The sequence below is a fragment of the Daucus carota genome, chromosome 7, assembly GCF_001625215.2.
Source record: "Daucus carota subsp. sativus chromosome 7, DH1 v3.0, whole genome shotgun sequence".
Lineage (NCBI taxonomy): Eukaryota > Viridiplantae > Streptophyta > Magnoliopsida > Apiales > Apiaceae > Daucus > Daucus carota.
This window is the reverse complement of record NC_030387.2, coordinates 9,249,137-9,321,225: the sequence shown is the minus strand read 5'-3', so window position 1 is coordinate 9,321,225 and position 72,089 is coordinate 9,249,137. Positions and strand designations below refer to the sequence as shown.

Sequence of the window (72,089 nt, the reverse complement as noted above, 5' to 3'; positions counted from 1 at the left end):
TCCAGCTTTTGGTTACAATATTATAATAATTATTTTCTACATGAATTATTTTCCGGGTGCAATCTTTTCCAAACTTTTCAGATTCCTCTTGTCTCCATTTCTTTCAAAGCTATCAGATTCCCTGTCACGTCCTCTTATCTGCTTGTGATGTCTTTCGTCCTTTTTATCTATTCAAGATCCTCTTGTCTCATTGCCATATCTTCTTGTTTGATATCCTGTCAATTTAATTATTTATCTTAAGTCATGAAATTTTTGATATACTGTAGATATATTTATTATAGTCACCGATATGTATCTCGGGCTGTAAGAACATCAACTAATAAGCTACAATCACCAAATTCATATTGGGTTGTGAAAATATTTTTACTAAATTACAGTCACCAATTTCATATTGAGTTGTAAAGACATTTGCAAAGACATTTTCTAATATACAGTCACCAATTTCATATTACAGTCACCAATTTCATATTGGACTGCAAAGACATTTGCTAATATACTACAGTCACCAATTTCATATTGGGCTGTAGAAACATTTATTAATTATGGTCACCAAACTTCAAGTTTAGGCCATACAAATATTATTACATTTTATCCAAAAGGATTAGAACATCCTTCTTCTTTTGCGGGGCTTTGTAATGTTACTAATGTCTTCCTCCTCTGGCCTGATGTCATTTCTTTGTAGAGTTCCATTGTCTCCATGGAATGATTGTATTTTCCTTTTGTAACTCGTTTATACATTGTTGTTAGCTCCATTGTATTTGTTTTCAAAACATCATTATTATAATATAATGTTAATATTTCTTCAACATCTCCTCCCATCCTAGTTCCTAATACACATGTCTTTCTTCCTCTAATAAAATCTTCTAGTTTGGACTTTATAACTGCTATTCCAATTGCTCTTTTATTGCATATCCAATCCTAAAATTCTTCTAGAGTGCATGGCATAGGAGCTTTTAAACTTGTATTATCACCTTTGATCGTTGTATTTCTGCCATATTTGAATATTTGGCAAATTAGTATTGGCTTTGCTGTCAAGTCGGTACAGGCATCAAATACATGTACTCCATATATTCCTCCTGATCCATATGATTGCATCATAGCCTGAACACTTTCCGCTATCAAGGATGGTAACTTTGATATACTAGTTAGTGTTTCATCAACCATTATCTTATCAATAAACCCATACATTAATAAACTCTTTACCAAACTTGGATCTACATTTTCCCTGCAAATATATCTTGGGTATTTGCTAAACTTTTCATTTCTTAATATAGTAGAGTTTGATTTGAATCATAGAATTTGGTTATCTGTTCAAAAGCTTCTACGTATTCCTTGGGGTATTTAATTCTATATGTCAAAATGATAGAATTTGGGGATTTTGATTTTTCTGGTAAGGTTTGGGTAATAGTGTTTATAACTGGTGTGCAAGCTAATCGGGATACAAAAGTTTTAGGTGAATCTATTTTGAGGATTTTCATGACTTCTTCAAATTTTTTGGCAAGAATTTCTATTTCATGGTTTAAATTTGAAATTTTCTGGTTTTTCCTCTTGATTTCTGCTAGTATTCCTTCCACCTGTCGATTCATATTATCCCTGTCCATTTTCTCTGCTAAGAAAATTTGCAAGAACATTTTTAGTCCCTGATATATTTTTAATAACAAAATCATAACAGCTAAAAAATGCTTGCCAATTTTTTCTTTTATTTAATTCTGGTAAAGGGTCTATTTTATTAAATATGAATGATCTCATTTGAGTGTTGTCGGTTCTTACAATAAATTTTACAGGTAATAAATGGTGATGAAATCTTTTAATTCCTAATTTAACTGCTAACAATTCCTTTTCATCAATATGATAATTTTTCTCATTGGGTTTCCACATTCCAACTCCATATCCACATATTAAAGGGTTTTGTTTATCAATATCTTCTTTTTCAAAAGCTACCAATACTGCTCCCCATCCTATATCACTAGCATCTGTAAATAATTCTAATTGGTCATTATCTTCGGGTAATCTTAACTTTGGCAAATTTTCCACTTTAGTCTTTAATAATTTTATTGTATTAGTATGTTCTTCATTCCATTCAAGGGTTTTATTTTTCTTTATTAAATCTTGAAGGGGTTTTCTTATTTTGGGTAAGTCTTTTATGTAATCAGAAGCATAATTTATTATTCCAAGAAACTGTTGTACTTTTTTTTTTGTATGGTCTACATACTCGTAAATGAATTGTATCGAAATACAATAAACCGCAACCGGGATTTCTTTTTTTCAAGAAAGTTTATCATCTAACTGAAAGTCATGCAAGCATAACTCCGAACATTTAGACAATAAAGCTTAAATGAATGAGAGAAGAATACCCATAAGGAAAGTCACGTAACAGCTCGCTTCCAAAGTATCTTGAAAAAAGAAACAAACAAAACAAAACATAAATCAATATACAAGAAAATCATATATATATATATATATATATATAGAGTTTTACTCCAATAGAAACCTTCTTATTCTAAAAACTAAAAATCAATCTGAAATATCACTAAATCCTAAAGCAGATACCACTAGATTCTTAAACAACCCTATCTCCACCTCCATCTTCACCAAAACCACCTCCATCTTCACCAACCCACCTCCACTACCACCACCTCCGTCGTCGCCTCCTTCATAACCACTACCACCTCTATGCCACCCGCTCCCTCCATAACCACCACCTCCATCTCCATCTCCACCTACACCTCCACCTCCACCTCCACCTCCATTATTTCTCTAACAACACAACCTCCACACCTCCATCTTCACCATCCCCATCTTAATCGCTGCTTCAACCTCCTTCAACCATATTCATACTTCTTTCTCCACTCGACTCAACTTCAAACGCGGAGCCGTCACTAATCCGGCAACGCTCCAACCCCCCACTTCAAGCCGCTCAAACCTCCGCTACAATCATCCTTCCTCCATCTTCACCTTCACCTCCACCATCTCCACCACTATCACCACCATCTGAATTGAAAACATGAACAGATCTGGAGATTTTAAGCTGGAACATATCTGGATATTAAATTTTCACTAATTCCTGCAACACATATCACTAAATCCTAAAGAGAATATCACTAAATTGTACTGAGAATATCACTAACTTGTATTGGTTTCTAGTTTTTATTTTAAAATTGGTTTCTATTTGATCATTAGCCTATATATATATATATATATATATATATACTTGGAGCCTAGCATCTTGACCATTAATCCAATTATAATCCAACGGTTGTTATCAAATTAATCTATAATTAAAAAATATGTGCATAACTACACTTTTATTTCCGTACAGCATAATTCCTACGTATAATACACATATACGGCTTACATCCCTGAAAATCGCTAGCTGTTACAGTAGTCGCGATCTTCCCGGATGGCCCTTTCTTCGCTAACCTCAACACATTTATATCTATTCCCGCAAATTGGTCCCATGTTCTTCATCTTGTTCTGCTGTATTATGTTGTCTAGGTTTTGAACTATCATCCCCTGAAGCTATTCTTTTTCGGTGGTTTTGCAAATGCTTGGTCGAGAAGAACACCCAGGTATGGGTTTTGTTTAGATATTTTATGTGTGTCTAAGCCATAGTTGCTAGTCCTGTTGTTTTTCATTTTTTTGTTAGATGGTGATATAGAATTTTGTGTGTATCAAATGGTTTATGAAATGTATAGTATTGAGACTTAGTAGCAGTCAATTTCTCATTTTTGTTATCAGACATAGATGAACTGTCGTGAATATCAGTTTTGTGGTATGCTTGTCTGAAAGGCATATGTTAAGCCTATTTGTATTTAAGAGTGTTAACTCAACTCTGATAAGAAAGAAAGTAAATTAGCAAGCTCTACTGAAGGAATCCGTACGAAGAACGTCAAATGATTTATTAAAATCATATGTCTGAAGAATTTCAGGATGCTGCTGCACACCACTGAAAGAAGTTCATTAATATGTTCAAGCCTCAGTGTACAAATAATATTTTGTAGCACGTCCAGAAGTCCAGAAGATATAAAGTTTTAATACTTTATTTATTCAGAAGATTCCAAACTATTTCTATTTATGAAGATGAACTACGAAGACAAAGACTCGACGAACAAGCCACTTCTCAAATGATTAATTGATAAAGAATATTTGATTCAGCTAGATACAGATGAACCAGACAGTACATTTGTGTGTCAGCTACTCAGATTAAATATTCTGCATCAACAATAGGTGGTCGTTCAATCAAGACAAGGAATCAGATCTTTTAAAGGAAGTCAGAAGACCTGCTGCTGAAGGCTGTGCTCAATATAATTATTCTTTTAATTTATTCACATCTCAAATTAATTATATAAGTTATGTAATTTATTTATTAAATTGATTCACACTTGAATTAATTTAATTTATGAATTTATATGATTAATATAATTAAGTGAATAATTATTGAATTAATTATATTAAAGAAAATCTATTTAAAACTGATTTTGGGCACGGTATGACAATCATATAGATTGTCATACCGCACCTGGTTTGTCATACCGTGTCAAGTGGCATGACATGCACATTGTCATACCGAATTGTGTAGCATGACAATGTTACACTTTGTCATACCGATTTGGCTTAGCATGACAATGTTATGTATTGTCATACCGAAGTTAAGTAGTATGACATTACTTTGCATTGTCATACTGATCCAAACTTAACCTCCAAGTCATATGTTATACTATGGATTGTCATACCGAAATTTGTAGTATGACATTAGCTGACATTGTCATACCGATTCCAATTGCAGCATGACATGAGCTCACATTGTCATACTGATTTCAATTGTGGCATGACATTAGCTCACATTGTCATACTGTTCTTTGTAGCATGGTCATACCAACTTTGTCATACAAGTTCAAGGGTTTGCCTATATATATGGCTTCACCACTTCATTTGATTGTTGTTCAAAGCTTTGTAAACTTTCAAGTTGTTTGTAACTTGCTATTCGTTATATCCACAGTTTTCTGTGCTTTGATCACTCGGTTGTTTTAATCACTAAACTAGAATACATCCTGTCGAATTTATTCTACGAAATTTAGTGAACATTAAAACGAACCATATTAATTATATAACGACTTAAAAATTGTTATATTAATTAATTTAAATCTGATTAACAAGTTAAACTCCGATCAGATTATTCCGCCGCGATTATTTTGTGACGATTGTATTCAACCCCCCCCCCCCTTCTACAATCGTATCTGGACCTAACAATTGGCATCAGAGCGGTTGATACCATTTTTCCGTATCAGATCCTATACACACTCTGTAACGTCCAAATATTTTTTATTCGAATTAATTTTATTCCAAAAATTAATTTTGATTTAAAATATTTTTCTTTCAAAAATCCATATCTCATCCAAACACTATTCACTTCAAATCCTTAAACATGAGTACACAAAAGATCAGTAGCATTAAAATCCCACCGTTCAGCAAGGAACACTTTAGCCTATGGAAGAGGCACATGTTATTATTCCTCCGCACAGCCAACAGAAAATATATCGGGATATTAAACAAGGGTGTTTCTATTCCGGTGAAAGTCATATTAGCACACGAAGAAGAAGGTGTGTTAATACCTCATCAGACCATCCCGAAAGAACTTCATGAGTACACAGATGAAGAGGGTGAACAGATGAACTTAGATGACGCTCTTCAACTAATATTGGTGGAATCTCTAGATCCAGTAATGTACAATGCTGTTGTTAATTGTACAAACGCCAAGCAAATCTGGGATACGTTAGAGATCATCAATGAAGGCTCAGATGAAGTCAGAGAGAACAAGAAAGAGATACTGATGGCTCAGTATGAACAGTTTGGTTCCAATCCCGGAGAAGGGATTTCAGAAGTGTTTATCAGACTTAACAATCTGATTAATAATCTAAATTTAAATGGGAAATATTACGACAAGAAAGAGGTCAACATGAAATTCCTCTTAACACTTCCTGAACATCTGGAACACAGAATCACTGCCATCAGGGAAAGCAGAGATCTGAATGAGATATCTCTGGAGAGACTCTACGGAGTATTGAAAACTTATGAACTTGAACAAGTTCAAAGTAAACAGAGATATGGCTGGGGTAAAACACTGAACCATTCGAGAGCTCTAGTTGTTGAGTCACCTGTACCGGAAGAGAAGAAGGATGTTGTTGTTCCTTCTAAAACCACTCAGGATTTTGTTGTACCTGAGATGGGTCAGACTGCCTCTTCCAGTGGTGACGAAGAGTTCTATACAATGGAAGAGCTAGAACAATTAGAAGATCAATCTCTATCTCTGTTTGCCAAGAAGTTTGGAAACATGAGATTCAGGAAGAATCCCTCCTACAAGTACAAACCTACTGTGAACAGGTTTCAGAAAGGAGGTTATTCATCTTCTACGAGCAAAGGAGGATACAAGACTGGGATGGTGGACAGAAGCAAGTTCAAATGCTTCAACTGTGGTGAACCAGGACACTTTGCAACTGAATGCAAACAGCCCAAGGTTCAAGGAAAGAGAAAAGATTCCTACGACGAGCTGAAGCAGAAGTATGATGCACTTGTGAGAAAGCATCAGGGTACTTCTGGAAATCAGAACTACAAAAGCAAGTCTTATCTGGCAGAAGGGAAAAGCTGGGATGATACAGATAGTGATGAAGAGGAGCAGCTAGGGAATGTTGCTCTTATGGCTAATGCTGGATCATCTTCACCTCCTCCTGCTGGAAGCTTTCAGGTAGATCCTACATGCCCTAAACTTTTTATGCAATTAGGACTCGAAAGAGATGATGCTATTAAAAAGTTGAAAGCTGCCAATCTTAAAATTGATACACTAGTCTTAGATATTCATGCTTATAAAATGAATGAGATGAACGTATTAAAACCTAAAATAGAACAATTGACCATGGACTTAGGATTACAATGTGCTAAAGTCAAAGTTCTAGAGAAAGGTGAGATTGCGTTAAGACTTCAGCTAGATGAAGAGAAAGTGAAATGTAAAGCCTTTAAGGATGCCTCCACTATAGTCAAAGAACTTAATGATAAACAAGAGATCAAGAGAACTGTTGGAATAGGTTTTGACTATAACAAATCCGTAGGTAAGGCTAGTAACATTACTCCTTTTCAGAAGAGTGCTGAGGAGAGAGGGATTCCTTTTGTTTTGAAAGACTCCCTTAAACCTTTGTTTAAAACCTCAGAAGCTGAACCTCTTTTAGAGACTCCTGTTGTCATTAGATATGAACTCAAACAGGAAGACCTTAAATTGAAGAGAGTAATGAGAAGAGAGATGAGATTCTGACATCACTGAAACCAATCAAAGTGAAAGGCAATGTTAGGTTGCCTAAAGCTGGTTTAGGTGTCAACTCTGAGAGAACTAAATTCAACAAGCCTAATAATTTTGTGAATAGTAAGAACAAGAACAATAAATGTCATTCTACTGAGAACTTTAAATCTATTAACAAGGTTAGAGTTGAATCTATTGATGTTCCTACTACTGTGACTGATATTCCTGTTGTTCCTGTTTTTGATGCATGCCATAAATGCTGTGGTGTTGATAATTGCATGACTTGTGCTTTCAATATGATGTCTGCTTATTTTAGAAATTTGCATGCTAAGAATGAAAACACATCTCCTAGACAACACACAAACAATAAGCATGCTAGATCAAAGACTGCTAGTCCTCCTCGTGTGAGGAAGGAGACTTATGTTCCAAAGCCTAAAACCAAGGTTTATAAGGATGTTGTTAAGGAAGTAAGTTCAGTCAAATCAGAACCAAGTATCAGTCCAAGAGGCTCTGTTGTATTACCTGATAGAAATCAATTCTTTAAGTTTGCTGGACCCAATCAAGTGTGGGTCCCAAAGAAGGTTTAATCAGTATGTCTTTTGCAGGGTGCCAGTGGAGTTGTTCGAGTTACTTGGGTGCTTGACAGTGGAGCGTCAATGCACATGACTGGCAATAGATCCCTGCTGGAAGACATAAGAGAAGGAGCTGGCCCTACAGTCAGTTTTGCTGATAATAGCAAAGGTCATACTGTGGGATATGGCAAGTACAAAATTGGAAGGATCATCATAGAAGATATTGCAATAGTTGAAGGACTTCAACGTAATCTCCTGAGTGTCAGTCAGTTCTGTGACAAAGGATATTATGTTCATTTTGAAAAGGAGATATGTATCATCAAACATATCAAGGATAAGCGTCCTTCACTATGTGGCATAAGGAAAGGCAATATATTCGTAGCTGATTTATCTTCAGGACCAGGAAACGAAGTTCACTGTTTCTACGCCAAAGCGTCTGCTGAAGATAGTTGGTTATGGCATAAGAAGCTCTCACACCTCAACTTCAAAACCATGAACTCTCTAGTCAAGAGAGATCTAGTGAGAGGTTTGCCTTCCCTGGAATTCTCAACTGATGATCTTTGTGAAGCTTGTCAGAAAGGAAAAGCTAAGAGAGCATCTCACAAAGGCAAGACCATCAATACCATTACAAATCCACTTCACTTACTGCATATGGATTTGTTTGGCCCTGTGAATGTTGCATCTATTGATGGAGGAAGATATGCCTTAGTCATTGCGGATGACTTCTCGAAATTTACTTGGGTTTACTTCCTGGCTTCTAAGGATGAAACCCCGTTGACAGTGATTGATCATATAAAGTTAGTTGAATTGGATAAAGGTGTGCCAGTCAAAGCTGTAAGGTCAGACAATGGCACAGAATTCAAGAATCAAACCCTAATCAACTTTTACTCTGAAAAGGGAATTAGAAGGCAGTATTCAGCACCAAGAACTCCACAGCAGAATGGAGTCGTCGAAAGAAAGAATCGTACATTGATTAAAGCTGCAAGAACTATGATTGCTGAATCAAAGCTTCCACTGTACTTTTGGGTTGAAGCTGTGTCTACTGCCTGCTATACCCAGAATAGAACTTTGATCAACAATGATCATATGAAAACTCCATTTCATCTGTATAACAACAAGAAGCCTTATGTCAAACATCTTCATGTATTTGGAGCCAAGTGTTATGTTCTCAAGGATGGTGAAGAGAACTTGAACAAATTTGAGCCAAAGGCATCTGAAGCAATTTTTGTTGGTTATACAAATAATGCTTATAGAGTTTTTGTAATTGATACTCTGTCAGTGAAAGTTAGTGTCAATGTTACATTTGATGACACTAAACTCCCAAGTTTACAATCTGCTGATCCATCTGAATCTCTGAAGTTTGACAACTATCCAGATTCAGATTCAGATGATGATGTTCCACCTGAGGTTGCAACAGGTGATGACAACAATGATAATGATCCAGGCAATGGTGGAGGAAATGGCAATAATGCTGGAGATTCCACTGATTCTAGTGGTGGATCATCAAGTCAACCTGGCAACAGCTCAGGGGGAGCTGGTGGATCAACTAGTCATACACATCAGCCTAATGATAATACTGCTGAATCATCAAGGACACAACTTCCAAGGGAAAGGATTTGGAGCAGAGATCATCCCTTTGATTTGATTATTGGTGATCCTGATGTTGGTGTAAGGACTAGAAGTGCTACGACAAATGAATGTCTATTCTCTGGTTTTCTATCACAATTAGAACCAAAGAAAGTTGATGAAGCACTTGCTGATCCTGATTGGGTTCTTGCCATGCAAGAAGAACTCAATCAATTTGAGAGACAAGAAGTCTGGGCCCTGGTTCCAAGACCTAAAGGAAAGTCTACAATTGGAGCTAGATGGGTCTTCCGTAACAAGTTAGATGGTGATGGCATTGTTGTAAGAAACAAAGCCAGACTGGTTGCAAAAGGTTACTCTCAGGAAGAAGGAATTGATTACGATGAAACCTATGCTCCAGTTACTCGTCTTGAAGCCATCAGAATATTTCTTGCATTTGCTGCACATTCCAACTTCAAGGTTTATCATATGGATGTGAAAAGTGCATTTCTGAATGGAAAGCTAGAAGAAGAAGTATATCTGGAACAGCCACCTGGCTTTGAAAATCCAGAGTTTGCTGACTTTGTGTACTTCTTATTCAAAGCTGTCTATGGACTCAAGCAGTCACCAAGAACATGGTATGACACCCTCTCTGAATTTTTAATTGAAAATAAATTTACTAGAGGTGTCATAGACAAAACTCTCTTTTACAAATTGCATGATAATGATATGATATTTGTTCAAATATATGTTGATGATATTATATTTGGTTCTACTAACGATAACTTGTGCAAGAGATTTGCTAAGTTGATGCAGAGTAATTATGAGATGAGTATGATGGGTGAATTGTCCTACTTTCTTGGTCTTCAAGTAAGCCAAAAGAAAGATGGAATATTCATTTGCCAATCCAAGTATGTCAGAGATCTTCTTCGAAAGTACAATCTAGAAGACTGTTCACCGGCAAAGACACCCATGGCCACTGCCACAAAGCTTCACCAGGATAAATCTGGTAAGAAAGTTGATATCACAAGCTATCGAGGTATGATTGGCTCATTACTCTATCTCACTGCTAGTAGACCAGATATTATGTTTGCAACATGTTTATGTGCTAGGTTTCAGGCTGATCCTAAAGAATCACATCTTATAGCCGTCAAAAGGATCTTTAGATATCTTAAGGGTACACCTGGTTTAGGTATTTGGTACCCTAAGAATACTGGCTTTGACTTAACCGGCTATACAGATTCTGATTATGCAGGTTGCAGGATTGACAGAAAGAGTACGTCTGGAAGTTCTCAATTTCTAGGACGTCGGTTGGTTTCCTGGTACAGCAAGAAGCAACACTCCGTGTCCACTTCTACTGCTGAAGCTGAGTACATAGCTGCTGGCAGTTGCTGTGCTCAGATTCTCTGGATCAGAAACCAATTAAATGATTATGGTATGTCTGTCGACAAAATTCCAATATTTTGTGACAACACCAGTGCCATAGCCATTTCAAACAATCCAGTGCAACACTCCAGGACCAAGCACATAGACATCAGGTATCATTTCATTCGAGAACATGTCATGAATGGTACTGTGGTGTTACATTTCGTACCCACAGCTGATCAGATTGCAGACATCTTCACTAAACCACTTGATGAATCCACTTTCTCTAAGTTGGTTTGTGAGCTAGGGATGTTAAATATGCCATGATTCTCTTTGTATATATTTTATATGTATTTTATATATTATTATATATTTTTGTGAATTTTCTGTGTAATTATATCTATTTTATTAGTTTTTATATAATAATTTGTAAATTATCTGATAATTTTTTGTGTAATTATGCATGTTCATACATGTCTCTGTAATTTTCTAAGTGCTGTATACTCCCCTGTATTATTCCTCAAGCATTTAGATAATTATTTGTGTCTATTTTGTATTTTTCAAAATTAATTAAGCATAAATATTAGATTTTAAGTTAATTCATTTTAATGAATTAAAGTTAAATTCATAAATATTTATACTTAATTAAAGTTGAATTTTACAAAATATATGTGTAATATATTATATATTATTTGTATTAGGTTTTTGATTTTATGTGTAAAAGGTTTTATTTCAAAAGATAATCAAAAATCATATTATTTATATATTTTTTCGTTTTTAATTTTAATTAACTCGGCATGACAATCTAAAAGATTGTCATACCGAGTTTGTTTTACTAGTTTGAGTTTGCACAGTATGACAATGTGAAGTTTGTCATACAAGCTTCAATTAACCTCGGCATGACAATTACTATAATTGTCATACCGAAGGTTTGAACCCGTATGACATGTCAACATTGTCATACTGACCTTTCACTCATCTGCCTTTTAAAATCTCGGTATGACATAACCCGAGTTTGTCATACCGAAGTCAAATCCCGTATGACATAAGTTTGTATTGTCATACTATCTACTTCATCTTCCCCATTCGATACATACACACACAGACATCGTACTTGCTCGATTTTTTCAAGTTTTTGTTATAAACTTGCTGGTAACTCATTTTCAAGCACGATTTTGCTTGCTGGTTACTATTTAATCACGATTTAAGCTGTTACTCTGCCCGATTTTGCTTTGTTTTCACCGAGTTCAACCGAGTCGACCGGGTCAGGACGAGTTTGACCGAGTTTAAGCGTTTTGTTACCGGTTCTGTGATTATTTGGCTGTGGAATACCATTACAGATCGATTTGCACTTGTTTGAATTCAACTGATTTTGAAACCCTAACCTTGAGTTCGAATTTTGGGGTTTTTAGTAAAGTTATGGGCTCGTTTGGCTAATTGGAAGTTAGTGGAACTTAATTGGACCATTTTCAAATTAATTAATTTTTAATTCGAGTTTAATCTTTTAATTCGAATTATTAATTAATTGATTAATTGTTAATTAGTTATTAATTGAAATTTGCGAGATATTTGAGAATTAACTTTTTATTTGAAAAATTCTCGCTTAATTCAATTCTTAATTATAACAATGGCTGGCCAATTTGTGATCGGGGAGACGAACTACAATGGATACTTGGACCCTGATATTTGCTTAGTGAGATTCAGACCCTGGGTGAGATTCCTCAACAGTCAAAGCTTAGTCAGCACGGCGATCACTGCAGCTGCTGATTTGCAGATTAGACCTCTACAGGATTTTTACTCCTCTGCCATCAACACCACTCTGCTTGAAAGCTTCAGGGTCTCGGGAAATATTGCTGGTGGACGAAGTATCACTATATCTGTGGATGATGTAAATAGGATTCTTGGATTTCCACGCAACAACTTTGCTGAGATTCCTACAGATGCTGAGATTGTCCAGTTCTTTCAGACCATTCACTATCAAGGAGAGATTCATTTACCGAGAATGCTGAAAGGGAATCTTAAACCTGAGTGGGACTTGTTCTTCGACACGCTGGCAAAAGTCTTTTCACCTACCACTCGAAGCAACTACAACATCATATCCTCCCTTCTACAAATAATTGGATTCTGTATTGTTTACAATCGACGAATCAACTTTGGTAAGTTGCTTCTTCAGTCGATTTTAAAGAAGTTGGGACCACTCAGCAGCCGATCAGTTGCACAGAATGCCAAAGTGATATGCTTTTTCCCTCGGTTCTTAATGCTCTTTCTGAATGACAAGATGACAGACGCGGAGAAAAATTCATATTTCAATTCTCCAATTGCACCAACTCCGCGTGTCTGTACAAAACTGATGAAATCTCTGACCAACAAGAGAAAACATGAAAATGTTCCCCTTGTCGTGACTCCATACTTGTTGGAACAGTTCAATGCTCAACAACAACTGCATCAGTTTCAAGTGGCTCAAGAACAGCAACAGCAACAACCTCAACCACAACCAGAACACCAACAACCTCAACCACACCAATCAGCACATCAATCTCCACATCAGTCACCATACCAATCACCACATCATTCCCCTCTACATCAAACACACACAGCTGAAGACGAACGTCAGGAATACAACTTCTTTGAAACTCAACCGTCTTCATCTGAACCTCTACCACAACAACAACACAATCAATATTTACCACAAACACAATCAACCTCTCAACCACTACCTGCTGACTCAACTTCAAATCCAGAGTTGCAGTCCTTTAGACAGGACCTACAGGTAGCTCAGGTACTTTCTGACTTCTCTTCTAACTTTAATATTGATATGTCAGATTATGTTTGTGACCTTGATTTTGTTTTCCAGACTACCAGCAATGAACCTGACAACACACAGGTTCATATCCCAGCTGATGACATTGTTCAACCTACTCCTTCTTCTGCAAACACAACAATCATCACTACTACTCAACCTATTCGTAAGATTGCCAGGAAGAGGAGTACAAGCAGTTTGTCGAGTCAACCCGCAGCTCTGTCTTCCATTAAGAAGCCAAGGTTGGAAGCCCTGGAGACATCTGCAGCCTCATCCTTGCCTTCTCAACAAGGCTTGGATATGGAACAGGCACTAAAACAATCTCTGGACTCATTCTCTCAACAGAATGAAGCCATTGAAGTTGACCGCTCTGCCACGGTACCCTGTACAGAGTCAAGCACTGCGCTAGCACTCACGCTAGTGCAAGACCAAACAGATACACAGGTTACTATGTTTACTGATTGCACAGTTTTTCCAAATCAAGTTAATATGTATGAAAACTATGCTGATCGCACTTTCTTTTATGATCAGGAGGTACTTGGCAGCGTGCAAGTAGATCTGCCCTCACAGGCATCCGGAGGACATTTTGTTCCTCCACTACCTTTGAACCCATCTCAGGGAACATTGGTAGTTTATACAGGTACAGCTGGAAGAGTGCAAACAATGAGTGATGAAAGGCAAACACCGAGCGATACACATGCACGTGAGGCTAGTGAAACAGCTATGAGTGTACGTGAGGTGAGTGCACACACTGACCCAGCTCTGTTTGAGGAACAAATGTCTAAGCTTAGAGCTGAATTAGCCCGGATGATAGCTGAAAATGAGAGGCTAAAGGGTACACAGTTGGTGACCCTAGAAAAGAAAGCTGATGAAAGGCCATCCAGTTCTTCCAGGGATGAGCTTAAAGAAGAAATTCATGGGTTAACTGTCGAGATGAGATCTAATCATGCACTGTATATGTCAAAATTTGATGATATCGACAGGAAACTGGATCAACTCCTAAAGAACTCAAAGTCAGATGCTGATACCTCCAGAGAGGATCCCTCAACTAAGGGGGAGAAAAGAGGAGATGGAGACAAAGGTGACAAGGGAAATAGTTCAAATCAAAGCAATAAATGGAATACTTCTGAATCTGCCCCTGATACTTCTGGAAAGTCAAAAGGCAAGGAGCCGTTACATCAATCTGAGGATGTCTTCAATTCTGATAATTATGATGATTTTCCACAAGACATGGATGATGATGACGTCTTCGATGCTACTTACCGTCAAGCAGAGGAAGAAGGTAAATTTGAGGAGAGCTATTTATTCCAGGATGAAGAACCTGTTGATCCTGAACACGAAGAAAATGTCCGGAAGTTTAAAGCTGAGAATGAAGCTAGGAAGCGTAAGCTTCGTGATTACCAGAAACTTCTAGAGGACAAATTGATAACTGAAGAGCAAATCAAGATAGAGAAGCAGAAAATCTATGATGCTGCGTGCAAGCAGAAGAATCTTGATGTCAAAAGGAAAGTTGGAAAAAGCTGGGACATTGCAAAAAGGATTTTCAATGGACCTCAAAGGGAGCCTTTCAATGACAGAAAGTTTTTATCTCTGATCTACGATCTTCGAGAGGTAAACCCTGACGAGGATATCTTTATGCATGCCTTCGCTTTAGAAATTGATTACTTGACTGTTGGAGTCAATAACTTGCTAGAGCAGTGGGAGCTGATTGTGTATACACGGAGAAATGGTTCATTCAGGTTATCTGTTGAATTTCTTAAATCATTCTCTGTGTCTGAGCTCTGGGTACTTCGCAATAAGGTAAAGCGATGCTCCAACCTGAATGAACTTCTTCGCGACAAGTTGTTGGACTGTGCTGTCTTCAATAGTCCACAAGTTGTTAAAAATCCATATAGTATAAAGTTCATTCACAAGGAGCTCTTATGCACTGTCAATCTAAATGAGGAGGCTTTACCTAAGTATCCTGCTAAGCGACTGGCTCTAGCATCCACTCTACTACGAACCAAGGGCTTCGCTTCTAAAGCCAAGTCTGATGCTGATGATGTGATTCTAGCTTACTGCACCCGAAGGAATATTTCTCAATATTTCCGGAGGATGAAGAATGTTACAAAGGCTCAGCCATCGGACTTCCGGGAAGACCCTGTAGAGATGGAAGTGTTACATCAACTGGCTCTGGCACGAGAACGTAAGAAGCGTGGTGAGTCCACTACATCAGAAGTGCCATCCAGAGAAGAACCGTCAACTCCTGTCCTTCACAGTTCAGATATCGAAGAAGGAGAAGTTGATCTTTAGATTTGTTAAGGAATTTGTAATATATGTTCAGTAAGAACATCCTTATGTAATCTAATGTACTTGTTTGAATTCTGGTGAATGTTTAATGAAATACCAGAAACTTTTTGCTATTTACAATTCATGTTTATTCCTTTGTCTTATCAGTTAGTTGAGTTATCCTCTCGATAATTTGCATGTTATGTTAACAAACAAATAGGGGGAGATTGAAAGGCATATGTTAAGCCTATTTGTATTTAAGAGTGTTAACTCAACTCTGATAAGAAAGAAAGTAAATTAGCAAGCTCTACTGAAGGAATCCGTACGAAGAACGTCAAATGATTTATTAAAATCATATGTCTGAAGAATTTCAGGATGCTGCTGCACACCACTGAAAGAAGTTCATTAATATGTTCAAGCCTCAGTGTACAAATAATATTTTGTAGCACGTCCAGAAGTCCAGAAGATATAAAGTTTTAATACTTTATTTATTCAGAAGATTCCAAACTATTTCTATTTATGAAGATGAACTACGAAGACAAAGACTCGACGAACAAGCCACTTCTCAAATGATTAATTGATAAAGAATATTTGATTCAGCTAGATACAGATGAACCAGACAGTACATTTGTGTGTCAGCTACTCAGATTAAATATTCTGCATCAACAATAGGTGGTCGTTCAATCAAGACAAAGAATCAGATCTTTTAAAGGAAGTCAGAAGACCTGCTGCTGAAGGCTGTGCTCAATATAATTATTCTTTTAATTTATTCACATCTCAAATTAATTATATAAGTTATGTAATTTATTTATTAAATTGATTCACACTTGAATTAATTTAATTTATGAATTTATATGATTAATATAATTAAGTGAATAATTATTGAATTAATTATATTAAAGAAAATCTATTTAAAACTGATTTTGGGCACGGTATGACAATCATATAGATTGTCATACCGCACCTGGTTTGTCATACCGTGTCAAGTGGCATGACATGCACATTGTCATACCGAATTGTGTAGCATGACAATGTTACACTTTGTCATACCGATTTGGCTTAGCATGACAATGTTATGTATTGTCATACCGAAGTTAAGTAGTATGACATTACTTTGCATTGTCATACTGATCCAAACTTAACCTCCAAGTCATATGTTATACTATGGATTGTCATACCGAAATTTGTAGTATGACATTAGCTGACATTGTCATACCGATTCCAATTGCAGCATGACATGAGCTCACATTGTCATACTGATTTCAATTGTGGCATGACATTAGCTCACATTGTCATACTGTTCTTTGTAGCATGGTCATACCAACTTTGTCATACAAGTTCAAGGGTTTGCCTATATATATGGCTTCACCACTTCATTTGATTGTTGTTCAAAGCTTTGTAAACTTTCAAGTTGTTTGTAACTTGCTATTCGTTATATCCACAGTTTTCTGTGCTTTGATCACTCGGTTGTTTTAATCACTAAACTAGAATACATCCTGTCGAATTTATTCTACGAAATTTAGTGAACATTAAAACGAACCATATTAATTATATAACGACTTAAAAATTGTTATATTAATTAATTTAAATCTGATTAACAAGTTAAACTCCGATCAGATTATTCCGCCGCGATTATTTTGTGACGATTGTATTCAACCCCCACCCCTTCTACAATCGTATCTGGACCTAACATTGTCCTATTTGAATATAAGAACTAGCAGCCATCTTAATTTATATCTCATATGTAAATTTGTGTTTTCATATGTTTGCTTGTTTTTATAATTTCTACATTCAAGTGGTGATATACACAGCTTGTTTTTGTTGTTTTTGTTATAAGGATCATCTGTTTCTTTGTTGTAGCAAGGTAACCTTTTTGTAAAGATTGTTGTTCTTCTCCTTTCATACATGCTATCTATTTTTAATTTAAGTTTATTTTTTGTTCCCATGTCTCTTGTTTCGATTTAATTGTTAATTTTGGTGCTATTTACCTTATTTTCAGTTGTGGTCATCTTAATTTTTGGTACTACACAAATTATAAGAGAACCCGTGCGTGGTTTAAATTTAAGAACCTAATCAATATAGCCAGGGACGACGAAGAAAAGGTGGACAGAATAGTAGCAACTATGAAAATAATGAACAACAAGCTGTTAGAAACAACCGGTCGCACAGTCAGCCAATGGCGTGGCTCATAGAGCTGAAAGGTTCGTCACCCCTGCCGAAAGCAATGAGGTCACCGTTCAAAATCTTGACATAAGCCACAATAAAGGATGTGGAAGTCGAATCAAAAGCAGTAGAGAACTCTCTTAACAAGATCGAAAAAGAAGAAAGTACAACAATTGTGGTCAGCTCGTACGACACAATACTCATACATGTCTTGAACCAAAAAAGACAAATGATGTATAAATTCATTCAGAATGTTAAGTTGCAATGACTTTTTACTGTGTTTTTACTTCTTGATTATGAATTTTAAGCTTTTGATAATCTGTAATAATTTAGCTGATTGTTAATGTTCAATTTTTGAAGTTCTTTTGTTTACACTAATGCCTTACTAAGAAGAATATAGTTGTGACCAATTTTGTTGATCACACTGTTATACCATATGTTATCACTCTTGTCAAGCAAAAGTACTACTGCAGGACTCTGTCATCTTATCCACTTCTTAGTACAAACCAAAACAATTAGTCTGACTTTATCATTTAACACTAGTATCATCTTCAGTGTCCAGAGACTAAAAGTTGTTTAGCAAAGTCACAGAAATTTTGATAATTTCCTTACATTTAAGTGTGTCAAACATTCAACCAAGATAAATATACCACAGTGCCCAAAGAGACAATAAAGTTAAACTGGAAAATCATACATCTTTCAATATTCCAAACGGAACAAAACATTTAAGCTACTGTCGTCACCACAACATATTCACGTTAGCAGTACACAGACAGAATAACTAAATTGAATCATTTCTTCATCGAGTTCTAATAGTAAAATTCCTTGATTACAATATAAGAAATAATTAGATTCACGCATATGTTGCAATCTTCTTCCCCTTGGTCAAGGCTGTTGCCCCTCGCATCACATAGTCCATTTTGCTTTTATAATCCTATGTTAGGATTTTATGACCATACACCACTCTCAGTTTGTTCAGTAAGATTGTACTACAAAAGAAGAAATTTCATACTTAGTCATCCAAAAGAAAGGCACAGATGAAAGCACAGAAGCTAGCCAACCCTACAACTAAGCTCCAATTTATAAATGAGGTCTGGATTGACTAGTGTTTAATTGATCTTTTTGTGTCTTGTTTGCAATATTTGGTTGTTTCTCAACCAAGGTTGTGCTATCGTCGTGTCATGTTCCAATTTGTAAACGAGGTCTGGATTGACTAGTGTTTAGTTGGACTTTTTGTGTCTTGTTTACAAGATTTGGTTGTCTCTCAACCAAGCCTGTTCTATCGTCGTCTAGATTAATATAGATAGGCGACCGTTTGGGCCAATTGTATAAGTAAGGACTCTCAATGAGTTTGGAACTTTTTCTTCGTTCTGCAAAATGACAAAAAATGTTGCAATTAATGGCTGATAAAAACTCATGCTCAGTAGATGGTTTCTAACAGACACAATATAGTTCTATTCTGTAGACCATTGAAATCAAACCATATAACAAATTCTTGGAACAATCTCTAGTTTTGTTATAATCCCCAAACATCGACTAAATTAAAAAAAGCACACAAATTTACTCCCATATCATTCGAATTAAACTATTTACTTGGTTGGGCATTCAAACAAACGAGTGACCATTAATACTAACACTATATCATTATGAACTAGTTCAAGTACCCACTATACCATATTAGACTGGTAAACATCTTGCAAATAGACAGTAAAACAAACATAAGCTAAAAAATAATTAAATCTAAAAAATATACATCAAACAAACATAAGCTAAAAAATAATTAAATCTTTTGTTCTATTAGACTAGATTAAACTCACACAAAACTCTAATCCGTAATAGATTCGACTCTCTAAACCGATATGCAATAAGAATCTAAGCAACATCGGAACATTATAAGCACAAAATAATGGACATGATAATAGTTTACTTGTTTTCACCTCAACTTGTTCGAGACAAACCTGAACTCATCCCTCTATTTTCCAACTAGCCCTGAACCGTAGACACTATTAGAAGGCTTCTATCGTAGTCCAGCAAATGGCCTTCTCAGCATCAGTTCACAAGATAATAACACCTAATAGATCAGATAGCACATTACAGAATTTAACAAAAAAATTAGGCATGCATCGACAACTAAACAACAAACATTTGTCACCTCCCAAGCATCAGTTCAACAAATGTTTTAGGAGCAACGCATTCATTAATTGGGCACTCAATGTTCTTCTACATTCACCCAACATCTAATAAAGGAACAAAACAATATCACATCGGAACAATTGGAAAAGCTTACATATTAGTTGTGTACACTCTTTTGGTTGAAGACGAACCTGAACTCATTGCTATGCATCCCACAAAAGCTTTACTTCACAGAAAGTTTTGTAATCTTTGTTGATGTTGTTCTTCACTCGATTTTCGTTGTTTTTCACTTGATTTTCATTGTTCTTCACTCAATTTCCGTTGTGGTTGTGCTCCCGTAATCTTTGTTTTTGTTGTTTTCACTCAATTTTTGTTGTTCTTCACTCGATTTCAAGTGCGGTTGTGATCCCGTAATCTTTGTTGGCTTGTTCCTCACTCGATTTCCATTGTGGTTGTGATCCGTAGATTGCTGGATTTTAATTTAAGGGAGACAGTTTAAAAGGATAAATGTTTGTAACTAGCGAATGAATGCTTACTATACAGGATTGTGCACAAACTACGGTTTATACGGAACCGTATATGAGAAATATCTGATAATTTAAAATAAAAAAGAAGAGACACGTGTCATTCATATCTGTCGTTCATCATTGTTTCAGATTAAAGGTAAAAGATTGGGTCTTCAAAGACTTCAAATTAATTGGTCTCCAAAGAGCCCAACTCTATATAAGTTAATTTCTATGGGGACCACTTTATTTGGAGACTGTGGAGACCACTTATGTTCAGCAAGTAAAACATTGCAAAACATATAGTTTTTCATATCATGTTGTACAAAATCATTATTTCACTTAAAATCTTGAATATCATATAAGTTTTACATGTAGAACATTACAAAATGTTTTACTCGACAAAATATGTTTAGTTTGCAGAACATTTGTTCAACTTGTAGAACATACATTCTCTACTTATTAAACATAGATGATCTTCAACAAAATTAATAAATACATGATATTTGTTTAACATACTTCACAAAAAAATGTATTTTATATTGTTTTGATCGCTTAACATACGTGGTCTCCGAGGTTTCTGATAGTAAATTTAATAAAAAGCAAAAAATATAAGAGAATATGTATATCAAAAATAGAGAGGAAAAAATAATGTATGTATTAATTAATATCTAACCAAAGGAAAATCCTCTGGTTAGACACGTAAAAATTAAACAATTTAGCTGAGAAATAAAATTGAGTTTAAAACATAATGAAATATATTATATTTAATGACCATCAAAATGGTAACACGAGCCATAAAAATGGCACTAAAAGCCATTAACGGACAATAAAGTCATCAATAATGACCCCATAAATGGTACTCAATATTCATAAATAATATTTATCCAATCACAATTTGAAACGTAACTATTATAATTAAAGCTGCCAAAGACAAATAAAGAATAATCGATAAAAGGGATCCCGTAATTAAAGCCAATTTGATTTAAAATTAAATTATTTCCTGAAATCAAGCGATCATAATAAATTATGGATTCAAAAATGTAACGAATTCAGCCACCATTACAACCAATAACCACCGCTACACCACCAGCACCACCACCAACAAAGATTTTAAAGAGTTCTTACAGGTTGTGATTTATAAGAATTAGATCGTGTGTCTAAATCAAAATAAATGCATAAAAAGCACATAGATTAAAACGTAAAACAAATCTAAATGATAAATCAAAATCCTAATTCTAATCCCAAATCTACATAATTTTGAACTTTTTACCAAATCAATCATCTCATATTATTAGAATCAGAAAAAATCGATATACTTATAAATCAAAACAAGATGACGGAATAAAATGGACATATCGAAATCGAACAGAAGTAGTAATGAAAGAAAAAGAGATGTGCTTGAAAAAGAGATCATGTTTGTACCTTTAATTAGTTGTAACGCACGAAAACCATACCTGATCAGATTTTTTCTATGTCATTCGTAGTTACCTCTATCAGTGGCAGATTCAGATTTGACATGACGAAAAGAGCGGTGATTTTGCTGGCCAACATGGGGCCCACGATGACATGAATCTCACCGGAGGGACGTTGTTGAGCGGGACCCATTGGATCGGCGCCTCTGGAATTGGCGATGGAGGAGCTCGGATACTTCTTTCTTATTCTCTAATGTTTCTTTAAATTTTTTTATTTTTGTTGATATATGATCTTGTAACTAAACTCCTACGGAATCTATAATATATCCTAAATATTCTATTTTATTTTTAAATATTTTCGATTTCTTTTCTGATAATAAAATTCCATGTTTTCAATTAATTTGAATAAAAGCTTCTAGATGTTTTATATCATCTGCTAGATTATCACTAAATACTAATATATCATCTATATAAACAATAATCATTCATTTCTCCAAATATTTTATCCATTCGTCTTTGAAATATTTGAGGGGTTGTTCTTAATCCAAATGATAATATCATCCATTCATAATGTCCTTGTGGTACACCAAATGCAGTTAAACATCTAGATTCTTCGGTTAATTTAATTTGCCAATATCCGCTCTTACAATCAAATTTACTAAACCATCTTTTATTACTTGTTTTATTAATTAAATTCTTTTTGTATAGCAGGAAATATCCATCAAGTATCGTCTTTTTATTTAATTCTCTATAATCAATTACCATTATAGTTTTTCCTCTTTTTATTTCATTATGATTTCTTACTGGGCTACTATGTGGGTTTTTACTTTCGTTTATTAGTCCTAAATTTAATAGTTCTTTTATTTGAATTTCTAATTCCTTTTGATTTGTTGGACTATATCTTCTTGGTCTATTCCTTATTATCTCATTGGGATCTATTAATTTTATTTCGGCGTATATTTTTTCCTTTTCTCATAATTTCATTGGATTCTCCCAAAAAATTATTTTTAATGCTTCTAGATATTTTTATTTTAATAGTTCTAGATTAGTTTGTCGCTCGGTTTTTATATTATTAATACTAATTGATTTTACGGGTACTATTCATTTTAGTGCTATCCATTTTCCACATGGTTAGTAGACTCATTGTTTCTTGTTTTATTACTTGGGTTTTAAAAGAATCTAAAAAATTATTTTCTAATATCATTTGTTGCTTCATATTATTTTCTTACTATAGGTAATTTAAACCCTGTTTTATCTAGTATAATTTCACATTTTCTGCAATTATATCTAATTCTTTCATATGTTCATTAAATCTTGTTACTCTAATCCTATGTGTTTTTGTTCTTTTCCATTTATATTGAATAAAAACCTCCTTGTAGCAACTTTATAGAGTCCCCATGTGTCAATGTGAATTAAATCAAACTTTTCAGTAGCATGTGACTTACTGAGATCAAATGGCAGCTTTACAAACTTTGACATTGGGCAAGTCACACATATTTTATTCGTTGGTGCAACTTGTGTTTTATAAAAAGGTGTTGATTTGAGCTTTACCAGAGGGGCGTGGCCCAATCTGCTGCAATGTCATAGAGCAAAGTCAGTTTTCAAAGCTGCAATAGAATTGTTGACCTTTACAACATGTGAGATATAGACATTATCCTTCATATAATACAACCCATTTTTCAAGATTCCCAATGCCTTTATCTGCTTTTGTAGTATTGTCAAGCACTTTGCAGCCTTCAAGATGGAAAGTTACAATACAATTGTTGTCTTGAGACAACTTATGGATTGAAATCAAGTTGTGCCTAAACTGGGGTACATAGAGCACCTTTCGAAGCAGCAGTCCATTCTTCAAGCATATGTCTCCAACATGGGAGATTCTACAAGCATCTCCAGTAGTCAATTTTTTATCAAATCAGGAGGTGCAAAATGAACATTCACCATATTGTCCAAAGTAAAGTCATGTGGTCACTTACTCCTGAGTCAACGATCCAGACACCAGCAACAAGAGTTGACATATGACATGTCACCATTCCCGAGAAATAGTTTTCAAATTTTTCATCTACAGCTGACTTTTATTGACAATTAGCAGTAGACCCTTGAGGTAAAAGCCTGAGAAGTCGCTGTAGTTGTTGGGTAGTGAACGTAGCCTCTTCATTGGCAGCATCAGTAGTCTGCACAACATTATTAGCTTGTCTAGGTTGAGAAAAGTGATTTTGATTTGATTTTTGTTGCCGTTTTTGTGTTGGAGCAGAATTCCCTTGGTGTGGCTTATACTTTCTGTGCCACCTGGAATAACCCAAAACAGTCCAACACCTATCTGTGCTATGATTTTTCTGCCCACGCGCAGTACACGCAGGACCTTTATACTATATCTGAGAACGACCATACATAGCAGAGACCTCGGTTTTAATAATATTAAAGAGATCTTTTTGAGATTCCTCTTGTTGAATAGTAGCATAAGCAAAACCAACAGTAGGCAGAGGATGATGCATTAACAATTGAGTTCTGCTAGATGCATATGTGTCATCTAAACCATTAAAAAACTAAAACAAATGAGACTCAGCTTTGTGTGTAGCTATTGCAGTCATAAAAATGGCTATATCATCAACAACAGTAGTGACTATTGGCATAATGTTTATAGATTCAATTTCCTCCCATAAACTAAGTAGTGAAATAATCATTCAGTTTCATCTTATTTTGTCTTAAGCAAAAAGGTCTTTGTTCAATTTGAATTTATGAGAACCAGTACTTAACATGAATCTCTTGTCGAGTTGAGCCCAGATCTCGCTAGTAGTGTTAATAAAGAGTATAGACTTTCGAATATTATCAGAAACATTACTATGTAGCCAAGAAATTATCATATCATTACAAATGTCCCATAAGCTGCTTGTACTGGATCTGTTGCATTCTTGGCGACAGTTCTGTGAAGAAAACCCAACTTGCGTTTAGAAGAGATCTGTATTTCAAACGATCGTTTCCAAGAATGAAAATCTCCAGCCCTTGAAGCTTGTTAACGCTTATAGGCAGCGGACCATCAGATTGGTGGAGAAAGAGAGGATTTTACATATCCGCAAAAGTAAATCATCCACCATTTGCCATGATATAAGATGATAGTGAAGAGAAAATGATAACTTTCTCAGATCTGAAAAAAACCCAGCAAATGGAATAGATAACTCAGCTATGAAGATGTGAGAAGATAAATGTGTGAGAGGCTTTATTCTAGTTGATTCTCAAAAGTAATATTTTAAACTTACATGGAATGGCTTCGATACCATGTAGACTATTATACTAATGTAAGATGCAAATTTGGATTCAAGGTAGAAAACAACTTCAGATAGAATTACTAAACAATCGTTCATGGCACGATACAAAGTAGAGCACTCACATATAAAGTGAGGAAACAATCTACGTGGAATATTCTATTTAACATAAATAAAAATTGCAGAAAAGTTGTGCACAAAGGTAATGTCTTTATTAGCGGAAAAGTGGTCCAAAGATTACACAGGTGTCAAGGTTAGGTAATGAGCAGAATTCCCTTCAATACTCTGATTCCGATTGTTAGGCCTAGAACCACTATAGAAGGGGTTGAATATAGTGGAATACTATCAATTCGAAATACTAAAAACTGTATTGATATAAAAACTGTTACAGAGAACTTCAACTTTTATTGATATAAAAACTTCAGCTTATTTAATATAGAACTTTAGTTTTTATTGATATAAAAATTATTACAGAGAATATGAACACTCTATTAGAGATGTAACAATATTAATAAGAGCTGCTAGGTTAAAGAGAATGATATTCTTAATATGAATCTTGAAAGTGATGTTGCAAGTACATCCATTACAGGTGCAATGTGGAAGAGGACCTGCATCATTCAGATCATACCATAACATTTTCATTTTAATAAAAAAATTCAGATTTGTAATCATTCCCTTAGTGAATCTCCTACAATTTTTGTTCAAGGGAATAGATTTGTGCCATAGATGCATAACCAAATCTAGCCTCAAGATCATCCCAAATTGTCTTAGCAGATTGCAGAAACAACACACTTTTAGCAATGTGTTCATCTAGATTAAACAAGATCTAAGAAATCACCAGATTATTGCATCTTTCCCAGTAAAGATACGGAATACTAGTAACAGCCGGTACAAAGAAAACCTAATTTTTTTCTTAACAGACAGAGTTAGAATCATCGATCTCTTCTAGTTGTGATAATCGTTGAACTTTACAGAAACTAATTGATTTGTGGAAGCATCAGATGGATGGATGTAGTAAACACTAAATGGATCTTGATTTATATTTTTGATGTCTATAGACTCTATACTGCTTGAAGCCATGATTTCAACACACAAATCACAACCAAATCATGAATCAAGAATCAGGTATTTAAGCTAAAAAAAAGGTATCTAAAATAACGACTTGAATTAATGAGATCAAGATCAATCAATTCAGATACGAGGAATACAAGAAATCAATTATCTAATCGATCGGAAAAATACTATACGATATGGATTACTGAGTGAAGAAACGAGAACACCTGATGATTATGATGAAAAATATAGTGATGTGATTTCCGTTGAGTTCATGATGAAGTTTCGGCGAAGATAATCATTATGGATTAACCATACTCTGATACCATGTTACTTTTGTGTGGTGAAGAAAGTATAAAATGATATTCAGTACTCTAGAATGTGTGATAGACATGGTATATATACAACAAAGCCACAACCACCGCTCCGTGTTTTGGCGCTAAAGTTAGTTACAACTAACTACCATTTGACTTATAGTGGTGACTATCTAAACTTAATTTGTCTAATCTAACATCTAAACCTAAATGATTATTTATAATGATGTTTGCATTATTGTCAGTAGTTCCATTATCGTCGTCATCTTAATCATATGTCTTAAAAACATAATTAATGGCAACAACCAAGATACTTCGGAAAAGATCTTGTTGAGACAACAACATATGCTTCGAAAAAAAAATGGCACTACAATCTGTTGTTGGCCGTTCAACTCATCTATAAGTCTTAGCCTCTTTTGGTTGGATGTAACCTAACACTAAACTTTAACTTTCTTGAAATTGATTTAAGTTACAGTGTTTGGTTGTACTACTTTTAATTTAAACTATGTAACTCACACTTCCTAGGTATCACTAACTTCCAGTAAAATACTGGAACCTAGTTACATAGTGGTTTTTCTCGGTTACTGTGTGGATATTCTATATTTGTAATATTTTTTCATACTTTCTTTGTTAATAATATAATTATTATATATATAAATAATATTTGATATAAGTTACTTATTTATATACGTTAATCTTAGTTTAACTTTTACTTAATATTTTATATATGTAACTGTTTTTTCCAAATATTAATTATTATGTTACTATATTTTTGTATGTCAATATTTTTAAAATCATGTTTATAAAATTTTAATTTTGCATTTTTTCTAATATAATAATAACTAATTATTTTTTTTAAGCAAGTTGTTTAAATAATATACATAAATATAATTTTTAATTTATAATTTTATTAATATAATCTTATTTATTCTTAATTATATTTTTATGTGATTAAGTTATCTTGATATAATATTTAAAATTTTATAAAAGACGTGAATTTAATTGGAGTTATATACTTTAAACCAAACATGTATTTCATTAATATATTAATATATCAGCTCATTTTTATGATCTTGTTATTTATTTTATAAATCTGAATATATGATTTTTATTTTTAATATTATACTAAGATTTATATTATTTTATTTAATACTACATATCAAATAATTTTTACTTTTACATGTTATATAAATTCATTAATTTTATATTATATATTGGGGGTGTTTGTTTGCTGCTTAAAAGCCCAGCTTCTGGTTTTATAAGTTAGAAGCACTTATCTATACCGTTTGTATAAAAAGTCAAGAAGCACTTATAAAAAGCTAAGAATGCTAAATTTTATTTCAGGACTTGTACTTCTTTTCCGAACACTTTCATCACTTATAAGTCTTTCCTTGCTTCTAACTTCTACTTCACTTTTTTATTTTAAGCAAGAAGCAGCTCACCCAAACGGCCCCATTACATATTAAAGTTTCAATTACATAATTACATGCTTATTTAAACACACCAAACAGAGATTTTTAGAGTTCCACTTAACTGGGCATTAGAGCAAGTCCTATTTAGTGTCATAAGTCATAATATAGGGCATTTGATGGAAAAACTTGATCCAACAATGTCCTGGTGATGCCCTGTATCACTAGGACAACTCATTCAAGCCCTATTTTTGAGGCACTCTCTCTCTCTTTGCCCTATCGCATATTTTATAATAAATTTTTACCAACACTCTCTTTCTCTCTCTATTTTATATTATGTTTTAATGATGAAAGTGAACTTTTAATAATAAAATATTAAACATATAGTGAAAAAATAAGGCACATTGTTGGAGTTGAAGTTAGTATAATATGTCCTAAACCACTAAGACATAATTTTTTATATTATATTTAGTGCTCCAACTAGGACACTGTTGGACTTGCTCTTATAATCTAGTTCCATAGAACTTTTTCCTCGATGTAACTCTAAATCTTGTCAACCAAGCTAGGTCCTTGTCTAATAAGGTATATAAAAGAAAACGATTTAACAACGGTAGAAAAAAACATCAATGTATAACAAAACAATAAGAAGCTGGTCACATTGCAGTAAGATTTCTAATTTCATACTCAGAAGTTAGAAATAAACCTTTCATCCGTAATAAATCAACATGCATGTATAGCATAGTATGTACAGATTTATATCATATAGCGCGCACATTTGGTAAATGGGTTCTTTAATTAGGATGAATAAAATTTTGAGAACTTGATGTTCAAAACCGCGGCGGTGCTGTAGATGAGAGAGATGTAGACTTCAACTGTTTATTCTTTTTGATAACCGGTGCTGGTGGTGGCGATAGCCTCGTTTTCAGGCTCTCGAACGAAATGTCATGCTCAGTCCTGCCTGCTGCGCTTCTTCCACCTATACAATATGTACCCATCTTTCGACCTCCACCTCCGCATTTATAGATCCACATCGAGTTTTTCTCTGAAATATTTAATCGAGGTTTGATCAGAAATTTGAATGCGATATTGACACAATTCATATGTGTGAACATGTACTTGCATTAATCAGGGACTATGGGTGTTTAAAGCCCGGACTGGAAGACAAAACTTTATATATAATTACTTAACACCAAGAAAAAATTGCTCTTAATATAGCTTTTCTATTTTATTTTAGTATCGGCAATAAACAACAGGGGCATCTGGATCATTGGATTCCAACCCGGATTTCAGGACAAGAATGTATTAGAAACTTATTCTCATTCCTCTAAACCGGATTATAATCCATGATCCAAGTGTCACCTTAAATTTCTAACTCGACCACCAATTCCATGATCATACTCATGCATGTATATTAATTGTAATTTGTAAATGGAGTAAAATGCAAAATGGTGGCCGAACTTTATCCGTTTTTGCATTTTAGTAGCCGAATTTTAAATTTATAAATAGGTGGTCAGACTTTATTTTATGTTTCAAAGAAATGGCTAAAGGACACTATTCTGAGAAAAAAAAAATCTTTTTCTCTCAAAAAGTGGTCTTTAGCCACCTTTTTGATGAATTAAAACAATATATGGCCACTGTGTTGCAAATTTGAATTCACGAACACCAAAATGAAAAAATAGATAAAGTTTGGCCACTAATATATACCAGTGGCGTTTGGATCATTGGATTCCAAACATCCAAACCGGTTAACGAGAATGGGAATACGATTTCAGTACCAAAATCAAAGATGTATTACAAACTCATTCTCATTCTTATTAACTGGATTGAAATCTATGATCCAAGTGTCACCTTAAATTTGTAGCTCAGCCACCAATTTCATGATCAAACTCCGCAACCAAAATGATTATAAACACAACACATGAATGTATATTGTAATTTGTAAATGTGTGAATGAATTAGGATTTACCTTGGAGCAATGACGCAGAGCTGACCGGAAAGTTATGAAGAGCTACGAAGATGAAGAGAAGTGCTGCAATCAGTTTCGCAATAATAATTATTTTCATGGATTTTGGCCGGTTATTCGCTTGCAATTTGCTGATGCAGATGACAATCTATGAAGCAGAAGCTGTTATTCCAAATATAGCTAAATTTTCATATTCATATGAATGATACGTTGCACCCAACTGTTATATAAAATATTTTATGCAGAATATATAGCAATAAAATGAGGTTGACTTTGATCATGTTCTATAACTAATCAACTGGTAAAATAATACATATTAGTTTCAATTGTAAGCTGTCCTGATTGATCATTACCAGCAGCCATGGTATCTCTAATTTTATATCCATCACCTATGTAACTTGTTAACGGAGGAATCTTACTCAACCTATTAACTGAATATGGATGATAGTTTTGTCACTGACAGAAAAGGAAATGTGAGCACAATGAACTGGATGGAGTAGAAGATCCGAAGATACCGAAGCTGCTTGTGCTGCTGGTACTCAGCTCGCACCATAATCATTCTAAAGCCGTCTTAAGGAAACAAATACCTTTTTTAAGAAAGGAAACAAATACTTGGAAGAATGAGAAATGATGCTGTTTTGGGTTTTATTTTATTTAAAGAGGCGATTAATTTATGCCTGAACACGAAACTTCATAAGAAATACGAATCATCCCATCAGTTCATCACCTATCCAGGTTTGCAGCAATAGATCAATCTTAAACTTCCAAGTTGATCAATCCATCTTAGAAAAAATAAAGCCCAGTTGATAGCTTATAACTATTAAGTTAAAAAATTCAAGTGACTTATAATCCACCCGCAACTTATTGAAAAAAGTCCAAGTTAATGAAAACCCAAAACTTAAGAACAGTGTATTACAATTGCAAGCTGAAGAAAGATACAATCATTTCTCCATAATCTGGGAATTTCCATTAATTAAGTCTATACACAATGCAATAACATTAACATCTATACATGTAAATACAGTATGAGGGGATGTCCCGTAGTATAAATGTATAATTCTTTTACGAGAAATTTAAATATCCATGGCTTCCACCAATCTTTGACATTTAAAATCGTGGCGGGGTTCTAAAGAACAGAGATGTCGTCTTCAGCTGCTTCTTTTTCTTAACAACAGGAGGTGGTGGTGGCGATTGCTTCTTTTTCAGGCTTTCGAACGAAATATCATGCTCCGGCGTAGCTTCTCTGCTTGTGCAATCCATAGCCATCTTTCGACTTCCGATTCCACATCTCGAAATCCACAGGGACTTGTTCTCTGAAAAACATTACATAAAATATAATACATGCACAACAGACATTTATCATCGGATTATTTATATCTCGGATCAACCATTAAGTGAAGCGTACCTTGGAGCAGCGATGCAGAAGTATAGGTAAACACAGCAAGAGTCAGGAAGATTGCTACAAGTGCTGCAATGGCCTTTGAAAGGTTGATTATTTTCATCGACTTTGGATATTTGCTACAATCTGTAACACCTGTATAGATGCGTCCAATATATACTACTGCACATGCCTGTTTTTTCGGATTTAAGTCAATTATTTCTGAAAAGTGTTCTATATCTTAATTTTCATATTTAAGTTAATTATTCCGGAAATATAAGTATTTCTTCTAAAGATATTTACTTTGATTCTGTACGAAAGGTTAAACATCTCATAAATATTACCCCGTCTCAAAATAAGAGTCACTTTAACTTTTTACACGTAATTTGAGATGCAAAAAAAATATTTTTCTACATATTATTTTCCAAAATTTCATTTTTTAATAAAAATATTGAATTTTTATTTAGAAAAATAAAATTTGAAATATAATATTCAGAAGTATGTTTTTTTAAATTTCAAAATACGTGTAAAAAGTTAAAACAACTCTTATTATGAGACAAAAGAGTAAATACCCGAAATTTAGTTTAACTTAAAACTTTATCTCAAAAGGTTCTGTTTGAAAATTAGAGGTTTGAGGTAAATTGGAGGTTAAGAGTGTTTTAGAGATTTGACCACTAGCTAATATAAGTGTTTGGTAGTTAGCGGATTGAAATAGAAGTTTAGACCCAAAAAACTAATTTTAAAAAAGCTACTTTGAGAAGTTCTTTGGGTTAGAGGTTTTGGTTTGTGTCAGAAAAAGATAATCAGTCCGCTATTTACCAAATAGTTTTATGAAAAACAACTAATTTAATCCTCTGGTCAAAACATCTATTTTACTCCTTCCGTCCTTTTTTAGTTGTCACATTTCTATTTTTATGGGTCAAATTAACTAATTTTTGACCAAAGATTATAAGTTACATTTTCATTATCTTTAAAAACTGAAAATTACATATTAAAGTAGATTTTTAAAAAAAATCGATTGACATATTTTTTTTTTTTTATTATAACAATTTGGTCAATTTGAACGGCACAAAATCAATTATGACAACTAGAAAGGACGGGAGAACATTAAGTATGGGGTTACAAACACCATGGAGCTATAAAATGGAGTTGACCTTTATGGTTTCGTCGTATTGTGTGTAATGTTTTGCGGTAAAGTAATGCAATTTGATTTTTATTTTAATTTGCCTGGTAGATCAATTACACGAGCCATGCCACATACAGGCTTATACTTCATATTCTATGTGTACCTAGAGACGACTTATTCCTTGCCCCGGAGTATGCATTTTTAACAATTTTTCTGAAGAATAATTGTATCGTTTAAAAAAATTTTAATATCGGGTGAGCTATTGAATCGGCGTATACATTATTTTTTTTATACCGGAGAAGGTACTATCAATAATTTCGCATGTAGCGGAATTATCGAAAAGAGCATCCCAATGATTTATGGCAAGTGATTGCACCGGAAAACCCTCTGCGGTGATCCTTGTGTGCAGAGGAAAAAACTACGATCAGGAGGACAAACATCGAATGATAGAGGTGCTATATTAATAATTCTATATTTATAAGTGTTACGTGTAGGAATTTGGTAATCAACAACAATGAGGTTCATAGCTGGAATCAAGATCTATGACGGTGGTTTTAGCTGTCTGAATGTGGTAGTTGTGTGTTTTAGGGGGTGGCTGATATTAGGGTTTTGAGTTGCCTCTTTGTGCTCTCAACTCATGATCCTCTAATGTGCCTACGAACCCCTATATTTATAGGGGATCAAGCCATACGTAGTTCTATTAAACCAAGACTCCTAATTTGATCAGAACTAGGCCTCTTGGGGATAAGACCAGCCTTGAGGTGGTGACTTATCTCTTAGGCGTCCAACGCCTTCAGAGTCCTACTCCAGATAGAATTAAGCCTTGATGCTGACTACCTCAGACTCCTAGTCCAAGTACATCACGGATTCGACATTATCTCCACTATGAGAGATAACACTAACCGCTACGTTTCGTAGCATGTAGGAGACGTCTGGTAGAGCCGTGACCAATTCTTTGAGGTGTAGGGACACGTCCTTACCCCCTAGTGAAGGTTCTCACTAAGAGGTAAGACAATTGAGGAGCCAAGTTACATGATCGCCTCAATCCCCCAATGAGTGCTAACTCACCAGAATACAGGATTCAGACATATGATCGGCTTTCATGTTACCCCTGAGGGCCTTCAAGAGCCATGATCACCTCAAGCCCCCACACGAGGGTTAACGCGGCAGATAACAGGATTGAGGATTGTAGGTCATGCCAGGATGAGCCCGGGAACTATCAGATTAGCCTGATAACTACCAGATGAGCCTGGTAACTAGTCTTCATGTCCCTCGGAAGGGTAGGTCTCCGTATCCCTTGGAAGGGTAGGTCTTCGTATCCCTCGAAAGGGTCGTCATCGAGACTCACTCATCCTCTCACATAATTTATTTAGCTGAAGTCGCGACCCTTGAGGGCGCGCCTTGACCTTCGTTGCCCTTTCTCATCAGATGTTCAACAAAACAGCGGGCATATAACCTCCTTTTCAGTGGTCGCGCCCTCCTCCGGTAATTCCCCATGAAGGGCGCGCCCTCTATAAAGCCATGACCAATTTTGACCATAACAAGGACTCCTCAAATTTTCTTGATATTGAAGACATCAAGGGAATTTTCATATCATGCCGCACACATTTTTCTGAGGGTGCGTCCACTCATACAGGCGCGACTTAAGGCATGCATTATTCCTCGATATTTCAAGGTGCGGGCTGTGCACAGGCCTTGCAAACATATAATGTCAGTGTTTTTGGACATTTAGCAAATTCGCCAAGCATGAGGCTGGCTAAGTGATAAGTGCATATTTTTCATGTTTTTAAGTCCCTAATTATTGCTTGTTCTCACTTATTTATTTGTTTATTTGTCTTTTTTCAGGAATATTGCAAATGCTTGAAGAAATAAAAGAATAAAGCAAAAAAGAGAAAAAGATGGGAAGAAAAGGATCATAGGGGAATATTCTCATGGAAGCATCTAGATGGGACACCTACACCCCCCTTACCCTAATTTCCCCCTATAAATACACACCTCCCCATCATGTTTCAACCTACCTAGGATTTTCTCTTTTTAGTAGCCTCACTTTTCTAGTCTAGTCTAGATCTAGTTTTAATTTGTATGCTCTCATCTCCATTTGTAAACACTTTTATTTTAATGCAAATCTTCCTTTAGTTTATATTTTGTCTCTTTACATTTTCTTGCCTCAAATGATATGAATTTTCCAAGTACCACCCCATGCTCAAGAGCTTTTGGGAAAGGAAGAATTCATCCAAGCTTTAATTAAGTGTAGATTTTAATTAAGTATATATCTTGTGTCCTAGCACAAAATTAATTTGTGTTAGGGTTTAGATTTAAAACCCCAGATATTTCTGCTTTTGGTTTTATTAATCAACTTGCCGAGTAGTTTTTGTTAAAAACTCAGTATTAAAGCACTCGTTTAACAGCCCTCTATTTTCGTTTTAATTAAAAATATACTCTGCTCTCCTGTTCTTATTTCAAACATCACTCTCCCCTGTTTCTTATCAAAACAGCCAACCCCTTTTCTCATTTTCTGCTATGCCGCGTCTGAGTCACAGCATCTTCTGATTTCGCTTGGTTGCTTTGTTATTTTGCTATTTGATTGAATGATTTTAGTCAGTCTTTGTCCGAGTTGCTTGCTGGGTCTTGTGTTAAGCTTTTGCTGAGTTTGGTTGTAGATAAAATAGAGGGTTTATAGTCGATTTCTTTGTTGTTGAGTCGCGAGTTTGAGTCGCCGAGTCGCGTTTTAGTCCTATTTTTGCTGCGTTTTTCGAGTCATGGCAGGTTTTTGTCGAGTCATTTGCTGCGTTTTTGTGTTGTTTGCGTCGAGATTTAGTCCCGATTCCCTGCTGAGTTTGAGTCGTTTAACATTGCTGTGTTGAGATTCTTCACTGGGTTCGTAGTTTGTTCTCGTTTTTGGCTGGTTTTCGATCGAGTCATTAGGCTCGAGTTTATGTTGTCTCTAAAGTTTTGCCGAGTTATTTCCTGCTCTGTTTTTCTGGGTGTCGTGTAATCCTTTCCGAGTTCTGCTGTGTCGAGTTGTCTTCTGCTGGGTTTTGTTTGAAGTTGTTTGCCGAGTCTTCCCTGGGTTACTGCTGATTTTGTCGAGCTGTTTTTGTTTTTTTTTTTCGTTTAGTTTACTAGGTCGTGTAATGAGCTAGCCTTTGTTTTAGTCGAGTAGTTTTGTGTTGGTTTTATCCGAGTTTATATGTCTGCTGGGACTCTGGTTTTTACTGAGTTTGCTTCGATTTCTTGTAGCCGAGTTGTTAACTATTATGTTTTTAGTCGCGAAATCCTAGCCAGTTTGTTTTGGTCCTAGAGTTTCGGTTATCTGCAGTGTAGTGCGACTGTGCTAGAGGCCCCGCTGTTTTGTTTTAATCTGCTTCATTTCAGAGTCATGGTTGTAGTTTTGGATTAGGATGTTTAGTTCGCATGTGGTTGTATTCGTTTGTAACAAATTTGGTTGCCTTCTGTGATTAATTTTCTGTTTTAAAATCTTGTTTTAGCCGACCACTTTGATCCTTTAATTAAGTTTAATTGTATAATCAATTTGGTAATTAATTAAGGTAAATTAGATTATTTGTTCTAAATCATAATTTATAGTAATCACAATTAGTTTTAAAAATATACACTCCTCACTAATCTATTGTTCTAATTCGCCTAGATTAAAATTAGAGGTTAGCGATAAATAATTTTAATCTCTGTGGACGAATCATAAATATTAAAACGGTGATCGTGCGCTTGCGATTCTAAAGATATTATTTTCGAGCACATCAAGTTTTTGGCGCCGCTGCCGGGGATTAAAATTAATTTTTCGCACCTTTATTTTTAATCTTTCGGATTAGTTTGTTTTCTCACTATTTTTGTTCTTTATTTCGAGGAAGAATATTCGGGAATCATGGAGTAAATTGGACAAATTTCGCTCGGATTTGGAAGCTTGCTTTGGTATCCCGTATCTCTCCACTCTTATTTTTCGTCTTTAGTTAGAAAATCACAAACAAATTTGAAAATTGAAAAACACAAACAAATTTAAAATTTAAAATCCAAAAATAGTAGTTAGAATTAAATATGTGTTGCATCATGTATTTTTACACTTAGGGCACATCATTTAGATTTTAATTTTTGTTTTTAAATTTTCGTACCTTTAATTGTGGTGATCGCTGGAGGACCCTAAGGTACGTTAATTTCTTTCTTTCTCTAGATTAGGACACGTAGTTTAAGCATCCATAGTTGTTTATTGCTTTAATTATCTCGTTGTGTGGTGCAACATTTTAAATAAATCTTAAGGGCAAAACCCTAACACAAGATAAGGGGAGGGATTTCATCACTCTTTCTTTGGCCCACAACAACTTAATTCTTCATTTTGCATTCCCTAGCCTTTTAATGAAATTGAATTAGACGTTAGCCCCTAGGAATTCACGCTCAATTAGGAAGGTACCTAAAAGACGAGGTAATCTTTAATTATTCCGACTCTTCGGTGTCTAGGACAAGCGAAAGCTTACCTGGCCGATTAAGGTTTGGTGTCTAAGCGCGGAGATTGGCCTCTTGGCAATGCCTGCTCCAAACTGGCCAGACCGGTCCGAATAATTTTGGATTTATCGAGTTTTTGGTGGTCCTTAACGTTAGGAGCAAGGTCTAGTTCATTTTTATTAGGGAACCCTAGAATTAAGTTTTTCTTTCACTTTTACACCCTTTCTTTTGTTTGTTTTGTTTCTTCGCACTTATTTGCTACGTGTTTACTATCTAGTTTATGCGAACTACTTGGGTTAGGAGCGAATCGTCTAGATTAGTTAGACCGATCATCGAAATTCCTTCTTCGTCCTCTTCGGACTCCGAACCCATAGAAGCTAGCGAACCGATAGTAAACATGGCGTTGTCTCTTAAAGACCGCTGTTACCCGTCCCGTTCCGCTCAACCTTCGTGCATCACCCTTCCTCCCGTTAATGGGAATAATTTCGAGATTAAGGCACATCACATTAGTATGTTGCCTAAATTTTTAGGGAGTGAAGGTGAGGATCCCTATCTTTTCATTCAAAAATTTGAGGAGGTTTGCGGTTTGCAAAAACTCCAACAATTGAGCGAAGACTCTATTCGGCTTAGACTAATCAACTTTGCTTTAAAAGAAAATGCTAAAAAATGGTTGTATAGTCTTCCCGTCAATTCTATTTCCACTTGGGAGGGGTTTGTGGTAATGTTTCTTAAAAAGTATTTTCAAACCACAAAACGACTCGAATTACAAATGAGATAAATCAATTCCATCAAAGGGAAAATGAGTCTTTTTGGAAATTCTTTGATCGTTTTAAAAATCTTTTATCACAATGCCCCCACCATGGAATAGAGAAATGGAGACTTTGTAAGATTGTGTACGAGGCCTTAGATAGTCAAACCACCGCCTTATTAGAGTCTATGTGCCAAGGCAAATTCATGGAAAAAGATGAGGACCAAGGGTGGGAATTTTTCGAGGACTTAGCCGAGAAAACAATGTTATGGGAGTCTACTAGGGAACCTAAAAAGTCGATCGAGGCGTCTAGTTCTAGGGGTTTGCACTCGATAGGAAACAATGTGGCAACCGATGCCAAATTAGCAACCCTTACTAAGAGACTCGAAGCTTTGGAGTCTCATAGTGGCCCTTCACCTTTGCCTATGTTCCCGAACTATAATGCTTCCCATCCCGAGATCCAACAATCTCATGATTTTGAGCAAGTGAACGCGATGTTTCAACCTAAGCCGAGAAACGATTCTTTTGCACCAACTTACAACCCCGGGTGGAAGAATCACCCGAATTTCTCGAGGAACCAAGGTCAAAACTTTCAAACTCCACAACCCAATTTCCAAAGGCCCAATCCTAACTCTTTTCCTACTTATCAAAACCCGAGTCAAGCTCCCGTGAATCCTCCCGGATTTAATGATTCGGATAAAAGACTCAATTCCTTAGAAAAGAGCATAGAGGCCTTAGTGAAATCGCAAACTAACTTGACCCAATCCCAACAAACTTTCATGCAAACTTTAACTCAAGATAGGCAACTTTTGCATTCTAATGTGCAAGCCGTCTCTAAGTTAGAGTCCCAATTGAGTCAATTAGCAAGCACGTTGTGTGAGAGAGAAAAGAACAAATTCCCGAGCCAACCCGAGGTGAACCCGAAATTTCCTCTTAATCAAAGACCCCCGGATAATGTGAATTCGGTCATTTCTCTTAGGTCGGGTAAACAAGTTGATACCCAAGTTGGTGAGAACCTCGGTAAGGAAGGGGATTCGACTTCTAATCCAAGTCCGCCCTTCACTACCATTAATCATGACAAACCCGAGTGTTCAAAAGCCCGTGAGGAGTCGAGTGACCCAAACCCGGAACCGAATTCCGAGTCGCAAAGTGAAGTAGTCTATAAACCAAGAGTCCCTTACCCTCAAAGACTTATTTCACCTAAGCAATCGGCTCAAATGGAGAAGATTTTGGATGTTTTTAAGCAAGTCAAGGTCAATATACCCCTTTTAGATGCAATTCAACAAATTCCGTCATATGCTAAGTGTCTTAAGGAGTTATGTACCCATAAGAGAACCAACCATGTCCCTAAGAAAGCTTTCCTTACGTCTCACATAAGTTCGATTCTCTCAAACCAAATTCCCGTGAAATACAAGGACCCCGGTTGTCCTACAATTTCATGTGTCATAGGAGAAACTTTTGTGGATAAGGCACTACTTGAGTTAGGGGCTAGTGTTAATCTCCTTCCATATTCTGTCTACCAAGCCTTAGGTTTAGGGGAGCTCCGACAAACCAATGTCACACTTCAATTAGCCGATCGATCCGTGAAAATTCCTAAGGGAATGATTGAAGATGTGCTAATTAAAGTAGGTGACTTTGTGTTTCCCGTAGATTTCGTCATCCTAGAGACCGAACCGGTTAGGAACCCGAAGAATCAAATTCCCATCATCCTAGGACGACCCTTTTTAGCTACATCCAACGCCTTGATTAATTGTAGGAATGGATTAATGAAGCTAACATTTGGTAACATGACAATCGACCTCAACATCTTTCATGTGGGGAAACAATCCGATGATTTCTATGATCAACCTATGGACGTTAATCTAATTGATGAAATAGTTGATCAAGATCTCATGAATCCCAAAGATGCCCTTGAATTTTGCTTAAAACATTTTGGAGAGGATTGGGATGTTTCCGACTACACACATGAGGTCAACCAAATGTTAGAATCCACCATTCCTACAACAAGTCAAGAGCGTGATGTTGAACCCGAGCATTTGCCTTTACCAAAGAAAACCGTTGAGTCACAACCGCCGGAGTTAGAACTCAAACCTCTTCCCGACACTCTTAAGTATGCTTTTCTAGGCCCTAACGATTCATATCCCGTTATCATTGCCTCAAATTTGACTACGTCACAAGAGGAAGAACTTTTAGGAGTCCTTAGAAAGCATAAGGGAGCGATAGGGTGGAGCATCTCGGACATTAAAGGGATTAGCCCGGCGATTGTTCAACATAGGATTCATTTGGTAGAAGATGCAAAGCCCGTGAGAGAACCTCAAAGGAGGTTGAATCCTCCCATGATGGAGGTAGTTAAGAAAGAGATTCTTAAGTGCTTAGACAATGGGATCATTTATCCCATTTACGATAGTAAGTGGGTGAGTCCCGTTCATGTAGTGCCTAAAAAGTCGGGCATTACGTTGGTGACCAATGAGAACAATGAGCAAGTTCCAACCCGTGTTCAATCCGGTTGGAGAATGTGCATAGATTTTAGGAAGCTCAATGCCGTCACTAGGAAAGATCATTTTCCTTTGCCCTTTATCGATCAAATGCTAGAGAGGTTAGCGGGTCATGCGTTTTATTGCTTCTTAGATGGTTACTCGGGATATTTTCAAATCCCGATTGCACCCGAAGACCAAGAAAAGACCACTTTCACTTGCCCTTTTGGAACCTTCGCTTATAGACGTCTAGCTTTCGGCCTAACCACGGGCCCGTCCACGTTCCAAAGGTGCATGACTAGCATCTTCTCGGAAATGATAGGTGACTTTTTAGAAGTCTTCATAGATGACTTTTCCATCTTTGGTCCATCTTTTCACCAATGCCTTAACAATCTAGATCGAGTGTTGAAAAGATGTGAGGAAACGGATCTAGTGTTAAATTGGGAGAAATGTCATTTCATGGTTAAGGAGGGAATCGTTTTAGGACACAAAATTTCTGAAATAGGAATCGAAGTAGACAAGGCTAAGGTCGACCTAATAGCTAATCTCCCTCCTCCCAAGTCCGTTAAGAAAATTCGTTCTTTCCTTGGACATGCGGGATTTTATCGTAGATTCATCCAAGATTTTAGCAAAAAGGCCCGACCTTTGACCAACCTTCTAGCTAAGGATGTCAAATTCGAGTTCACAAGCGAGTGTGTTCATGCCTTCGAAGACCTCAAGAGAGAATTGACCTCGGCCCCGATCATGAAGTCTCCTGATTGGAGCCAACCTTTTGAGCTCATGTGTGACGCATCCGATTATGCGATAGGAGCGGTTTTAGGACAACGAATAGATAAGAGGCCTCATGTCATTTACTACGCTAGTAAGACCTTAAATGATGCCCAACTCAATTACTCTACCACCGAGAAGGAGCTTCTAGCCGTAGTCTTTGCCTTAGAAAAATTTCGCTCTTATCTTATCGGGTCCAAAATCATTGTTTACACCGACCATGCCGCCCTTAAGTACCTTTTCTCTAAAAAAGACTCAAAAGCCCGCTTGATTAGATGGGTATTGTTACTCCAAGAGTTTGACTTAGAGATTAGGGATAAGAAAGGTTGTGAGAATGTCGTCGCCGATCACCTCTCTCGATTAGTGGTTGAACCCACTAACGACTTGCCCTTAAGCGAGTCCTTTCCCGACGAACACCTTCTCTCAATTTCCACTCTCCCTTGGTTCGCCGACATAGTCAATTACTTAGCAACCGGTGACATTCCCTCGACATGGTCCAAAAATGATAAAGCCAAGTTCTTTTCTCAAGTGAAACATTTCTTTTGGGACGACCCGTACCTCTTTAAACATTGTCCCGACCAAATCATTAGGAGGTGTGTCCCAAATAGTGAGTTTCATAGCATCCTCTCGTTTTGTCACGATCAAGCATGTGGAGGTCATTTTAGTGTGAAGAAGACCGCCGCTAAAATCCTCCAATGCGGTTTTTATTGGCCAAGTTTGTTTAAGGATGCCGCCGAGTATTGTTCCGCGTGTAGTAGGTGTCAACATCTAGGAAGGATCACTAGGAGGAACATGATGCCTATGAGCCCAATCCTTGTTATAGAGCTCTTTGATGTGTGGGGCATAGATTTCATGGGCCCATTTCCTAGTTCGTTTGGCCACCTTTACATCCTTCTAGCGGTAGATTATGTTTCTAAGTGGGTAGAAGCCATCCCGACCCGGTCCAATGACAACAAAGTTGTCCTTCGATTCCTTAAAGAGAATATCTTTTCTCGATTTGGTACACCTAGGGCTATCATTAGTGACCAAGGGACGCATTTTAAGAATCGTCAATTTGAGTCTCTTCTTAAGAAGTACTCCATCACTCATAGGCTTGCTACCCCTTATCATCCTCAAACTAGTGGCCAAGTAGAGGTTTCAAACCGGCAAATTAAGCAAATCTTAGAAAAGACGGTCAACTCGAATAGGAAGGATTGGTCAACCAAATTGATAGATGCCTTATGGGCCTATCGGACCGCCTTTAAGACCGTCTTAGGAATGTCTCCTTATAGACTCGTGTATGGTAAAGCTTGCCATTTGCCGGTTGAGCTAGAGCATAGGGCCATGTGGGCCATTAGAGAATTGAACTTCGACTTACCCACCGCCGGTAGTCATCGGAAGTTGCAATTGACCGAGTTAGACGAACTTAGGAACGATGCCTACGAAAATGCCAAAATTTACAAAGAGAGAACCAAGGCCTTCCATGATAAGACTATTTTAAGAAAATCCATTTCTCCCGGCCAAAAAGTTCTTCTCTACAACTCGAGGCTTCATTTGTTTCCCGGTAAGTTGCGTTCTAGATGGGACGGTCCTTACATTGTTCAAGTTGTTTTTCCTCATGGTGCTGTTGAAATTCAGGATCCTAAAAATGGTAATGTTTTTAAAGTTAATGGTCAACGTCTTAAACCATTTTTAGAATTGCCTGTTGATTCGGAGGAAGAGGTCATCCACCTCATCGACCCTTGATCATGTAAGTTGTTTCAGTAGTTAATAAAAATCCCTTCATCTCCTATTCAGGTATTTTTCCTCTTTACTCTCTCATTTAAATTCTCTCTTTTGCATACATTGAGGACAATGCATGATTTAGGTATGGGGAGGGCTTTAGTGTAATTCTTAAAAAATGAAATATTAGAAAAAATCCAAAAATAGAGATTCTTTTAGCTAAGTTGTCTTTCCCTCACTCGAACTTTAGGAGTAGTTGGTGTTTAGCATGTTTTCGAAAAGTATATATATGTAGTGTCTTTTAGATAATTTGAACGTAGTTGAGTAAGGTTGTCTTTTTGAAGCTTGTATCGACCGATTTGTACTTTAAATTCCAAGATGGCACACACTTTTGCACAAGACCTTTGATGGAGAGATTGTCTAGTGATATTATTCGATACCTGAGAGAGAACCCACATGTTGAAACAATGTCGAATCGAACCTTTGCGAATAAAAAAAGAAAAAGAGATAAAAAAAAAAAAAGAAGAAGGAATAACTACTTCAATACCCATTGTTCTTTATAGATAAAATCTTTAGATAAATGGGCAAAAGTAGATTGGCTAGTCTCGTTTTGTGGCCTTTGTTATTCGAGCAATTAAGTCCGTCGGGGGATTTCAAAACCTAGTGCCCTAAGACCGTTTGGTTTGGGAGTCACTGACCCAAAGCTCGCTACATGGGTAACATTGTTTGCCTAAGAAAACGGACAAAATAAAGTCAATGCAAAAAAAAAAAAGAAAAAAAAAAGAATAAGAGTTTGTGAAGTTTGGCTAGATATTTGTTTCGATAGAGATTGGGTCAGTTCAAAATTGGTTAAAAAAGAGAAAGTGTTCTTAGACAATTAGGATCCATCAAAGGCCTTAAATTCATTACACACCTTGGATTTCTAGTAAATCTTTGTGTCGATGCTAGTAGATTAGAGACAACTGTATCTTGATTATTAGTAGATGAGTCTTTAAGTCGTATTTTCCTTAAAAACGCTTTTTGTTAACACCAGCGAAATTAGAGTAGAGTCGAGTAGACACTTGCTAGAATGTCTCGAAGATTTTATGGGTATATCTTCTGTAAACCCTTAGGAGACAAAACTCCTCTTGTAGAGATCGTCTACGAGTTTAACGGGTTGGTGAACCTAAAATCACCCGTCACGCCTACGAAAAGGAGCCTAGGAATCGCATCTAGTTTTCTTAGTTTATTTTCTTTTCTTTTGATTTTACTCGAGGACGAGCAAAATATAGGTATGGGGAAGTTTGATAAGTGCATATTTTTCATGTTTTTAAGTCCCTAATTATTGCTTGTTCTCACTTATTTATTTGTTTATTTGTCTTTTTTCAGGAATATTGCAAATGCTTGAAGAAATAAAAGAATAAAGCAAAAAAGAGAAAAAGATGGGAAGAAAAGGATCATAGGGGAATATTCTCATGGAAGCATCTAGATGGGACACCTACACCCCCCTTACCCTAATTTCCCCCTATAAATACACACCTCCCCATCATGTTTCAACCTACCTAGGATTTTCTCTTTTTAGTAGCCTCACTTTTCTAGTCTAGTCTAGATCTAGTTTTAATTTGTATGCTCTCATCTCCATTTGTAAACACTTTTATTTTAATGCAAATCTTCCTTTAGTTTATATTTTGTCTCTTTACATTTTCTTGCCTCAAATGATATAAATTTTCCAAGTACCACCCCATGCTCAAGAGCTTTTGGGAAAGGAAGAATTCATCCAAGCTTTAATTAAGTGTAGATTTTAATTAAGTATATATCTTGTGTCCTAGCACAAAATTAATTTGTGTTAGGGTTTAGATTTAAAACCCCAGATATTTCTGCTTTTGGTTTTATTAATCAACTTGCCGAGTAGTTTTTGTTAAAAACTCAGTATTAAAGCACTCGTTTAACAGCCCTCTATTTTCGTTTTAATTAAAAATATACTCTGCTCTCCTGTTCTTATTTCAAACATCACTCTCCCCTGTTTCTTATCAAAACAGCCAACCCCTTTTCTCATTTTCTGCTATGCCGCGTCTGAGTCATAGCATCTTCTGATTTCGCTTGGTTGCTTTGTTATTTTGCTATTTGATTGAATGATTTTAGTCAGTCTTTGTCCGAGTTGCTTGCTGGGTCTTGTGTTAAGCTTTTGCTGAGTTTGGTTGTAGATAAAATAGAGGGTTTATAGTCGATTTCTTTGCTGTTGAGTCGCGAGTTTGAGTCGCCGAGTCGCGTTTTAGTCCTATTTTTGCTGCGTTTTTCGAGTCATGGCAGGTTTTTGTCGAGTCATTTGCTGCGTTTTTGTGTTGTTTGCGTCGAGATTTAGTCCCGATTCCCTGCTGAGTTTGAGTCGTTTAACATTGCTGTGTTGAGATTCTTCACTGGGTTCGTAGTTTGTTCTCGTTTTTGGCTGGTTTTCGATCGAGTCATTAGGCTCGAGTTTATGTTGTCTCTAAAGTTTTGCCGAGTTATTTCCTGCTCTGTTTTTCTGGGTGTCGTGTAATCCTTTCCGAGTTCTGCTGTGTCGAGTTGTCTTCTGCTGGGTTTTGTTTGAAGTTGTTTGCCGAGTCTTCCCTGGGTTACTGCTGATTTTGTCGAGCTGTTTTTGTTTTTTTTTCCGTTTAGTTTACTAGGTCGTGTAATGAGCTAGCCTTTGTTTTAGTCGAGTAGTTTTGTGTTGGTTTTATCCGAGTTTATATGTCTGCTGGGACTCTGGTTTTTACTGAGTTTGCTTCGATTTCTTGTAGCCGAGTTGTTAACTATTATGTTTTTAGTCGCGAAATCCTAGCCAGTTTGTTTTGGTCCTAGAGTTTCGGTTATCTGCAGTGTAGTGCGACTGTGCTAGAGGCCCCGCTGTTTTGTTTTAATCTGCTTCATTTCAGAGTCATGGTTGTAGTTTTGGATTAGGATGTTTAGTTCGCATGTGGTTGTATTCGTTTGTAACAAATTTTGTTGCCTTCTGTGATTAATTTTCTGTTTTAAAATCTTGTTTTAGCCGACCACTTTGATCCTTTAATTAAGTTTAATTGTATAATCAATTTGGTAATTAATTAGGGTAAATTAGATTATTTGTTCTAAATCATAATTTATAGTAATCACAATTAGTTTTAAAAATATACACTCCTCACTAATCTATTGTTCTAATTCGCCTAGATTAAAATTAGAGGTTAGCGATAAATAATTTTAATCTCTGTGGACGAATCATAAATATTAAAACGGTGATCGTGCGCTTGCGATTCTAAAGATATTATTTTCGAGCACATCACTAAGCATGAGGCTGACGCGTCTTTATGATGCGCTCATAAGTAATCAGCAATCCTTATGTAGATAAAAGAAAACAGGGGGCGCGGCCTATCTGTCGTTGACAGTGGCGCAGCTTCGCTTATTCCTTCCAAAGGACACATTTAACCATAACATTCGAGCCAATGAACCTCAACAAAAGAAGGGTGTGCCTTCGCGACACGAATGTTTGTGGCTGTTTTTCAGCCTTAGTGTGTCCATGGTACTTGGGAATAGTAAATATAAGGCGCGACTTACAGAATGACATCACCTTGGTATAACATGACCCCTTTTTTATCTTTTCGTAAGCAGAGGGCGCGGCCGATGGCGCTGCCTTACTTGCAATATTTCTTTTCTTCCAAGAATTGTATAAAAAGAGGGCGCAGCCTTACTTGTAATGTGGGCTCTTTTGATCTTTTCCAAGATTTAAGCATAGGGCGCGGCCTTTGGCGCAACTTTACTTTTTCATGCGTGAATTACTTGTTTATGTAAGAAAATCAAAAGGACCACTCCCCAGTCCATACACCATCCCATATGGGGCATCACGAATCTTATCGTGGTTTATATAACTCCGGTGCATCGCACAGGTCCCAAAGCTTATAACTCAATGGGGAATTTACGATCTATAATATAGAGTTTTATACAGAGCATATCATGGATATGTAAGGTCCAGAGCATATCATGGATGCGCCAATATAATGTCCAGAGCGTATCATGGACATTTAAATATAATATCCAGAGCGTATCATGAAAAGTATCCAGGGCTGGTCATGGATAATTAGGTAAACCTTTGAAAGGTATTGAGTCTACAAGTATGAATAGCATGAGTCCATGATCATAATAAAAATGCCTTCGCAGGTGTCATGATCCATCCTTGAGTAACGGAGGGCGCTCCCTAATCAACATAGGCAGCTTCCCTCGAACATTGGACTTGACATGCTCACAATCATATATATATATATATATATATATGACTTCCTTAATAAAAATAATGATAGTCAGGGTTACCTCATGACGCGCCCTGTTGGGGGGAGGCGTGTCCTCCGAACAATATCAATTCTACGTCTTTCGAGTATCTTTTTCCATCACATTATTCTCATCCTGGGGGCGCGCCTTGTGGAACCTACATATCATTCTCAATGGGCGCGCCCGAAGGCACTTCCTCAATGCTAGAAATCCTCTCGTTGGCACTTTTAGGAATAATATAAGCATTTTAACGAACACACCAATAGATAATTGTAGAAGAGAATAGCATTCATATGAATACTACCGAGAAGGCGCGGCCTCTGAAGGGATGTGACCTCCTCGAGACTACTGAGTTCCTTCTTGTGTACGTTCGTCTTCACACAAAATCATATTAAGCATTTACGGTATCGAACATACCTGAGGGTGCGCCCTGTCAGAGGGAGGCGCGCAATCCGTTTCCTGATAGTGCTCTCATTTAGAGGAAGGTCTGACTATTCGTAGTTATACAAATCATCATGCGGGAGGTGCGTCAATATTACACTTAAAACTCTTCCTTTGGCTCCTTTTGTTCGTACAATATTCAGGGGTTATCTTGTTCGCAAAAATCTACACGCAAGCGCACGTGATCACAAGTAATATATTAAGTTCGATCCCACAGAGACTGGTGAATTAAGAATACGCACCTATGCAACAATGTATGATCAATTATCACTGCTAAGACAATTAACAAGGATTGGTTTCTTTTATACTAATAATTAAAATTACTAATCAAATTCAGAATAGGAAAACACATGGGATTCTAACTTCATTATCGAATTCATCTAGAATTGAAATTACTGATTAACTTGTGACTATTGATCCTAATCAGACAACACGAAAGTAATACATGCCAACTCTCGTTGCACACATATCATACCAATCAAAATCCACAATTAAGATAGAAATCTCATGGACACCAACAAAGCTCAGACCCTATATCTCTATAGCGGTAGTGTAAGCAGAGAGGTTTAAATACAAGTCGTCTATCGTGATTACACAGGGTGATAAAAATAGTTCAAGTCTACCACAAATTATGTTTTATTCACATAATCCTATGTTTACATGGCATAGTTCTAAATTCAATCATCCACTCTCGCTTCAGAAAGAATTAACAAACGACTTAGAAGTTAGCTACGCTTCTAAGAAGAATAAGCACGGCTCATGCAAAGAAATCAACGTACGTCACAAAATCAAATCATTAACATTCGTCACTAGACTACATCGATAAATCCATTAGAATCCCATGAAGGCGGTTAGTTCATAATCGAACTAATCGACATCATGGGTTCTAGTGAAAGCATGATAAATAAAAGACAAGAATTAAACGGAATAAAAATGCTTGAATTAATAATAATAAGGATCACACGTTACAGATTTGATGTTCACGATCTTGCTCGAAACTGTCACTTCCTCGCAAAGAACGATCCAATACAACTGATAATGTGCTTGAATGATTAAAACTAAAACTACGATATTGTTCTCTACTAACTACTTCTCTATGACTAGGGTTTTACACACGAGAAATAAAAATGCATTGACTAAGTCAACCGGGCCTCGACCACTGCGAATATCCGTCAGAAAAGCTGTAAAAATCGGCCCGGGGCACTTCTGCTGGGCGCGGCCGCGCTAAACTAGCGCAGGCGCGCTAGTTGGCTTTAATGTAGCGCGGGCGCGCTAAGAACTAGCGCGGGGGCGCTACTTTCTGACTTTGGACTAGCGCGGGCGCGCTAAGAGTTAGCGCGGGGGCGCTACTTTCTGCCACTGGCAGCCTGTTTCTTCGTTTTCAGCTCGTTCTCGCGTGCATGCCCTTCCTCGCTCTAGTACCACTTCCGTAGGTGATCACGGTTGCATTTAGCATATGCAACAAGCCCTTTAAACCCCTAGATAGCTCTAGTGGACGAGTGTGTTCTCGTGAGGGTTTGTAGAAGATGTACCCACAAAATCCCAAGTCGTGAGGAATCCACAATTCTTTATTCTTGCAAATAATGCACCAAAAACAACCTAAAATGATAGAAAATCACTTCATCACCTCAACTCGTGACCTGCACAGAAAAACACTAAAAACACATCAAAAGACACTAAACACTTAAGTACAACCAACCAATTTAAGTGGAAATGAAGGCCTATAAGTGCGTATAAATACCACATATCACACCCCCAAACTTAAACTGATGCTTGTCCTCAAGCGTCAACGACACTATACAATAATACAATGCAATGCATGAATGCAACTACGTGATGAATGAGTGAACTATGAAGTAATTGCCTTGCCAATCATAATACCTCAGATTGTGCTAATGTTCTCGAATTTCATCTCTCTCGCTACTAAGTCAATTACTCTTCTATTTACAAGTGTGGAGTGCCCGTGTGTGCAAGCATGCTCTTTTATTGAGACAAGACAAAAACTACTACTCCCACAGAATCCCAATCAAGAATCGTAAAAGTTTAAAACTAACACCCCGTCACTCAAGTCCAACTAAAGCCAAGGTCCCAAAGAATGTCCACACCCTTCTATTTTATTCACTATATTTTTTTTTTCTTTTTCTTTTTTTTATTGGTGATTAATTGCTCGGTCTAAGGTCAGAGCGCTTCGCAGTGTAAATGCGTTACGAACACCACAAGACTTCACACACCAATTATTCACTCTATTCTAGTGGTTTATTTAACCGTGCAATGGCTGAGATCCCTAAGGATTTATGCACTAGTACCCATGTAGCGAGCGTTAGGTCAACAATCCCAAACCACGAAGGGCTTTAGGTTGTTAGGCACAAAGTCCCCTCAGACTTAATTACTCGAGTACTAATGAGCTCAACCTAGTTAATTCTACCACTTATTTTTTTTTTAGTGAATTTATTTACTACTATTTTTTTTTTTTTTTTAGAAAGGCATATCTACTCCTCAGTTCCCCCAAACTTAAGATTTACATACCTAAGCTGAAGGATGCTCAATTCAATCCTAGAATTCATGGAATTTCGTCTAAATCCTATCTCAAGAACATATGTGAATTACAATTTCCAACACAAGCAATTTCCAAGTACTAACCTAGCATTGCAATTGAAACTACTAATCAAGAACTACGCACATAACTCATCATAGGCAATTAACTTGGCTTAACTTCATAATTCATGCAAATGCTCGTGATACTAACTACGACAATTACCACTAAACATGTAAAATAATAAAAAAAATGAGAAAAATAAAAAAAATGTGAGAAATAATCAAAGCAAAATAAAATAAACGTGAACTACATGAACTAACTAACACATGCAATAATAAACAAAATTACAATAACATGCTCTTCCTTAGATTACCACCCCCAAACTTAAAATTTTCAATGTCCCCATTGAAAGCGGTAAAAAGGCTAGAGCGAACACGTACCTAATCGGAGTCCTCCCCCTCCTCTGCCGGAGGTGAATCCGGTGGAGGATATTGCTTAGGTTTAAGAAATGGGGTATCCACTTTCTCAAACAAAATCTCGCCACCACAAATAAAATCAAGAGCATCAAATATTGTCTTTGTCTTGTAGAAAGTCTCCAAACAAACGTTAGTAAACTTAATTGTCACTTCAAGAAGTAACCATTGATCGACATTTATACTTTCAGAGAACTTTGTGATAAAACAACGAAAAAATTCACATCCATTAAAGGACCGAACTCCTTCGACTTTCACACAAGGTGGAGGCTCGGGTGGTGGTTTTTCAGAACTCTTCACTTTCACAGGAGTCATAAGAACTTCTTGGCCTTTCATGTCACTGAATAAAGAGATGAAATTGCTATCCTCTTTTTCCAAGAGTTGAAGTGTAAGAGCCTTTTGGACTGGATAACCCACCAGATTTTGTGTAAGATCATCTTGGACAATCATCATGTCAGCTTTAAAACATGTACTCTCAAGTATAGGGGTAGAGGTTGGATTGAAAGCCAAATTTTCAATATCAGAACATGGAGCAACCTTGATTGAGCTAATCCCCTTCAGGAAATGTAATTCAAGCACACCTGGTGTAGGAGAAACTACGATCAACTCGATATTGCTTTTTTCACGCACCTCATCATCGCCCACACGGTCCATAACAACAACTTCATCGATTTTGCTGTCAGCGACACGATCTTCCTCTTTATTAATAGGCACATCATCATCCCAGGTCGAAAAACTATCACAATCTCCATCATTTGTAAGAATGGTAGCATTTATGTCATCTTCAACTTGGGTGGCTATAAGTGGAGAAGAATCGGGTTGTTCGACAGTAAAAGAACTAGCTAACCGCTCAAGTCGAGCCTCCATCATCAGTTGTGTAGCCTTGAGTTCCTTAAGCGTCTTGTTTATGTTTACCAACATATCATATACCTCATTTGTTTGATCAGAAAGCACTTCTACAGTAGGTTGAGGAACCTGTAGATCTTGTACTTGAGGATATTGATACTGTTGAGATTGTGGTTGCTCATATTGAGGCTGATAATACTGTTGCTCAAACTGATCATATTGTTGCATTGGAGGTTCTTCATAACATTGTTGCTGAAATTTTTGTTCTTGAAATTGATGTTGACCATGATATGGGAAATCACCAAAATTGTTGTCCATGTAAGAGAAATCTGGTTGATCCATCCATTCTTGATCATAAGAATTAGAATACTGATTGTACTCATATCCTTCTTGATAATTATATCCATGTCCCGACTGAGTATTCTGAGAGTTGAAGTGGTTATAAGAGCATTCATAACTATAGTGACCCTGAACACCACAAACTTGACAGAAGCTGTATGTTGTAGGGGCAACTTGTGACATCTCATCGACACTCATCGGATACAAGGTCGGCTCTGTAGCTTTCGACGAATATGCCTCAACTATGGAAGATAGAAGTGCAAAGGTATCGACTTCTTCCATTGTAACCCTGTAACAGCACAAACACAGCCAAGAACGCAGTAAGAGCTACCTCACTTGGAACTGAAGTCCCAAGGAGGCAAAGGAAACATTATAAATAACTAAACAAAAACAATAGATACAACAACAACTAAGAAAAGTGAGAAAAGAATCCGAGTCAGTGAATTTTAATGCACACTGATGATAAGTACGTAAACTAATTAATTAACACCGAGTCCCCGGCAGCGGCGCCAAAAACTTGTTCGCAAAAATCTACACGCAAGCGCACGTGATCACAAGTAATATATTAAGTTCGATCCCACAGAGACTGGTGAATTAAGAATACGCACCTATGCAACAATGTATGATCAATTATCACTGCTAAGACAATTAACAAGGATTGGTTTCTTTTATACTAATAATTAAAATTACTAATCAAATTCAGAATAGGAAAACACATGGGATTCTAACTTCATTATCGAATTCATCTAGAATTGAAATTACTGATTAACTTGTGACTATTGATCCTAATCAGACAACACGAAAGTAATACATGCCAACTCTCGTTGCACACATATCATACCAATCAAAATCCACAATTAAGATAGAAATCTCATGGACACCAACAAAGCTCAGACCCTATATCTCTATAGCGGTAGTGTAAGCAGAGAGGTTTAAATACAAGTCGTCTATCGTGATTACACAGGGTGATAAAAATAGTTCAAGTCTACCACAAATTATGTTTTATTCACATAATCCTATGTTTACATGGCATAGTTCTAAATTCAATCATCCACTCTCGCTTCAGAAAGAATTAACAAACGACTTAGAAGTTAGCTACGCTTCTAAGAAGAATAAGCACGGCTCATGCAAAGAAATCAACGTACGTCACAAAATCAAATCATTAACATTCGTCACTAGACTACATCGATAAATCCATTAGAATCCCATGAAGGCGGTTAGTTCATAATCGAACTAATCGACATCATGGGTTCTAGTGAAAGCATGATAAATAAAAGACAAGAATTAAACGGAATAAAAATGCTTGAATTAATAATAATAAGGATCACATGTTACAGATTTGATGTTCACGATCTTGCTCGAAACTGTCACTTCCTCGCAAAGAACGATCCAATACAACTGATAATGTGCTTGAATGATTAAAACTAAAACTACGATATTGTTCTCTACTAACTACTTCTCTATGACTAGGGTTTTACACACGAGAAATAAAAATGCATTGACTAAGTCAACCGGGCCTCGACCACTGCGAATATCCGTCAGAAAAGCTGTAAAAATCGGCCCGGGGCACTTCTGCTGGGCGCGGCCGCGCTAAACTAGCGCAGGCGCGCTAGTTGGCTTTAATGTAGCGCGGGCGCGCTAAGAACTAGCGCGGGGGCGCTACTTTCTGACTTTGGACTAGCGCGGGCGCGCTAAGAGTTAGCGCGGGGGCGCTACTTTCTGCCACTGGCAGCCTGTTTCTTCGTTTTCAGCTCGTTCTCGCGTGCATGCCCTTCCTCGCTCTAGTACCACTTCCGTAGGTGATCACGGTTGCATTTAGCATATGCAACAAGCCCTTTAAACCCCTAGATAGCTCTAGTGGACGAGTGTGTTCTCGTGAGGGTTTGTAGAAGATGTACCCACAAAATCCCAAGTCGTGAGGAATCCACAATTCTTTATTCTTGCAAATAATGCACCAAAAACAACCTAAAATGATAGAAAATCACTTCATCACCTCAACTCGTGACCTGCACAGAAAAACACTAAAAACACATCAAAAGACACTAAACACTTAAGTACAACCAACCAATTTAAGTGGAAATGAAGGCCTATAAGTGCGTATAAATACCACATATCATATCTCGAGAATATTAGCTGATATGGCGCACCCCTTTCTTCCATGAGAGACGAGCTCTTCGACTTGGTTTCTGTGTGAGCTTATGTAGACACAGGATTACATAATCTATAATTTCGTACCTGAGGGCGCGCCCTGTTAAGGGAAGGCGCGACTGTTCGTCAAGGCCAAGACGTGAATTCCTCATGGAGGTAGTTGAACACCACATTACCTGCAATTTTATATACGCAATACTCCTAAAGAATGAAGTAATGAGGAGGTTTAGAATGGAGTTTTACCTTGATGCGCGTCTTGTCAGGGGGAGGCGCGCACCCTTTATAATTTTTCAGGCTAGGTTTCATTTGAATAACTCCCCGCTTGTAACTTTCCCTTTCGTATCATCGCATGTGGTTAGGCCCTCAAGATGCGCCTCTTGCGAACCTTGAAGCATTTTTAGGGGAGGACGCACCACTTCTAGAAATTCTTTGAGACTTCTAAAGTTGCAAACTCCTTCCTACAAAAGGCTTGAACACGACAAACTTGAAAGTAATACCTTGTGAAAGTGATGTAAAAAGTTTACCTGGAGGCGCTCTGTCAGGAGGAGGCGCGCCTTTCGAGAATTTCAAGGGGGCCTCGTGTCGTGTCTTGTTAGCGAGAGACACGTCCCATAAATATCTTAGTCATATTCCCTTTGAATTATCTTCATCCGGCACACATTTAATTAATATCAAGGCTATTTAATAAATATTAAATATTACCTTATGGTGCGTCTTGTTAGGCCAGACTCTGCTTCCAACAATTCTTTTTGAGTGAGCACGTCTTCATGAACCAGGGTGTTTTATCAATTTTTCTAACTTTCTCATCTCGGGACATTTCATGTTAGGAAGCCTGCACTTCTCTATATAACCTGCATTTACTTCTCTCTTTTTTACCTTTTAATCACGAGTAAGGCTTTCATAATTCCGTTACAGCCTGCGATAATCTTCTTTTTGCTCAGCTTACTTATACTACTAGCTAATCCATAAATTAATATTCATATTTACTTCGACCTCCCCTGTCGACTTAAATATAAGTCAGTAATGATATATATGTGAAACTATTTCTGCCATGCGGCAAAAGCCATATTACTAATATAATATCATGCAAGAATATTAATAACATATTTATTTAAAAATATTAATATATTTAACAAGATAAACATATGACTCAAGAAGTTTTTTTTTTAAAACAAAATATCCTATTGCATGTCAAATATATTTATACCCTTACATACTATAAAAATTAATAAAAGAAGAGAAAGTATATATATTATATAAAATAATAAAAGAAAAAAAAGTACATACTATTTAAAATAATAAGAATAAAGAAGGTAGATACTATATAAAATAATAGAAACAGAGATATTACATATTATACTAAACTTGCAAGGTATATTTTTTTTAGATAAAATATTTTATGCATGACACTATGACAGATATAATATATAGAGTAATTGACAGTTTGCCACCCCTAACTTAAGTGCATTTTTCGATTTGGTTACGTTTTTATAATTTTGACACTATGCAGCCCACAACTTATAATTTTTAAACAAACTGCAACCCGCTCGCTAACTCCCGTTAAACTACTAACGGGACACGTTAGAATGCAAGGATAAAAAGGGAATTTACCAACTATTTTTAAAACACAGCAGTTATCAGAAAAGCAGTTGAAAGCATTAACATCACAAAATAAAATCCCATCCACAGCTACAGATGAATCAATGTCAATGGGTAAGGTTGTTGTGCCAACCTTCCAAAAATAAGCATCCAAGCAAACAGAAAACAATAATCAGTACTGATGCTCTAAAGACTTCCACCAAAATATAAGAGAATCTGTGAAGAAACAACCAAAAACAGTCTCACAACACAAATAATGCAGCTGCTACTTTTTCTTCACCAATTGCTTCTGCTTCCTCTTACCAGCCTCTTGCAGCATCTTCAAAGATGTGTACTTCTGCCTTGGTACTGGATCAACTCCCAAGCAGTGTGTAGAAAGATGACTGAGCTGGTGGCTTGAATTTTCTGAAGATCCCTCCATGACTGGTTGTATTTTTAACCTCAGCTGTCCTCTGGACTGGTGGTTTTTTTGCCTCTGCTGGTGGTTGTTCAACAGCTTTGGAGTCTTGTCTCTTGTTTGAAGTGCTCCCAGATTGAGGTGGAACAATTTTTTATGAAACAAACACAGTTTGGTTACTCAAAAACAATGTAAGTGCTTATCAATGCAAATAGTTTAACATGAATATACCTTTTCAGCAACTGAGGTTTGGCAGTACATGTTTTTTTATTATGTCCAATTTGTTGGCATACACTGCACTTTTTAATGTTCACATTTCTTGATGTTCCAGCTCCTTCCTCTCCCCCATCTACTTTCCTCTTTTTTTCTTCTTCAAATTTCTACAGATGTGAAAATTTGAAATTTTCTGCATATGTGACATTTATGTGAAATATAATTTGAAATGGAGAAATGTGGCATATTCTCCTCCTTTTTGGTGGGACTTTCTCAACTTCACTGTCACTAGAATCCAGGTTTGAATTGTCACCTTCCCAACTCAGCTGTTCTTCTTCTTTCTTAGATGGATTTACCCCTTCATTGTCACCAGCAGGCTCACCTACATATCCTACCTCCTCTCTCATTTCTTCTATCATCTCAATCCTTTGATCCTCGGCTAACTGGGTTAATGAAAATTCATCCCAACCATCACCAACAACTTCATCAAGTGGCTCATGTGTCGTATATATGTTCAAGTATCTAGATACGCATTGAAAACACTAATTGATGCCACTTCCTCATCAGTGACAATTGGCATAATCCCCTTCGACAACTCTGTATCAGGAATACAAAACCAAAGGCAAAATTCTCCTAACACTAACCCCAGTTCTGTCAGCATAGACTCCATATCAATTAGACAAAAATCCACAACTTCACACATATCAAAATACCTAATTTCACCTCCAACATAGCTATCCATATTGTCATCAAACCTCCTACCATAATGCACTTTAATAGTAAAAAATCTTGAATCCTCTGTTTATGAACATACATATAGGTAAAGATATGTTAAAATAGGACACTTTAGGATGCACGTGGTAACAAATTAGGTAAAAATGCTTGCTCCTTCAATTCAGACAATACATAAACATAAAGGGACCACCACATACTATAAAAAGCACCACGTATATAAAGCCACTTAGATATGAACTATACAGTAAACAATTAAAACCCTAAACACATAAATCCTAGAGTAATATACTATCAATTACACACATATCCACATAAATCATACAAGAAAATCACTGAACACATGCATGCATATACAAATGAGGAAAAGGGGGGAATTTTGGAGATGATGTACCTCCATATTTTGGGGTTTCGTCGCCAGGAGCTAGAATAGGATCTGGAATCACCGGCGCATCACTACCGGCAAGCAGTCGTTTACTCCAGTACTCAAAAGGTACTTCAAGCCAACTAGGGTTTTCTCCGAAAACGCGACCATCTACTCTCAATCGACCTCTCATTGTGTTGAATCTCCAGTTGTTTTACTCTCGCTAGGGTTCTTTGCTTCAATCTCAATCGATCGAGAAAAAGGGGGGAATTTGGGAGATGAAGTTGGGCAGGGAGAAATGGTTCGCTATTGTCTTTTGTCTCAACTGTTTTATTCAACGGGTATTAAACATAGCGGTCAAACCAGGTTGACCGTTAACTTTTAACGGGAGTTAGCGAGCGGGTTGCAGTTTGTTTAAAAATTATAAGTTGTGGGTTGCATAGTGCCAAAATTATAAAAACGTAACCAAATCGAAAAAAGGCACATAAGTTAAGGGTGGCAAACTGTCAATTACTCTAATATATAAGCTAAAAAATAAAATAAACGAGAAAAAGAAAAACTTATCTCTAGTAACTGGCCAGTTGACTCCGATCACTCCGAAGCTAGTTTTTCTTTTAACTACGGCCAGAATATATGCCTCATCCATATAACTGTATCTGCTTGCTCCTCTACTATTCTGAAAAGACACAACCACTGAACTCCAAATCATACTAAAAAACTAGTTATGTAATAAACTTCCAAATAATATATCACTTGAATTTAAGAAATAAGTATATAAAAAGTAACTCATAATAATAATTAAGATAGATAAATTAATGTACACAAATACAATATAACTATCATGAAATTATTTAATCGAATTATGCAAATATATGCTATATTTTTTCAAAATAATAAAATTTATGTAAACATTAAATATTAAATATTAAAATATATCTAACTCATGACCTATTATAGAAATATTATGTATGTATAATAAACAAATAAATAAATTTATAATAGAGAAAAAAGACTTATCTTTTTGGATGGCCGGTTCGGAATTTTCAAGAGGCCCCCGGTTGAATTGCACCATCACATACGCGTAGCCAAGTTGATACAGTACATACCAATTTCTTTGTTAAGAAGTCTACATCACCATGAACACACGGCAATGACTTGTGCTTCGTTTGATTACATATTTGTACGTAGATGTATGAGTGAGAATAATCCGAGGACTACTACGGTCCATCAATACAAGGATGAATTACAGCGCCGCCTTGCATCCTTGTTCAATCACGAAAATATATCTTGTCTCCATCACGTAAAGACGCACAGATCCGCTGCCAATCATGTAAATAAAATAAGTTAGAGTTTCGTTTTGCAACCACCCGCGTGAAATCCAAACATATGGATAATTTAATCGTCCTCCACATCCGAAGAATATTTATTTTTCTTATGCAAATCTCGTCCTTCCTCCTGGGATGATAATCTTGAAACAGCCCCTCCTTCCAGCGCAATTTTGTTGATGGAGGAATTTGGTAATCAACAAAGATGAGGTTCATAGCTGGAATCAAGATCTATGACGGTGGTTTTAGCTGCCGGAATGTGGTGGTTGTGTGTTTTAGAGGTGGCTGAGATTTGGGTTTTGAGTTGCCTCCTTGTGCTCTCAACTCATGATCCCCTAATGTGACTACGTACCCCTATATTTATAGGGGATCAAGCCATACGTAGTTCTATTAAACCAAGACTCCTAGTTTGATCAGGACTAGGCCTCTTGGGGATAAGACCAGCCCTGAGGTGGTGACTTATCTCTTAGGCGTCCAGCGCCTTCAGAGTCCTACTCCAGTTAGAATTAAGCCTTGAGGCTGACTACCTCAGACTCCTAGTCCAAGTACATCACGGATACGACATTATCTCCACTATGAGAGATAACACTAACCGCTACGTTTCGTAGCATGGAGGAGACGTTTGGTAGAGCCGTGACCAATTCCTTGAGGTGTCGAGAGACGCGTCCTTACCCCCTAGTGAAGGTTCTCACTAAGAGGTAAGACAATTGAAGAGCCAAGTTACACGATCGCCTCAATCCCCCAATGAGTGCTAACTCACCAGAATACAGCATTCAGACATATGATCGGCCTTCATGTTACACCTGAAGGCCTTCAAGATCCATGATCACCTCAAGCCCCCACACGAGGGTTAACTTGGCAGATAACAGGATTGAGGATTGTAGATCATGCCCGGATGAGCCCAGGAACTATAAGATGAGCCTGATAACTACCAGATGAGCCTGGTAACTAGTCTTCATGTCCCTCGGAAGGGTAGGTCTTCGTATCCCTCGAAAGAGTAGGTCTTCGTATCCTTCGGAAGGGTCGTCATCGAGACACACTCATCCTCTCACATAATTTCTTTAGCTGTAGTCGCGACCCCGGAGGGTGCGCATTGACCTTTGTTGCCCTTTCTTATAAGATGTTCAATAAAACAGCGGGCATATAACCTCTTTTTCAGGGGTCGCGCCCTCCTCCGGTAATTGCACATGAAGGGCGCGCCCTCTATAAAGCCATGACCAATTTTGGCCATAACAATAAGTATAGTTCGAACCTTTTTACAATATGAAAGTGAAAATGAAAAAAAGGTTTCAATTAAGCGAAAAGTCGTTTATATTTAAAATTGTTCGAATGGGTAATTGTTTTTTGACTGAATATAATCATAATTTTAAAAAGGCTTAATGACCTTTTCGCCTTTAAAGTTTGGGTGTAAGTTCCGATGCGGCCTCGAAGTTTAAAAATGTACCTTTTGACCCTTAAAGTATCTTTGTCGTACCTTTTAACCCTTATGGCGTATACCGGTATATAACGGGGTGGACAAAGTTAACATTTCACACGTGAGGGTTAAAAGGGGCATTAAATATTAAGGGTTAAAAGGAACATCGAATGTATTTTAATGTATTCCCTTAGGGGTTAAAAGGAACGAGATGTATACTTTAGGGGTTAAAAGGTACACCCAAACTTTACCCCGAATATGAATTGCCAAGTTTATCCCCCGATTTATACCGGTATTTTTAAAAAGGGCTAAAAGGTACGACAGAGATACTTTGAGGTCGAAAAGTACGTTTTTAAACTTCGAGGCCGCATCGGAACTTCCACCCATACTTCGAGGGCTAAAAGGTCATTAAGCCTTTTAAAAATCATTGTTTTTTTTTTATTTTTTGTCATATAAAAGTCATTAATTGAATTAGTTAATTGCAAAATGTTCTCTAATACCATTGTATGATTCACTTTTTTCAATAATATTGTCATTTTTTTATCTTTCTATGTATAATATTTTTATGGTAAGAAAAATTAATTACATTATCACAAAATCAATTATATATTATAAAACATATTTTATAAGTATAAGTTTTACAAAATCGAAAAAATGAATGATATATTAATAATCAAAGTTCGGCGATGGATTTCAATATCTTTCTCTCATATTTATTCCATTTTACATAATTCAAAGGTCTCTTTCTTGCATGTATTTTTGCTCAAGAATTTGAAATCTAAAATTATTTTACATTCCAAAATTAACTTATTACATTTTACTTAATATAAAGAATATTATAATTTGAAAAAAAAATCACATATACGAGTAAAAATATGATGGTGCTATTGGGGAAAATCAATTATATAATGATACTGTAGAAAATCTCCTATAAAGATTTAATATATCTGAATTTGAATCAAGTTTATTATATTAAAAGATTGCAATAATAATCCAAATTTTAAGTTTTAAAACTCTGAAACAACTAAATTTGAATTAATTTCATTTATATTAAAAGAATTAACAAATTTTTCCGACTATTGAATCTTTTTTAACGGGAGCACAGAGCAGTTGAAATTGACTTCTTCTTGTTCTAAATTATTCCTTTTCCTACCACATATTTTGCTTGTATTAGTACAAATCATTGTTATAGAAGATATCCGTCCTCTGGCATAATTTAAGAGATGGTATTTATTTAAGTAAAAAATGAATTTTAATATATTTATTTAGATATATATATTAGTAGTTACAACCTTTTAAGTATAAACTTAGTAATATTAGGAAATTGATAAATAAGCTCCAAACTTTACTATTTAAACTCCAATTCAAAATTTTCATTTATCCTAATCACATTATCACCATTAATATGGATGAAACACGTGGAGAACTTGGCTATTAGAGCAAGTCCAATGGTGAGCTATATCTTGTACTATATCTATATTATAGCTCAAAATCAAATAATTTCAACTCCAATGGTGTGCTAAACTTGGTGCTAAAATAGCATATTGCTATAGTTGATGCTATATTTAGCACAAACTATAACAATAGCTATAATTGCCACCTCATCAAAAAGTGAAAAAGTGGAGAGAAATAAATTAAAAAAAAAAATTAGTATCTAGTGTGTTTTCAATTCATTTCCAATGGCCAGTTTTAATGCAGCAGCTTGTAGCCTTAATATTTACTATTCAAACAATTCTGAAATCAAAACTATTTTGAATTGTATTTACCAGACATCTACTTAAATGAAATCTACTCTTTGAGCAGCTTGTATTCAATTCATGTGCATATTTCCACACAACACATGTAATTTCATTACCTAAATTTGTTCCTGGAGTGCCCTGAGCTCATTTCATATCTTACGGTCACAGTAAAAGATAAAAAATAGCACAGATAGAAAATTTGGCACAAGATATAGCACCAACTATTGAAGATGTGATATTATTTTAGCACCAACAACCACTTTTTGATGCTATATTATAGCAATAATTACACTTATTTTTAGCTCAACATTGGACTTGCTTTTAGCATAACAGGGTGGTGCCTTACTGCATTGCAGGCGATGCGCGGTGTCCTATGTCCCCAAATTTTATTATTACGGTCATCTGATTCACCGATAGTCTTTTCATGTGTTTGTTTATGAGAAATGGAAAACGAAAAAAAAGATAATCATATTTTTGACTGGGAAATGCGAGTTGAGTGATAGTTTATCTGACTCAAAATTCGTCGGGAGAGTGATGACTGAGTGATGATACTCTTTTCATGTATTTGTTCAATGAGAAATTCAAGACAAAAAAAGAAACTATATTTTCAACTGGAAAATGAGAGTTACATGATAGTCTGTCAGAAGAAAAATACATCGGGAAGTGGTGACTAGATGGTAATTAGTACATTTTCCTTTTATGGATGTCCCACTCAATTCTATACATTTCAAAACCTTCCCAAAATGGTAACTTTTTACAAATCCCAACCACCCACTACTTTCATTCACTTTTACAAATCTATCAATTATATATTGATGGGTCCCACCACTTTACTCACTTTTTCTTCTCTTTCCTCTCACTTTATATTATTTTATACACTTTTCTTAGTCTCCGTGTCCAATCCAAACGTATACATATCAAAGGGACGGAGGGAGTGAGGGAGTAAGTGAGTTCAAAAGAATTACAAGTGATTTCTCTACTCTTAGGCCCCGTTTGTTAACAGCTTAACCACGCTAAAATAGCTGAATGACAACGGATGCATCGTTAAGACCGTTTGTTGGATAATATTAATTTTTGAACGACACAGATTCATTGGTCCAGGTTATTTGTTAAATTATAATGCTGCTGGACGACACTGTAAATCTTCTGAATGACTGCCTCTCAAAATTCACGCTGGACCATTCAAATTTCAATTTATCGTCACGTTAGCTAATACTCCATCTGTTTTTTAATATTTGATTCTTTAATTTTAGGCACGTACTTTTAAGTGCTTTGACCGAGTAGTTAAACATATTATTTTTTAAATTTTTTTTGAATAAAAATATATAATCAAATTTTTAATTCACAAAAAAATCAATCAAAAATAATAATTTTTACTATCCGGTCAACTCACCTAAAGATGTGTGCCAAAAGTCAAAACGTCAAATAATAAAAAACGGAGGGAGTATATTCTAAGCGGAAAAAGATGGTCCTATATCACTGTTTATCATTTGCATTTTATATTATAACAATAGTAATTATAATTTATATTGAAATTTTAATTCACAAAAAAATCAATCAAAAATAATAATTTTTACTATCCGGTCAACTCACCTAAAGATGTGTACCAAAAGTCAAAACGTCAAATAATAAAAAATGGAGGGAGTATATTCTAAGCGGAAAAAGATGGTCCTATATCACTGTTTATCATTTGCATTTTATATTATAACAATAGTAATTATTATTTATATTGAAATATATTATAAGAATAAAGCGGAAGCATCACAAAATAGACATTTCTCTTTTTATTTTTTAAATTAATCATTGTTACATAATTCTTGCATAAATAAGATTTTATGTATATATTTGACAAAATAAAATATTAGAAATTTAGAAAATACATCCTATTAATTATCTATTATATTTTGATAAATCCATGAAAATAATTCTTAAATTCATTCAAATATATTAATCATTCAGAATATCCAGATTCATTAACCATTTTGATCATCCAGATTTATTAACCATTCCGATCATCCAGATTTATTAACCATTCAGATTATCAACTGTTCAGATTATTAACGGTCCAGAAATTTATGTTCAGATTTGACAAATAACCCCTTAATTTCGATCTTTCGGATATGCGTACTACTTACATAGTATATTATAATTTTAGATTAAGTCGCACATAATTTTTCAATACGAAGAAATCCAAACATATTTGAGATAGGTTTTCTTTTACACATGAGTCAATGGACAAAATGGTAAATCATATCTCAGAACTCCTCTTAAAGTATTTTAAAGAGGTAGTTTCGATATATTCAAAAGTAAAGTCACTCCGGCGCCTAGTTGTTAACCACAAAAACCAATATCTCGCTATAATTAAATAATTTTACAATTATTACTAATAAATCGGATATAACTAATTGCCTCTGATTATACGTTTAGAGATTGTTTTATCGATATATCTCCGCTAAAAAGTTTGTATCTTTTAATTTAATACTAAATTTTTTTGGCTTTTTTTTTTTTGAAACAAAACAAAGGCTTTCTTATTTCATATATTATTTTAGAGAATATAACTTGGAAGGAAAAATTAGAACATCAAGTAAATCAATCAATTGGGTTAATAACAGCCCACCACGCAAGCCCAAGATTAAATCGGGCCCATAGCAACCCATCATATACAGACAGCACTGAATCGGGCTAGACCCAAATACACAAAATCCGTTAAATATAAGTAGGGTTTATCCCAAGCTTATAAATTCCAAGACACAGCTAGTAACTAGGGTTCCGCACCAGCCGATTTCATCACCAGCCTCTCTCGCTCGTCCTTCAAAATGGTACTCTCTCTCTCTCTCTCTCTCTCTCTCTCTCCGCAGGAAGATCTCTCTATCAATCTACACTCGTTTCGTATAAATAGAACATAAATCTGTTCGGATTATAAACGCTAACATTCATTTGTAAATTGTAATCTTGTTTTATTATTTGAGAATAAATTGATGTGATGTGTTATCATACATGCCTGGTTAGTGAGTAGGAAGTTTTAATTAGTGTTGGCATGATAATAATATGTTCGGCATTCTTTAGATCTCGAATTAATTTTTGGCTGAGTGTTTTAGTGAAGAATTTAGCAACTCATTTGTTATGAGATTGAAATAGGCTTATTTTTCATGAATTTAGTAATTTATATATTGTGTTATATAATGTTATAATCAATTCTAAATGTTAGATTATAAATGATTTTTTTTTTTAAAGTCTTTGAGATTTCAAGTTTATAATACTGTATGGTGTGTGTATGATTGTGTTAAGTGATGGTTTTGTCCTGCAGAATGTTTTTCTGATTGTGATTGTTTTGAAAATAAATTTAAACAGCCGAAACAGATACACGAGATCAAGGATTTCCTCCTCACCGCTAGAAGGAAGGATGCACGGTCTGTGAAGATTAAGAAGAATAAGGATGTGGTCAAGTTCAAGGTTCGTTGCTCGAAGTACTTGTACACACTATGTGTGTTTGATGCTGAGAAGGCTGAAAAGTTGAAGCAATCTCTTCCCCCAGGTTAGTTGTCTTGTAGGCTGTTTCTTCTTGTTTGTTCTTATCTATTCTTGTTACGCATTTAGAGTTTGTCAATGGTTTATAGCCTGCATAGTCTGTTAATTGCATGATCATATCATCTGTTTAGTCTGTGAATTGGAGGATCTTATTATTATCAGAGTGGGATTATATGCATCTAGCTTATGAGTCCTGGATATGGTATATAGTTGTTGCACTAGTAAGATGATCTATCTATTTTGCAGGGTATTTAAAAATTGTAATGAACTCTATGCAACTTAAAAAATGGAAATGCATATGTTGAAGTATCTTGATTCTCTTGTTGCTGATCTTGACGAGATACATTTTATCATGTCCTAAGAAATTTGCAATTTCTAAACTATGTTCTGATACTTGTTTTTTGCATCTTGTTGATATAGCTGAGCCCTTGTTTTTGTGACGAATCTATTTTTATTTTGTTCTGTTTTGCTGATTTATGTTTTGTTTGTGTTGCAGGTTTGAGTGTGCAGGACCTTTAAGAAATTGGATTATCTTCTTTTCGAGAATCATTTGCTCAAACTCCTATTAAGTTTAAGCTTTTTGGCATTAGTTGCAAGCATAGTTTGTAATGAGAGAGAATTGTACTACTCTGAAACAAAGTTTTCCGTTTGTAGAATCATCTTTTATAATGCTGATTGACTGAGTTCCTTCACTGTGGTGTTAGCTGTGCAATGGCCCTTCAAGTATTATTTATTTCTACTTCGAACAGTTCGAGCTCCCACAAGGCGCATTATTTCACTTGTGTTTGTTTTAATATATCTTTAGTTGGTTGAAGAAGATCAAACTGATTTTTAAGCAAAATTTGTCTTGATTGACATTTTATAGGAATTAAATAAATTTATAAATTATTGTATAATATAGTTGTTATTGAAGTAATGAACAAGATCAAAATTAAACTAAAGTAAGACACTTGAACGATTGGTACAATTTCATTCTGAAATTTAGTAAGGGAGAAATGAGGCTGTATATAATTTTCTCCTTCCAAAGCTTGAAATCTAATATGGAAACGCAGGAGCACAAAACCAAATGGTCATTGTTTGAGAGAGAATTCATTTAGCAGTTTGCTTCTTTTCTGTGGCTGCTAGTGCCTTGCAGACTTTCAGACCACCTCTGATATTGACACATTTATACATAGTCCTCACCATCTATTTAAAACAGAAGGCAATAACACAGGAAGTCTTCTGGTTTTCGTTGTCCCTCAAGCTTTGGTCCAGCTGATACGCAAGTCCTGCTAACAAGCTTGAAGGCGCGGCTCTTTGCTTCAGGAAACACCCAACAGATTTACCTAGGTACTGACTAATCGAAGAATACATGACCATTATATTAGATACTATGATAGAGGTGTTGTCTTACTAGTATTATTGAATGAACACTATAATTGTGTAGATAGGTGTACCAACTGCTGCTGGACTTTAGTTTTTCTGTGGAAACTTTTTGTGTTTGAGTGTGATTTCGATTATCATTTCTATAAATTTCAATTCTTTTTCAATACATTTACAAGTTTTTGCTACACAATAGGATTGCTTGAATCTCTGCCTTGGTTAGTTATTGCAGACTAAGACTAATAGGCTTCATCAATAATCGTTCTGGTTATATGACTAAGTCTGAGACTGTCAATGATGAATTAGAAAACTATCACTTCATCTCAATTTCAAATCCGAAGTACTCATGCAGATTCCCCTTTTTATAATCTCGTAATCATGAGCAGATTAGGTATTCAATATTGCAACAAATTATGAGACTGCTATTCAAGATAGCAGGAGATAGCTAGACATAGAACTTCTGCCCAGAGGCTAATTCCATGACTCAAGTCTTTGTCAAGCAGGTCGGAATTTTAATACCAGATATAAATAATTTATAGCTTGATTTAGTGGATTTTCTTGCAAATGATATTAGACGTGTTGTTTTTTCTTTTAAGTGATAGTATTATCTTTCCTATATTTCTGCTTATAACTCTTTATGATTGTATGAGATTTTATGTTAGAATTTTTCAGGTCATAGATTGAGTTGTTTCGTGGAAGTTGTGTTTTTCTAACTAAGCCCAGTAAAGATCTACATACACTTTATTATGTCAACAAAGGGACTGGATTATGAGTCCCTGAATGAAAATGTGAAGAATACTCAATATGCTATCAGAGGTGAGTTGTATCTTCGAGCATTGGAGCTCCAAGCGCAAGGGAAGGAGGTATGGGAGACTTGGTAAATTTAACAATCATGCCTTCCATTTTATCAGAAATAAAATATTTACGCCTTCTATAAAGCAATTTTCTCATCTGATCTCCTCAAAACATTTATTATAAATATCAATCCTAACTATTCTTTTGCAGATAATCTTAACAAATGTTGGAAATCCACATGCTTTGGGACAAAAGCCTATAACTTTTCCTCGCCAGGTATTCCCTCTTTATTATGAGTTTGTAAAAACTTTTTAACAAATACTGGAAATTAGTACTATTGTGTTATCACATTTGGTTTTGTAATGAGGCGAAGTGTACTTAATTGCAGGTGGTTGCTCTGTGTCAAGCTCCATTTCTGATGGATGATCCGAATGTGGGAGTACTATTCCCTGCAGATGCCATTGCCAGAGCTAAACATTACCTGTCAATGACCTCGGGCGGTCTAGGTATCTCTTACGATATGGCTATGTTGCTTTAGCTTAATAAAGTATTTGTTCACCGATTCATACTGTTTGTGAAAGGTGTCAAGCCAATCAACCATGTTCAACTTTGTCTATATATTAATCTACACATGCCCCTAATTGTCGCCTCAGCCTTCAGGTATTTTAGTTCCATTCTGTATATGGATCACATGCTGCATTCGTTATGATTAGTTTTTATTTTTTATATATTCCATCTTATTGTGCTGAAGAGGGAACACGCAATCAGTAACATATATTTCTTCATCACTCAAATAGGTGCTTACTGCAACGGAGGTGGCCTTCTTGGTATCAGAAAAGAGGTGGCAGAGTTTATTGAGAAGCGAGATGGGTATCCAAGGTAAACATGATTAATGTACTTAAATTCCACTTTCCACTCGCAACCATTAGCTTTGTCACTCAATGATATGTCCTGATGCTTTATGCATCAACATTAGCGATCCGGAGCTTATATATCTGACAGACGGCGCCAGCAAAGGAGTGATGCAAATCTTGCAAACCATTATTCGAGGTCAAGGTGACGGGGTAATCAATGTTCTTTCAGCATAAAATTCTACATTTTTTCCTGATAATGTTTATTCCCAGTAAGCATCACTTAAAGCAGTTTCCAGTAAATAGTGAACATTGTGCTTCTTGTATGTCCTCTTTTCAAAGACATTTTTTCCGAAGTGCTGTGCATTGCTAACTGTATAAATGTTGATTACAGATTTTGGTTCCTGTTCCACAGTATCCACTATATTCAGCTGCCACATCTTTATTTGGTGGTTCTCTTGTTCCCTACTACCTCGAGGAGACAGCCAATTGGGGACTTGATATTCAGAACCTTCACCAGTCAGTTTCTGAAGCCAGTGCTAAAGGAATAACAGTAAGCTTTCACCTTTATTTACATTACACCTCATTATATTACGCAGAAATGGCAGAAACGAGTTCTGATAATAAAATTGTTAAAACCTCCCATTGCTTTTACTTTCGAATGAGAATTTTTTGTCATTGCTCAATATGTGCTTACTTGGATGCCACCGGTTCAGAATTATATTTCATCGGTTTTAGACTTTTAGTTACTAGCACAATATATCAAATTTTTTTATTTTTTTTAATTTTCTTAACATTGGTTTCAGCTTTAAATAACTAGTAATATTACAGTCTGTACCTCCAAGTCTGCAACAAGTCCTCTTGGCCCGATGGGGGGCTGCATATCATAGTGTTGAACATTTTACTCTGTGCTTGTGGATCAGTGCTTAATATTCTGGTTACAAATTATTTCTGTTTCTTATATCTTCTATTTCCCACATGACCAGGTACGAGCGATGGTGATTATAAACCCCGGAAATCCTACTGGACAATGTCTTAGTGAATCCAGTCTCAAGGAAATATTGCAGTTCTGTAACCAAGAGAATCTGGTCTTGCTCGGAGATGAAGTTTACCAACAAAATGTATACCAAGAGGAGCGTCCCTTTATAAGTGCAAAAAAGGTACTAAGTGTTGTTTATGGAAAGAACCCCAGAATTATCCGTGATTTTAACATTAGCTGACACTAAACTCGAAGGTTTTGATGGACATGGGTCCACCAATGAGCAAACAAGTCCAGCTTGTGTCGTTTCACAGCGTGTCCAAAGGGTATTGGGGAGAATGTGGACAGCGAGGGGGCTATTTCGAACTAACAAACATTCCTCCACAGGTTTTTTGTCAATTTCTTTTTCAATATTCTCTACTTTAGCCTGTTATTGGAGCCAATATCTTACATGCAAAAGCAATTTTTTTGCAGACAATTGACGAAATATATAAAATTGCATCAATATCCCTTACTAACTGCACAGGACAGATATTTGTAAGTTGCAACGGGTTACTAGTATCTGGTAAATATACTTAATTAAAACGGAAAACAATAAGTGAATCGTTTATTCGTTCTTACAGTTAGGTATAATGGTCAACCCTCCTAAACCTGGAGACATCTCTTACGACGGGTTTCTTAGGGAGAGGTATATAATTCTGATATCAATTGCATCTGTGATGTGTGTTTGCATCTAGTCAATTATTCGAAATAAATTTTCTGTGCATGCATTGTAACCATCCGAGTTCACTTGCACATGAATGCAGCAATGCAATTCTTGGTTCACTTGGTAAGAGAGCCCGAATAATGACAAAAGGATTCAATAGCTGCAGAAATGTGGTCTGTAATTCTACAGAAGGTACAATCTTTCTCCACTTTCATAAATGGTAAAACTCATCTATGTCAGATGTGCATATCTATTCAATAGTGTGCACAATTGTGTTAGGTGCCATGTATTCCTTCCCACAAATACGCTTACCTCCGAAAGCAGTTGAAGCTGCAAAGAGGGCTGGAAAAGTTCCTGATGTTTTCTACTGCCTCAAGCTCTTAGAGGCCACTGGCATTTCTACAGTCCCAGGTTCAGGGTTCGGACAAAAGGACGGGTGATTTCAAAAAAGCCTTAAAATCTCCAAATTATTTTCCACCTTTCTTAATGCTCAGGAACAAATATCTATATTTCAGCATTTTATTGCCTTTTTCAACCATTTTAATAAATGAATTTTGTCTGCAGACGATTAAATATCGAAGCTTTTAGAGCAAAAACTAGTCTAATGTTGTTGGTAAACAGGGTGTTTCATCTGAGGACAACAATCTTGGCAGCTGAGGAGGACATGCATGGAATCATGGCTAGTTTAAAGAAGTTTAATGATGAGTTCATGGAGCAATATGAAGATACAACAGAGGCTATTCTAGGACTCAATGAGTAATGCTTCTGATAAGCACCAACTCTACTCTGTACTATATAGTCTATATCAGAATCTGCATACTACTCTTTGCTGCTGTTTGGAGCTTCTCTTAAACGCAAACATATATATGACATAAAACAAAAAAATGAATAAGAATAACTTCCGAATCTGTAATATACGAGTGTGTATCAACAAGATGCGCATCTCTCAAATATTTTGATTGATGAAATATGTCAGGAGTATATGATCTTTTTTCCCATTAAACACACAATTTAGTCGTATTATGATAATTGAAACACTTTTCTTCAAGTTCATCAACACAATCGAGGTGAATTTTGATCTAAAGTATTCGGGTATAAATTTTATCGAGATGCCCTGTAGTTTTTTTTTTATTGCACTGATGCGTGTTCAGATATGCTCATTAATAAACTGAGTAGTTCTTAATTTTCATCAAATGAGTTTGAGTCGTATCTAAGTTGTGATTTTTAAGTAGGGATGACAGTTTTACCCGATCTGTTTCGACCCGATTGGATCTACCCGAATCCGATTTTTTTGGATCTGGATCTCAGGTATTCCGAACCGAGACCCGACCCGAAACCCGATTTAAACTCGATCCGAATCCGAAACCCGATTAAAACCCGATACAAAATATTATATATATATATATATGAGTTAAGTTCCATGTAATCCACATATTTACTGTAATACCGTAGACCACGTATGTTCTGCAATTATAGAATGACATAAAAACATTGCAAATGTATGAAACTTGTTATTTTGTGAAATACATTCTATAAATATCACTATTTCATGAAAAATATTGAAAATCATTTATGTTCGACAAGTAGAACACATATGTTCTGTAATATGTAAATATGTTCTGCAAACTTAACATGTTTTGCAGAATAATGTGTTTTTTACTATTTAACTTGTAGAATATTTAGGATTGTCAATATTTTTAACAAAATAATGATTTTTATAGAACATGATTTGCAAAATAACACATTTTGCAATGTTTTTATGTCATTCTATAGTTGCAGAACATACGTGGTCTACGGTACTACAGTAAATATGGGACTACATGGAACTTTGTTCATATATATATATATATATATATATATATATATATATATATATATATATATATATATTATATGAATGTAAAATATATATATTGAATATTAGGAATTATTAGGTATGAATATTAACATTTTACTTAATTTTATATGCGCAATACAAAATTTATATTCATTTAATCAATATACTATATTTCTCAATTATTGCGCATTAAAATATCTAAATATAATAAAAAAATGATAAGTTGAATGATTGTATATAACTAAGTTAACATGTTTCACGTGTTTATTGTACTAAATGAAACTTGTAAAACCCTTTTTTATATTTCTAAATTTAGAAAAATAATCATCACATGTTTTATAGATATATAATTTTTTTTTATTTTTTAAATATCCGAGTTAGACCCGAACCCGACCCAAAATCCGAAAAAACCCAACGGATCGGATCTGGATCTTTATTTTCTGGACCCTGACCCGACCCGACCCGAACCAAAATATAATGGATCGGGTC

General features: G+C 35.8%; 2 protein-coding genes and 1 long non-coding RNA gene across 6 annotated transcripts; 2 read left to right on the top strand and 1 right to left on the bottom strand.

Moving 5' to 3' along the window:
* Positions 1-31,038: 31,038 nt before the first annotated feature.
* Positions 31,039-31,618, bottom strand: LOC108195789 (uncharacterized). The gene is made up of 2 exons (XR_010285898.1): positions 31,475-31,618; positions 31,039-31,382 (listed from the first exon to the last, which is right to left on the bottom strand). It is a non-coding gene; the product is annotated as an uncharacterized LOC108195789 (long non-coding RNA).
* Positions 31,619-64,205: 32,587 nt separating this feature from the next.
* Positions 64,206-65,762, top strand: LOC108194051 (large ribosomal subunit protein eL38z/eL38y). The gene is made up of 3 exons (XM_017360942.2): positions 64,206-64,361; positions 64,894-65,077; positions 65,567-65,762. The coding sequence occupies exons 1-3, from the start codon at positions 64,359-64,361 to the stop codon at positions 65,587-65,589; spliced, it is 210 nt and encodes a 69-aa protein (XP_017216431.1). The 5' UTR covers positions 64,206-64,358; the 3' UTR covers positions 65,590-65,762.
* A 267-nt stretch (positions 65,763-66,029) lies between these two features.
* On the top strand, positions 66,030-70,766 carry LOC108194271 (glutamate--glyoxylate aminotransferase 2). 4 transcript variants are annotated; one of them, XM_064082187.1, is made up of 15 exons: positions 66,031-66,399; positions 66,819-66,935; positions 67,105-67,295; positions 67,438-67,503; positions 67,616-67,733; positions 68,025-68,106; positions 68,204-68,291; positions 68,473-68,631; positions 69,065-69,238; positions 69,313-69,444; positions 69,532-69,594; positions 69,681-69,745; positions 69,864-69,955; positions 70,043-70,199; positions 70,385-70,766. In XM_064082187.1, the coding sequence occupies exons 3-15, from the start codon at positions 67,179-67,181 to the stop codon at positions 70,521-70,523; spliced, it is 1,452 nt and encodes a 483-aa protein (XP_063938257.1). In that variant the 5' UTR covers positions 66,031-66,399; positions 66,819-66,935; positions 67,105-67,178; the 3' UTR covers positions 70,524-70,766. The 4 variants fall into 4 exon arrangements, with proteins under 4 accessions (XP_063938258.1, XP_063938257.1, XP_017216711.2 ...); XM_064082188.1 differs by lacking the exon at positions 66,819-66,935 and having other exon boundaries at positions 66,030-66,399; positions 67,095-67,295; XM_017361222.2 differs by lacking the exon at positions 66,819-66,935 and having other exon boundaries at positions 66,033-66,399.
* Positions 70,767-72,089: the final 1,323 nt, after the last annotated feature.

Bases quoted from the DNA above. Each gene is read 5' to 3' on its own strand.
- LOC108194271 (XM_064082188.1), top strand. From the start codon at position 67,179: ATGTCAACAAAGGGACTGGATTATGAGTCCCTGAATGAAAATGTGAAG. The intron at 67,734-68,024 runs GTATCTCTTACG...TCACTCAAATAG, and splicing joins AATGACCTCGGGCGGTCTAG to GTGCTTACTGCAACGGAGGT. The intron at 69,595-69,680 runs GTAAGTTGCAAC...TCGTTCTTACAG, and splicing joins ACTGCACAGGACAGATATTT to TTAGGTATAATGGTCAACCC.
- LOC108194051 (XM_017360942.2), top strand. The intron at 65,078-65,566 runs GTTAGTTGTCTT...TTTGTGTTGCAG, and splicing joins GAAGCAATCTCTTCCCCCAG to GTTTGAGTGTGCAGGACCTT.